The 71,767-nt window shown below is 37.5% G+C and overlaps 4 protein-coding genes across 6 annotated transcripts; 2 read left to right on the top strand and 2 right to left on the bottom strand.

The window, feature by feature from the left end:
• The first annotated feature begins 18,236 nt into the window (after positions 1-18,236).
• Positions 18,237-20,689, top strand: LOC137723279 (cyclin-dependent kinase-like protein). The gene is made up of 3 exons (XM_068462437.2): positions 18,237-18,439; positions 18,579-19,961; positions 20,551-20,689. Exons 1-2 carry the CDS (start codon positions 18,350-18,352, stop codon positions 19,953-19,955), a joined length of 1,467 nt encoding a protein of 488 aa, XP_068318538.1. The 5' UTR covers positions 18,237-18,349; the 3' UTR covers positions 19,956-19,961; positions 20,551-20,689.
• Positions 20,690-24,895: 4,206 nt separating this feature from the next.
• LOC137722741 (SNARE-interacting protein KEULE) lies at positions 24,896-34,340 on the top strand. Its single transcript, XM_068461817.2, has 21 exons — positions 24,896-25,302; positions 26,211-26,269; positions 26,803-26,884; positions 27,509-27,587; positions 28,108-28,158; positions 28,452-28,548; positions 28,669-28,701; positions 28,907-29,032; positions 29,114-29,305; positions 29,385-29,468; positions 29,558-29,656; positions 29,740-29,813; positions 31,347-31,443; positions 31,970-32,095; positions 32,179-32,274; positions 32,350-32,466; positions 32,543-32,620; positions 33,292-33,482; positions 33,650-33,740; positions 33,828-33,917; positions 34,018-34,340. Exons 1-21 carry the CDS (start codon positions 25,227-25,229, stop codon positions 34,069-34,071), a joined length of 1,992 nt encoding a protein of 663 aa, XP_068317918.1. The 5' UTR covers positions 24,896-25,226; the 3' UTR covers positions 34,072-34,340.
• An 11,857-nt stretch (positions 34,341-46,197) lies between these two features.
• PHR1 (photolyase 1) lies at positions 46,198-49,803 on the bottom strand. The gene is made up of 9 exons (XM_068462262.2): positions 49,254-49,803; positions 48,653-48,993; positions 48,325-48,565; positions 48,046-48,203; positions 47,923-47,959; positions 47,641-47,699; positions 47,116-47,197; positions 46,963-47,034; positions 46,198-46,681 (listed from the first exon to the last, which is right to left on the bottom strand). The coding sequence occupies exons 1-9, from the start codon at positions 49,569-49,571 to the stop codon at positions 46,508-46,510; spliced, it is 1,482 nt and encodes a 493-aa protein (XP_068318363.1). The 5' UTR covers positions 49,572-49,803; the 3' UTR covers positions 46,198-46,507.
• A 1,295-nt stretch (positions 49,804-51,098) lies between these two features.
• ABO6 (DEA(D/H)-box RNA helicase family protein) lies at positions 51,099-64,441 on the bottom strand. Of its 3 annotated transcripts, none has more exons than XM_068461458.2 (20): positions 64,237-64,441; positions 63,840-64,125; positions 63,524-63,678; positions 63,344-63,431; positions 62,994-63,230; positions 62,760-62,855; positions 61,356-61,544; positions 61,042-61,201; positions 60,804-60,934; positions 60,223-60,393; positions 57,786-58,058; positions 56,313-56,507; positions 55,704-55,907; positions 55,285-55,354; positions 55,030-55,178; positions 53,604-53,912; positions 53,452-53,511; positions 52,653-52,805; positions 52,426-52,536; positions 51,099-52,233 (listed from the first exon to the last, which is right to left on the bottom strand). In XM_068461458.2, exons 2-20 carry the CDS (start codon positions 64,086-64,088, stop codon positions 51,763-51,765), a joined length of 3,471 nt encoding a protein of 1,156 aa, XP_068317559.1. In that variant the 5' UTR covers positions 64,089-64,125; positions 64,237-64,441; the 3' UTR covers positions 51,099-51,762. The 3 variants fall into 3 exon arrangements, with proteins under 3 accessions (XP_068317559.1, XP_068317561.1, XP_068317560.1); XM_068461460.2 differs by having other exon boundaries at positions 63,524-63,665; positions 64,237-64,404; XM_068461459.2 differs by having other exon boundaries at positions 63,840-64,156; positions 64,237-64,396.
• Positions 64,442-71,767: the final 7,326 nt, after the last annotated feature.

Genomic DNA, 71,767 nt, shown 5'->3' with positions numbered 1-71,767 from the left:
TGCTTTGTTGGTGCAAATTCCACATATTAGTGAGTTTGATTTCTATAAAATAGTCAATCATATCTATTAAACTTATATTGCAGTAATGTTGTAGGAATCAAACTCGAGCAATTCAATTGATCAAAATCCGAGCATAAAGCTCGGGACTTTATGGTGTTTACGTCCTCCACCATGATCCAAATTCAACCAACCGGGACCTCGTCAGAGTTGTTTACATTGACAAAGATATATATTAGTATTACACACCCCGTGATGGAAGTTATAGTTGTTGAAAAATTATATATTATAATATTAATTATTATAATATGTAACTAATATTTGAATGAAAAATGGTTGTAACCGTTGGTTGGATTCAACAGTGTATGTATCTTTTTCCAAATGGAAAGGGACCGTTGTATATTTACTGTTAGTCAAAGGATGTATATTGTTAGTTTCCCAAAAAAAAAAAAGGATGTACATTGTTTTTTTAACAAACAATATTATTCATATTAAGTGGAGGGGATGGGCTTAACTTCACAATGAGCTAGCAATATTGTGGTTCAAATTCGTCTTTAGCGAGAATCGAACTTAAAACCTCTCACTTGCAAGTGAAAAGGAATACCACTAGACCGTAGTACTAAATGACTTTACTTAATATTTTTTAATAACGATATTATCTACACTAAAGAGAGATGGGCTTAGCCATATAATATGCTAGCAATAATGTGATTCAAATTTGTTTTTGACGAGAATCGAACCTAAGACCTTTCTCACTTACAAGTGAAAAGGAATACCACTTGACCGTAATACTAAGTGGCTGCCAAATGATGTATACTTAAAGATGAAAAATTACATCTCTTTAATAAGAAGTATGTGGGTTCTATTTAAAACCATGAAACCATTATCATTAAGGAGTAGAAAATAGAATTAATTCTTATTCTTGAGAAATAGAGTTTCCCCACTTTATTTCTCTCATTCTTCGTTTGTTAAATTCCGAGATGTGTCTTGAAAGTACGGAATATATAAAGTATTGACACACAATCCAGAACATCATAACAATTTTCTGTTTGCTTAGTGTAACCAATTGTTGTCTTAGTATAATTAGTTATACTTAATTAGATGCTAATTATGATTAGCAGGTGTATATATATACACAATTGTAATGACTCATTAATTCAATGAAACAGAATCTTTCATAAATCTCATATGGTATCAACTGCCTTTGCTTAACCGCCTCTTCGTGATCCTCTCCACCTTTTCGCGATTCTCATCGATCTTCGTCTCTCGATTGATTCTCTTCGTGCTTTCATTGGCAATTTTCTTCAATTCTTGATCGATTCTCCATTTTTTTTTTATCTTTAATCTCTGTTTCTCTCTGTCTATCTGATGGTATCTTCAGCTTCTTCTCTTGCGAATCCTGACATTCTTGCCCCAAATTCATCTTTGATGAACCCTAACCCTAATTCCCCAATTTCATCTATTTCTTCGATCACAATCCAAAACATTAGTTGTATGGTTCCCACGAAGCTTAAACGAGACAATTATCTTATATCGAAGGTGTTCTTTGCTCCAATTTTTCACCGTTACAAACTCACTAGAATTCTTGACGACACTGAAGTGTGTCCACCGTCATTTCTTCTTGACAATTCTGGCCACATCACCGATGCTCCGAATCATGCCTTTGAAGCTTGGTATGAGAAGGATCAAAGCATCCTCATTTGGTTAAATTCCACTTTATCTGAAGAAATCATAGCTTTCACCATTGGTGTATCTTCATCTCACGAATTGTGGATCAATCTTGAATAACGCTTCGGTGGAGTCTCTGTTGCGCACATTCACCAACTTCACACTCGCCTTGACTCAGTTAAGAAATGTGATCTTTCAATCTCTGAATACATTCAACAAATCAAAAGTATTTTGGATGCTTTAATGGCTATCAGCACGCCAGTTTCTGATCATGATCTTATTACTGTTACGCTCAATGGCCTCTCTGATGAGTACGAGTTCTTCATTGACTCTATAATACTGTGAATTTCCTCCGCAACTCTTAATGAACTTCATGTTTATTGATCAACAAAGAACTCTTTATGAGTCGGAAGAAGAAATCTGTTGTTTCTTCTGTTACAGAACCTTTTCATGCATATGTTCCTCAGTCTCAACACTCTCTGGCTTCGATTCTTCCAATGCCTTAATTTAATGCCTTTCCTCAAGCATTTGTTGCTCCATACTCCAACTATAATTCTTCTAAGAATTGTTGAGGCAGCAATTGTGGTCACAATCGTGGCAATAATCGTGGCAAAAATCGCAGTTTCAACAATTATCGTGGGACTGGTAATTTCCAAGGCAACTCCTATAATCCAAGTTGTTCTTCAGGAGGCTTAAATCGACAATACTCTGGTGGCTGAGTTCCCTGTCAAATTTGTCACTCTCAGGATCATGAAGCAATTGACTGTTTTGAATGCATGAATCATGCGTTTGCTGGGCAAAATTCCACCAACTAAATTAGCAACAATGTGTGCTCACACCATTACTAAATCTACCTTTCCTACCTGGATTTTGGACTCTGGAGCTACCTCGCATATCACGAATGATATCTCTGCTATTCATTCTCCTATGCCTTATCATGGTGAAAATAAGGTTTATATCGGTGATGGTCAAGGTATGCCCATTCACCACACCAGTACTTCTGTTCTTAAAACTCCAACTTGCAACATTTAAGTTGAACAATGTTCTCCATGTTCCTCATATGAAGTTTAATCTCCTCTCTGCATATCAATTTTTAAAGGATAATTACTATCAATTAAGCCTTGATTCTGATGGTTCTATAATCAAAGACCGTTCTACAGGGAGGATGCTTTTTCAAGGGCTAGTTAACTCTGGCTTTTATCATGTGCAAGGTACTTCACCTGCTTCTGCTTGTGCTCCAGATTCTCCATCATCCTATGCTAATATTAGTACTCCAGCTTCCATACAACTTTGGCATAAGAGGCTTGGACATTCCTTTTCTGCAATCTTCCGGAAGATTTTAAGTAGAAATATGCTTGCTTACACTGGAAAACAATTTGTATCTTTCTTTTGTCAAGATTGTGCAATTGGTAAAAATAATAAGTTGCCATTTTCTGTAAGCACTAGAATTACTACTCACAGTTTAGAACTTGTTCACTGTGATGTTTGGGGCCCTGCTCCTATCTCCTCTATTAGTGGATATAAATTCTATGTTTTGTTTGTTAATGAGTTTACCAAATATAGTTGGCTATTTCCTTTAAAGTTCAAATCTGAGGTCGTCTCCATATTTGTGCATTTTAAATCATATGTTGAGAATTTGATTGAAAACAAAATCATGACTCTATGATCTGATTCAGGGGTGAGTTTACAAGTTCTCAGTTTAGTTCATTTCTTCTCCAACATGGTATTTTGCATCAGTTCAGTTGCCCTCACACCCCAGAGCAAAATGGATGTGTTGAGAGGAAACATAACATCACCTGCTTGTGGATTTTTCCTCCTTTTCTTACCTTATCCTCTTCATCTCTGAGTGGTCCTTTCATTAAGCTTTGGGATAAGATTTGGTATTCCTGAATTCCACCGAAATTTAAAATGGCGGCATAGAGGATTTTTCAATCATAATTCCTATGGTGGTAAATCTTGTTCACAAGCGACTTCCATTGATCCTTTGTGCATTTTTTTATGGTGCGGCTCCTGAATTAACTCAAAACCTCATTCTTAAGTGCCACTTTGCTAGCCTCTCCTTTGGGTCTTCATCCTGCTTATTCGCAAAATTGTCATATTAAGGACTGGGCGCTACACATGTCGAAGAGCATGAAATAATCAAATTTTGGTTGCATTTCGATTGTTGTTTGGGCAATTTGGACTGCTAGAAATAGCAAATTATGGGGTTCTGAGTAGCACCCTATTCCCAATGTGATCATGCGACGGGCCACAGATTGGTGGCAATATTTCATAAAGGTGATTGCCACCCCAACTCGAACCAATGTTCAATCTGTTATCCCAAGGTGGTCGTGCCCTCCGTCTAGTAAACTCAAGGTAAATATGGATAGGGCTTGGAACAAAGATCTAAGATTAGGTGGAGTTGGGATTGCTATCATGATTCAGATGGTAAATGTATGTCGCGGCCACATGAATCTTTGATTGTGTTTTTTGTCCATCCAAATCGAGGCGTTGGCTGCTAAAGAAAGGCTTATATTGGTGATTGAAAAGGGTTTACATAGTATTATTCTAGAAAGTGTTTCACTTCAGATCATTTCAGCGGTGAGGGATGCATCTTTGAACGTCTCTCCAATGGGACCTATTAGGGCTGGGCACGGGCCGGGCCGGGCCCAATTTTGAAGGGACCGGACCGGACCTAGGTTCAAAGGGAACGGGGTGGGCCGGGCCGAGGATTACATTTTCTAATATAAGAACTGGACATTACTCGGCCCGGTTGAAACAGGCCGGTTCGAGCCGGGTCCATGGGTCCTTTTTCTTTTTTTCTTTTTTTTTTGGTTGTTTGAAAAAAAAAAGAAAAAAGAATTGTACGGATTGCAAACTGCACAAATTGAATTTTGCACAGATTGCAATATGCACAAAACTGCACAAATTGCAAACTGCACAAAACTGCACAGATCATTGGATGCTAGGCTACCTCAAAGCTTGAACACAAACCAAGACATAAGAGATCATTAGATATGAGGGAATGGAAGCATATTACATAATCAGTAATTACATGAAATATATTACATTTTGTCTGTTGCCAAAACATTACATTGGAATGTAATGTTTACCTGAAGTGCAGGAAAACTTGTAAATAACACAAAAACCAGTGCAGCTAGTCGGTTACATGGATTAAATAGCGCTAACAATAAGGGATGTTAACTTGACAAAGAAGTTATATTCTCACATGCAAAGCATAGAAGATGGTTCACATATATAGTTATCCAAAACACAATCTGTAATTGGCTGCATCCCTGTTAAGAGCCCCAAAAACACCACACTGAGGCCATACACAATTACACATCGCTCTTATCCGTTAGCTTATGAGCATTGAGAAGCTTCAAGATTTTTAAGATGCATCTGTGTTTCCTTCCGGTTAAGACTTAAGTTAGGAATCTCAATGACTTAACAGTCGGAAGAGTTTGCCCTGATGTCAGGGGCTAGAGTATATATTCAAGGGACAGTTACAATCAAAGGGGGATAACATAGACCTTCAACTTTTAAAACCTAGATTTTGCCCTGATGTCAAGGGCTGGATTATGATATCCATTGTCACATTACACCTTCAACTTTTAAAACCTAGATATAAATTTGATTGGATAAGATTACCTTTGTTGTCTTTAGCAGAGATAGTCCTTCAATCCTAGAAGTCATCCTCAGTGCACCAGATTTCTTTGCGATTTACCTCTGTTGTATGCTTCTCAGATCCTAATTTGAAACCTTTAACAAATATGGCAATGAAAATAAATAAAAAATTAAAAAAATGAACAGAAATAGAATGGATGTCTCCGGATTGCAAATCAATATGCTTGGAAATACTTTACATTCTTCAGAATATATGTGAAATACAAGGACTTCTACTCAACATTTGGATGTGAAAACAAGCTAAAAAAATCAGAAAATCCACCAAATCAGCAAGAACAAACATGAACATCCCAATATATTGAGCACAGATTACATACATTAGAGGTTAAAGAACCTATAAAAAAAATAAAAAAAGAGGTTAAAGAATTCACCTGAACTGGCAACGACGATGGAGTGTTGGTGATCGCGACGGCGGTGATGTCGTCGGGAAAGAGAGAACAAGAATCGGGAAGATGGGTGGTGCGGGTGCCTGGGTCTAGGATGAGATGTCGAGGAGAACAATCAAGAAGAAGATCGACCCTAGGTCATGATTGGAAGGTATGTTTATTTTCAATCTGGGCCGTCTATTTCAATTACAAACGGGCCGGTTCGGGGCCCCGTTTTTCTATAAATCTGGAACCGGCCCGACCCTAGAATGCTATTACCTAGGCCCGCCCCGCCCTGTTTCCCCTATTTAAAAACAGGACCCGCCCCGTACCCGCCCCGAACCGCCTATACCCGCCCCTACCCGCGGGCCCAGAACCCGTTTGCCCAGCCCTAGGACCTATTATTGTAGATGTGAAGTTCCTGCTGTCATTGGTCGCTAAAGCTACTGCTACCCACATGTGACAACCCATCCCTAATTTTACGTTTTATAAATTTTAAAAGTGTGAATGGACAAAAATGCCCTAAAGGCAAGGATTTTGACTTCCGTTGGCCATTGTTTAGCGAGATGTACGAGTCATTCTTTTGGAGTATTTGCATAGTAATCATTGCCATGAACGTATAGGCAAAAGCCGTTTGCGAGTTCAGATTATAACGGTATAGTTACAGACGTTTGAAATTGGTTATTTAAAGTTTAGCTATAAATAAATTGAACTCCCACTTTGTGGGAAAGAAACCAATCAGATTTTAAGCAAGAATAAGGGGACCAATCAGCTATTTTATTTAAGTGACCAATTAGATATGTTAGAAGGATGACCAATCAAAGATTAGAGAGAGGGATCAGCCAATCATGAAGGAGAGAGAAAACCTCATCCCCTTCCTTTTCAATCTGTCCACACCACACAACCCAGTTCGACCTCCCATTTTCCAAGGCCGATTATGGCCCATTCCGGTGGAGTTTTTCGACGCCACCACCACCACCATCTTGAAGCTCTCATTCCCCTCTACAAAACCCACTGAAGAACCACCTTGATTAACCACGGTATGTGGCGGTTTGAGGCCTCGAAAGTTGACAAAAATCCACCAGTGCTTCGGCCACTCTTTTCAATTTTTCAACAAATCGGCAAAGCGATGGTTGATGCCACCACTTGGGCTTTGTAGCCCATCATCCCAGAAGAAAATCTCAACCAACCTTGACCCCGTTGGACTACCGTAGACGACGAATCGACGCCGGGAAGCTTTAGGCACCCGCCGGCTTTGTGGGCAAAATTGACCATCTTCCGTCCACTTTTGGCTTTGTGGCCGGTATGAAAGTTGTTCCTTTCTTTGAGATCTTCATTTCTGTGAAATTTGAGAATTTTTAGAAATATTGGGATTTTTCCGACGAACTGTGGCGGCAAACCACCGCATGCGGTGGCGCGTGGGTCGAGAAAGTTGCAAGGACCTTTTTAGTTCATGTCGGAAAGTTGGTTAGTAGTATAGTACGTTTTGAGGATGTATACCTTTGGTGTCATTTCTCAAAATTTTACTTGGGATGCTACCAAATGTAAGAAGTAGAATACATTATTGATCCACCTCGTTAACACCACATTTATTCTCCATGTTTCTTATTGAACAACTCCTATATCAGTTTTCCTTATGACTTTTCAAACAAGTCCTACTTCATTGAAAGAACTTAGTTATTAAACACTTATCTTGGAAATCTCAAACTTATCTGCGACGATGAAAGACTGAGCTTCAAGATCGTACCTAGATTTTAACAACTTCTTCGGATGACGATTAAAAACCGTTATCCTTTACTTTGAATTGATGGTCTAATCGATCAACCTTTGTAAATCGAGTTTCCTTGTGTAGTTGACGAATTCATAATATTCTTGTAGACGACTATCTCACCTATTCTAGTAATGAGATTAAATTCTCCAATTATCAACAGTCCACTTCACATCAAATTTCTCAAATATTTCCTTTGTGTAATTTGGTACTTCTCCTGGGAGATGTGATTTCGTAAATGACATTCTTTTCTTTTCTCCAAAAAGGTAGTAGCGAAAGAAAGTTGAAATTCTCACAAAGTGTTGTGAAATTCGAGACAAACTTTGGTCTTGTCGACCAAGGAAAATTAGTTTGGTTTGGGATGTTAGTTATGAATAAAGTCTTAGACAAATGAACTGTTGTCTCACCTTACCTTTTCTTTACACCTTTCTATGATATTGATCATTTGGAAACCCATGATGACGTGTTCTCTGGATGTTTCAGCTGTGTTGAGTCAGCATGATGGAGAATCGCTTATACTTTCCAACGGTTAAAACCGTTCGAAATGAACCATCATATTCATGATTGGAGTCAAGTGTTATTATATTCATTTAAAATATCGGATGACACTTCTCGGTGAGAACGTGTCTAGAACCTTTACCAACCTTAGATTTCTCAAACATCTTCATTTGAGTTAAGCCAAAATTTCTGATAGTGATGATGGAAGAACTAAATCAACTCCTACGATTGCACTATCGTGTATTATCCCGATTGTGCAAATGTAATTACTATTTAATGCAGCAAAAGACATATGTATACTTGAACACTTTCGGCCTGTCCTATCCCGCCTCAGTTGGAGTTCACAGGTATTGTTTTGATGTTACTTGCGAGATATCAAGAAATGGTTTGAATAGTCATAATCACTTTTTGTATATGAAGGTAGTTGGGAAATATCATCATACACTTTCGGTATATCTTGTACATGTGGAGATGATGATAATGTTTCGATGTCTATAAATCAATTTGACAAGATAACCCATTTTCTTTTCATTGGTCCAGAGGGACTACATTTTTTACCACTTGGTAAAAGTTCTCATTCATGAGATTATCAGATTTCTCGGGCGTTTAGACTAGCGTCTATTCTAATGGGGATTCCATATTCATCTCTTTGTGTTGAAAGGTATTCTAGTCAATTTTGGGGTCCATGTCTACCCTACTACACTCGGTATTATTTTTTTGAAACAAGCAAATCGTTTAGAGGAGTTGCTAGGACGTTGACAGTTAGTTGTGAACATTAAATTCTCAATCACTCAACAAATACTCTACTAAATGAATCTTAACCGTTGGTGATTGAATGTTTCAGAAGTTACCGTTGTAGTGAGATGTCATACATTAAATTCAATTTCCTTGTATTCTAGATTTGTTGGACTTGTTTGACTTTCAAATTCTTGATTGTTTTTATTGCTGTAGTTTTGCGAAACACGAGGGAAAATTCAATATGAACTTGCTCACTATGGTGTTATGAACTGCATTGTTGGGTTATATGGTGTGTATGTCGCTACTATATCTCACCGTGACACATGTTTCATTTCTAAGTCTTGAGAAGCCTTCTTGAAGGTCGTATGCATTAAGCTTTGTCACGTATCACATTTAATCCTCAGACTAATGGTTAGTCTGAATGAACTATCCGGATATTGAAGGATATATTGCTTTTGAATATTTTACAATTTAGCCAGTCATGGTAGGCACTTACCTTGGTTAGAGTTATGTGTAACTGCGGTTACATTTCTGGTTTGGCTATGGTATTGTTTGAGCGTTCGTATAGAGATTTTACACATGGAACATGTTTAACAAATGAGTATTGCAAACAGGTATTTGAATGATCGAGGTTACGATATAGAAATTATGATTATTGTTGATGTTACCCGTGAGGGTAGTGGCGTGAGCAAAATATTGCACCCTCGGAAATTTGTTAATTCCTTATCGAGACAACAATGGGTATCGAGGGCTGCAGACTGTAATATCAATAACTTACTCGTTGGGTTCGTTAAGCAAGTAGACAAGTAAGTCATTTAATGTTAGCATTTGTATTTACTTATTTAATTAATTATTCATTATTTGGGCTCGACCCAAAGATTTTACATGCTTATCTTCGGAGTATGTAACGCAACGAGTGCGTCGGTGAATTTTTTTATGTTTAGTTTGGATTTTAGTGCAATTATTTTAAATCTTACACTAATATACACGTAGTTTGGCGTATTTTATTATATACCTATTTTGACTTTCTACTTTATAAAAGTATTGTATTATAGTATTATACTGAAGGAGAAGGAAAATTTGAGTTTGGAGGCATGAAAGCGGAATCACTGCACTCCGATTGTGACACAATGGCATTCTCTTTTATGCAGGCCTCCAACTTGATTTCTTCTTTATCATCTTCTTTCTATCTTAAGTATTTTAATGCATAGCAAGTGATTTTAAATTTCAGGGATGAAATTTTTTAAGGTGGGTAGATTGTGACAACTCATCCCTAATTGAACGTTTTATAAATTTTAAGAGCGTGAATTGACGAAAATGCCCTAGAGGCAAGGATTTTGACTTCTGTTGGCCATTGCTTGGAGAGATGTATGAGTCATTTTTTTGGAGTATTTGTGTAGTAATCATTGTCACGAACGCATAGGTGAAAGCCGTTTGCGAGTCTGGATTATAGCGGTATAGTTACAGATGTTTGAAATTGGTTATTTAAAGTTTAGCTATAAATAAATTGAACTCCCACTTTGTGGGAAAAAAACCAATCAGATTTTAAGCAAGAATAAGGGGACCAATCAACTATTTTGTTTAAGTGACCAATTAGATATGTTAGAAGGAAGACCAATCAGAAATTAAAGAAAGGGATCGGCGAATCAGGAAGGAGAGAAGAACCCCATCCCTTTCTCTTTCAACCCGTGCACACCACACAACCCAGTTCGACTTCCCATTTTCCAAGGCCGATTCCAGCCAACTCTGGTGGAGTTTTTCGACGCCACCACCACTATCTTGAAGCTCTCATTCCCCTCTACAAAACCCACCCAAGAACCACCTTGATTAACTACGGTATGTGGCGGTTTGAGGCCACGAAAGTTGACGAAAATCCAACAGTGCTTCGGCCACTCTTTTCATTTTTTCGGTGAATCGACAAAACGATGGCTGATGCCACCACTTGGGCTTTGTAGCCCATCATCCCAGGAGAAAATCCCGACCAACCTTGACCCCCTTGGACCACCGTAGTCGACGAATCGACGCCAGGAAGCTTTAGGCACCCGTCGGTTTTGTGGGCAAAATTGACCATCTTCCGTCCACTTTTAAACTTCGTGGCCGGTATGAAAGTTGTTTCTCTCTTTGAGATCTTTATTTCTGTGAAATTTGAGAATTTTTAGAAATAGTGGAATTTTTCCGACGAACAGTGGCGGCCAACCATCGCGTGCGGCGGTGCGTGGGCCGAAACATCTTTGGCTAATTTGGATTCTCCAATTCTATATTTGACATCCATTTAGTGAAATTACAATGTTTTAATGTAGTTTCGTAGTTGACCACCTAGTTGGCCGTCACGGGGTCTTTGCATTGATTGACGAACCGACCGTTGGATCGTCACCAAACCTTAGTACCTTATAGTATGTAATATTTGAGGACCATAGGAACTTATGGATCGGGAATCCGACGTATGGATCTTTCCGAATCAGATTTGTAAGTTCGTAAAATAAAACATCCGCCGCCACTTAATTTTAGCAAGTGGCGGAGATCCGACCGTTGGATCGTTCCGCAACTTTAGGATGTTGTTCTAGAAGCATAATGTGGATCTTTGGAAGTTACGGATCGGAAATCCGATGTACGGATCTTTCTGATTGAGTTACGTAGGGTTATGGACCTTACCATTGACCTTTGATCGACGGTTGACTTTTGGTCAATGGGTCTCAAATCATTCTAGAACTTCCTTGGGATGTGTTTTATGTAAGTGACATGTTTTATTGATAAGAGTTCTGAGACGTGATTGAATATTTGTTCTAGGTGATGATCGTTTGTGACGTCTTGATATTCATGCTAAGGAGTCGTGGCACGGACCTCAGGTGAGTGGGTCTTTTCCTTTTTATAGTATATATATGATTGATAGTTCCACAAATGCTTTTAAATTGATTTATGCATTTTATGCCATGTTAATATATATTTTAAAATACTATGATATGGTTGAGTTTTAGATTGCATCATGACATATCCATATGTATATTACCTGCATATAATTGTTGTGAATGCTTGGAAGTGCTAAGGTGAATGTGGGACGCGTAGGTAAGTTCAGGTGAGTTTATGGTGTTGTTTGAAATGATTGAGTTATGGCTTGACTATATTTATGTTTTATGCAACTCCAACACTGTCGTACAGGTTGCAATAACAGGCAACTCCGACACTGTTGTACAGGTTGCAATAATAGACAACTCTGACACTGTCGTACAGGTTGCAATAATAGACTACTTCGACACTGTCGTACATGTTGCAATAATAGGCAACTCTGACACTGTCGTACAGGTCGCAATACTAGGCAACTCCGACATTGTCGTACATGTTGCAATACTAGGCAACTCCGACACTGTCGTACAGGTTGCCTATGAGTCGTACATGTTGCATTCGACAACTCCGACTTATGTGTTATCATAGATTGATTTATGAGTCGTACAGGTTGAGTTAGGCAACTCCGACTCGTGTGTTATCATAGATTGATGAGCACCTGATTTTTTTTATATATTGCTGCTGATATGTAGTGATTTGGAATATTCTTGGATTTACTGTTGATTTACATTTGATTTCATACTTATACGTAGTATGATTTCCTGGAAACTATATAGGTATTACAGCGAGGGATTATAATGTTTAGAAGGTCTTTATTAAAGTGTTATTTTCAGGCACATTCACTCTTGTTTTTTTTTATCCCTCCAAGTTCTAGTAGCAGAGTTTTCGTATCGATGAGGATTCGTGGCAAATCTTGGTATTGGAGATTACCTTCGATGGTATGATTTTCAATCCACTCTGCTGTACTTTACTTATGCTCTGACGTCACGTGTGAAATGTGTTCATTTACTTATGCTCTCGTATTTAGGCACTTTTAGGTTTAAATTTGTTCACTTATTCCACATCACTATACTTTATGGCTTCGTCACCTTCCAGGTGTCGGCCAACACAACTTGATTCGAAGTCCTAGTGGACAATCCGGATCGGGATGTGTCACCACAGCCACCGCCAAGCCAATTCTATCGCACATTGACTTGCTCGTTTTGGTTTCCATTCCAGAGGTGATTGTACTTGGGTATATGAACTTGCTACTATTGTTTGTGATCTCATTGAGGAGGAAGCTTCCTTCACTTATATTGTCCAGCATTTTTATGGCTCTTAATGAAAATATATCCTGCCTTTATTCAAGAAACCATTCGTTTTTGTTTCGCATACTTCTAGTAATCATCTTTCCTAAAAATGAACACCAAATAAATTAGTTTTAGAGATTTGATTAATAGTGTGATCATTTCAGTATTAAACAACATACATGTCCCTGTGTGTTTAATTTATAATAATTAGATAATTTTGTGTCAAAACATTTAGTAACAATTAGGTATCAAAACATTTATTAACAATTAGGTAACTAAGTTATTTTTATTCATCATGGTTGATTTTTTTAATTTTTTTTTTCATGAATTATCTTCAAAGTGACTTAAAATGAGGAAATTTCTTTTCCTATTTAAGAGAGTACCTTGCGAGATAAGAAGTGAAAAAAAAAAGGTAAAAAGAGAAGGTATAAAGGAGAATGTATGTAGTTGCATTCCTCAACCTAAACAGTTCAAAACTAATTGTACAAATTAATCTAGTCCAATTTTAAAGGAACATGTCAACCAAGTACATTTTTATATATTTTGATCGGAAAGTTCAATTTGAAATAAACGATCATTTTACATAATATAGCTCGACACATAGTAAGGAAAAGAAAATACTCTCTTTATGAAGGCAATTTACCGCTTATGGTACATAATCATGTCTAAACGATAAACATCTCTTGTATTATCATTCATGATAAGTAGGAATTGGATTTACTTCAGACATTAGTATCTAGAGTTTAGTGATAAAAAAATTTGGTGTTTCATTTGTGTGAAAAATAAATTAAAGTCTTTAGATTGTGTAAAGTAGGTCAGAATAATAAGTTAATGAGAACAGTATAATTCAATTAGTATATCATAAATTTTTTGATTTCTAAACTCTGAACACTAAAATTTGGATTTAATCCAATTCCCGATAAGTAAACATAATTGAGTTTATGAGGGAGAGAGTAGGGGGTTAGCTGCGCGTGATGCTTGATAGGGAACGGATGACACGAGTCAGCGGCAAAGTTTTAAGGCAGAAATGGAGCACGACTGCATGGACCACTCCCATCTCCTCCACTTGGCAATGACTCCTCAGCCCCTACGCTGTCTCATTTATTAACTTCACATGCACACACCACCTCTCTCTCTCTCTCTCTCTCTCTCTCTCTCTCTGCCATTCTTTCTTTCATCTATATATGACTACTACACATTGGCGGTAAGGTTTTAACGCCCTCAAATGATAAGGGATAAAGATACAAAAGCAAAAAAAATGATCCCATTTGTTTAAAAATTCATCTCTAATAAATGACTGTGCTTCAATTTTATGGAGCATATTAGATTATTATTTGTCTAAAAGGATATCAGATTGGCCAAACATAGCCCTCATCTTAGCACGTTTCTTTGAACCTAACTCTTTAGTTGCAATAATTTATTCAAATTCAAAGCTAGATTTGAAAACATCTAAAAGTAGTTTAATTGAACTAACCAATAAATTTAAAATATAAACTAAAAACTAATAAATTATTAAAAATGTTATATTTAGCCCATTGAGAAATAATATATAAGAATGGTCTAATATTTGTTTATTTAAAAATAATTTTTTACAATACAAAACTACAATAAAATTCTTCGGTTAGAGATGACGAAAGAGAAACCAGAACAAAGGCCCAATAAATGCGGGTAGCTGGGAGAAGAGGAGGGAATTTAAGATAGCACTAAATGCGACCAACTTACAAAATACATGGTCATAAATAACTTTGATTGATTGAGTACTGGATCAATCACTTGATGCCCTCCAATTCCCAATTCCCCATGCCTCACGCCTGTCTATCTTCTCCTTATCTCGACCCGACACAGAGTAACTCTCAATTTCGTGGGAATGCAAATGCATGTAATTAATAAGAACCCAACTATAAACAATTAAACATCAACGAGGAAGGATACTATACATGCCGTAGTATAAGTATCTACAGTTAGCATGCATGCATGAGCATGTTTGACAAACAAGGATTTACCATACGTTATTACAGGTACCGTTTGGTACGTGGGACGGGACGGAACAGAGTGGGACAAGGCGTTCCGTCCCACGTTTGGTGCTCTTAAAACGGGTGGAACGAGCTGTTCCACGGGACGAGTTTTGGGTGAATTTTCGTTCCACCTCAACCCCCTGGAACGACTCGTTCCACATCTGTGGAACACAAAATTATAACCTCTCCGTCTCCTTCTTCTTCCTCCTTGTTTCCATCCGAGGGCATCTTTGCTCCCGCTCCGTTCCGTTCCGTCCTGTCCCGTCCCATCCCGTCCCATTGTGTTCCGTCCCGTCCCGTCTGCATACCAAACGATACCACAGTGACGTTTCGTGTCAAAAAAAAAAAAAAAAAAAAAGAAAAATTTGTCACGAAACTTCTTGTTTCAAATGGTCAATCATCAAAGTTCCTTTTTTTGATTTAACATGATCTTGTTTGTTATCCATTTTTTATTCTCGTCAATTAACTAGATGCTAGTCATTCGAACAAGAATCTACATAGTGAAATGAAACTTTGATTATATCATAATTTATTGAATACTTGACAACAAAACATATATCAAATTTAGACATTCATTTTAACTTTTTATACACTACTTTTTGCTATTAAATTCAATAAATCATACGAAAACAACGAACATGAATAAACATGAGCACGTCAGAGGATAAAAATGATGTGCTAATCAAACATAATACATCAATAAAAACTTGCTAGTTCATGTGAATGATTTGCCATGACATATTCATAATTGAAAGTTGGAAACTCTCTAAATTCTAATCAATGTTTTCCTTGTTTTGGAAATGCGTATGATATGCGAACGGATGAATTGATATCTACCTAACCTAGCTAGGTTTCTAATTGCCTTGAATGATTCAAAATTCCAAAGACACACTAATTAGCATTTGTTACTACTCATTCGTTTACACTCGAAAACTCATCACATCAGGTGGACCAACAAAAATTAATGTATCAAGAATTCTTCAGAGAGTATGTGCAATGTGAAAGTGAGTACTAATTAGTACACGGTTTTCAGGCTTTCGGCTGCGGGATTTTTCAGGAACCATCACCAGCTTCTTAATTACTTTATCTCCTTTCAAAATAATTATTATTGAGTAGTCCTGCAAATCAACGGTTAGATTTTACGTAAAAGGAACTTATAAATCTTTACAACAGTTAAATTTTGAGTAAATTAAACAAAATTGCTTCAACTATTAGATCAGTCACAGTTTCATACCCCATTTTTAAAAAATGTCAATATCATACCTTATCTACAAATTTATTACAATTTCATATCTTCCGTCAGTTGTCTGTCAATTCTTCCGTTAAATGCTGACGTGGCTTGAGGTGGGACCCACTTTCTATTAAAAAATTAATTTAATATTTAAAAATTTTAATTAAATATTAAACATTTTAAATTAAAAAAAAAAAACCAAAAAACCAAAAAAAACAAAACCCACACCTAGATCTTCCCCATCGACCCGTCCCCCCCAAAAAAACCTTCCTTCACCACTCCACCGCTGCCTCTCTTCCTCCATATTCACCACCCCACTGCTACCTCTCTTCCTCCATCTTCACCACCCCACTGCTACTTAATCTCTTATCCTGAGCCACCGATGCGCCGACCTTGAGTGAACCAGGAAGATCCTTGACGGCGCGCGAAGCCACCTCCTAGATCATTGCCGTCTCCTTGTTTAACCTGGACCTGAACTCCTTGAGATCACGACGGTAGTTTTGGATGATAGACTCAGACTTCGTCGCAAATCAAACCTCTGAAGTTCCAAGCCATGATGCTGTAATTCGGATGCAGACTGCGCTTCAGTTCCTAGTTCGGGTTCGGGTCTACGTCGTCATTTTGGGTGTCCAGGTGCAGATTGTCGGAAGGAAGGGGGTCATTTGAGAAGACCGACTTGAAGAAATCCATGGGTGCAGACCAACTTGAAGATTTGGGTGTAGGATCGGAGGAGAGGGTTGGGTGGGACACGATGGAGAGAAGGTAGGAAGGTGATCAGAAGTTTTAGGGGGGGAGGGGATCTGGGTGTGGGTTTTGTTTTTTTTTGGTTTTTTTTATTATTTTTATTTGTTAGTATTTAATTAATTTTTTTAATATTAAATCAAATTTTTAATAGAAAGTGGGTCCCCCCTCAAACCACGTTAGCATTTAACGAAGGAATTGACAGACAACTGACGGAAGATATGAAATTGTAATAAATTCATAGATGAGGTATGACATTGACATTTTTTAAAGATGAGGTATGAAACTATGACTGGTTTAATAGTTAAGGTAGTTTTGTGTAATTTACCCTTAAATTTTGTATAAAACTTATGTAGCGCTGGACCCATTTAGCCCTGCTCAAGGACATAAGCTCAAGGAAAGGCCAGAAAAGCCTAAGGCCCAAGGAGTTCGTAAAGGGGTGATCGAGTGCTCATGCCAACTGAGATGAAAGAAGGACTACTACTGACCGCGCATAATACGTGGGCGCTCTGACAGCTTTATGGCATAAGTCTTCATGAACATAACCACTCAAGTGCTACTTAGACCATTCAACAACGTGCAGACAATAGCTAAGAGACGTCCATTATGGGGGTCGGCGAATTGGAGAGAATCGAATGAATGTATTTGTCGAGCGCTATTTAGCCTTGAAATCAATATATTGATAGCAGCACAGTGGATGTAGCCTAATTTTGAGGAATGAACCACTTACATTTTTAAGTGCATTTAATAGCCAATCTTGTAAACCCATTTAGCATAATTTAATTAAGTTTGTAGCCTTACAATTTTAATTGTTAACAACTTATACAACTAAATAACATGTAACATTGTGATCGAACTCCTACGATGATATTGCATTTAATCATTGGAAAATCGCTTCAAAATGTTAAGCACTTGTTATATGTTTTCATTATGGGGGTTGGCGAATTGGAGAGAATCGAATGAATGTACTTGTCGAGCGCTACTTAGCCTTGAAATCAATATATTGATAGCAACACAGTAGATGTAGCCCAATTTTGAGGAATGAACCACTCACATTTTCAAGTGCATTTAATACTAGCCAATCTTGTAAACCGATTTAGCATAATTTAATTAAGTTTGTAGCCTTCCAATTTTAAGTGTTAACAACTTATACAACTAAATAACACGTAACATTGTGACTCCTACGATGATATTGCATTTAATCATTGGAAATCGCTTCAAAATGTTAAGCACTTGTTATTTATTTATTTAATCAGCCTAAAATTTTAAATTAGTGTCACATCCGAGAGCGATTGTGCCGCTAATTAAAAGAGAGGGAAAATAAATGGTTGGAACTATCCTTGTTGTTTGACCGCGCGTGGGAACCAAGCTTTACCTCCGCCCCACCATCGCTGCCCGACGAAAATTTAATCATAAACAAAATGAAACAAAACAAAAACACTCAGGATTCAGGATAAAGAAAAATCCCACGTATATAGATGTGTTCGTGACCCCAAAATCCCATACCAAAACAAAGTTGCAAAACGAACTCCATGGCTCCTCCTCCTCCTCCGCCGCCGCCGCCGCCGTCCTCCTCCAAGTCCCCACCTCCCCCTCCTCCTAAACCCTCCCATTTCACCCCCGTAAGTCCTCCCTCTATTCTATCATCTGTTTGTTTCTCGGGAAAACAATAAAGTTTTGATCTTTCATGTCAAACTAAAACAACCCATTAATTAGTTTTTAATGTTTTGTTTGTTTTTGTTTGTCCGTTGGTTTTTGCAGATTCAAGAGTGTGATAAAGAGGAACAGGAAGATGATCTCTGTACGGAGTCAACGGACAGAGGAGCGGCCAGTACTGCTACCACTCCAAAGCCGACGCCTTCCGATCACAAAAACGGCAGACGCCACAGCAGAAAACGGTCGGAGTCTGCGGAGTCGGCTAAAACCGAGGAAGCAGCCGACGGGTCGGTGTCCTGCAACAAGTGCCGACCGCATGCTCGCGAAAAGATCTCTGTCGTTCCGCTCGAAAACAGGACGTCCCTGTCGTCGTCGACGGCGAGCCCCAACGGCATTCTCAGGTCGATTTTGTCGTCGTTTACTCGGAAGAGTCCGAAAACGCCGACGACGGCGATGGACTACCCTGCGGCGGCGAGGGAGGAGCAGTGGAAGATAGCGGTGGCGGAGCTTTCGCACAAACTGGTTCACGCTACGAGGAAGAGAGAAGAAGCGCAATTGGAAGCCTCGAGGCTCAAATACTCCATGGCCGAGCTGGAGAAAAAGCTCAACAAGCTCGAAATCTACTGCCATGGTTTGAAATCTGGGCTCGACGAATGCAGCAGCAGCAATTCATCTCCGTACCAGTTGACCAAAACCCATATCAACCGGCGGCGGAGCTTCGGCGGGTCAGGGTCAAACGACGTCTTCGAGAAGATGGTTGTCGAGAATTTCCTGGTTTCCGTCTCGGAGGCTCGGAATTCGATCAGGGGGCTGAGCCGGTCGCTCACGATGCAGCTCCGCCACATGGGTTTCGGAAAGGTGAACGAGAAAATCTCCGGGCTTCTCCAACCGTACGACGTGAAGCTCTCGATTTCGAAAAACCCGAAAAGCTTGCTGTTTTACTTGGAGGCTCTGCTGAACCGGGCGTTCTTCGACGAGTTCGAATCCCCCGGGTTTCAGAAACACTCGGTTGTCCAAGTTCTGAACCCGGTCGAGCGGTCCGAGGCGAACTACACGTCGTTTAACGTCCTCAGGGGATTAACGTGGGACGAGGTTTTGATTAAGGGGACTAAGCATTTTAGTGAGGAGTTTAGTGGGTTTTGTGATCGGAAAATGAGTGAGATTGTGGCTATGTTGGGTTGGAATCGGGCGTGGCCCGAACAGCTGCTGCAGGCATTTTTCGGGGCTTCAAAGAGTGTGTGGTTGGTTCATCTTTTGGCGAATTCGGTTCACCCGGGGTTGCCTGTGTTTCGGGTCGATAAAGGGGCCGGGTTCGATCCGGTTTACATGGAGGACATGGGCGGGGATAGGGCCAGGAAGTTGGTTCCGGCGGTGGTGAGGATCATGGTGGCGCCGGGGTTCTATGTGTATGGGAGTGTAGTCAAGTGCAAGGTGATATGCAGGTACAACACCAGCAAGGGTTTGACTCAGTCCCCAACTTAATTAGAGGTTAATCAAATTTAATTAGTTTATTGTTATACGTGATCTGCTGCTGTTTTATGATCTAATTATGTGTTAATGCTTTTGTACTTGTTGTGTTGTGTAATTTGGTGTTTGCATGGGATATGTTAATTTTGACCCTTTGGGGTCAAATGAAGGTATAAAGTGGCCATTTTGTTTGTTATGTTTTCTTTAATTATTCACAATTTTGGTTTAATTAGACCAAATGTTCACTTGCTAGGTTTGAATTACATTTTGGAAATACGAGTAATGCGACACTTACCACTTGTACCATTATTTGTACTATTTTTTTAAGAAAGTTTTAACGAAACATTTCCCGTACTGTTCATCTTAACGAAAAAGAACAATTTTACTCTAAAAAACCACTTCTGATACTATTCATTTACAATATCTTTTTGTCTTTTTTATTAAAACTCAAAATTTTCAAATCATTTTCATTAGTTTTTCTTATTTTAATAGAGTTTGGGTCTCACCTTCGCATGTGTTTACTAAAAGCTTGTTTCAAAAACTTACAAGTGTCACAAGATAAAATAATGATTAAGTTTGCTGATTTTGTTTTATTCATTGTTTGTTACAGCCCTGTTGGTACTTAGGATATTAAAGACTGGATGCTTTATCCTGTGAATTATTTTTGGATCTTCTGCAAATCAGTTGAGGTGTGTTCATGTATCAATTTGTCTCATGAAATAATAATACAAGCTCGCCTTTTCCGTGCATTGCAAGCACAGTACCCTCTGGTTGAAGCTGAAAGCCACTACTCAATATATACGTATACGTGAAACCAAAGATTTTTTAGCGTTCTCATAATGCTTACAGCTCGCACCGGTATTTAAACGGCTAGATTGAAATGGTGTTTGTTTTGTTCATTGGTGCATAATTTCGCTCACGCTTTATCATCAAAGCCACAGAGTGTTGAAGCATGCCTGCAACTTCAGTTTTGGATTTTAGAGTTGAGAGAGATGTTTGATGTTTGCTTTTTCTTTCTTCTTTTCCTATTTAATTGGGGTTTTGGGGGAAGAGAAAATTTTCATTTCTTGGGCTTAAAACCTTTCTTTAACTTTTTATGATTTGTCTATCTTTGTTTTCTTGCAAGTTATCTTCATCGCATATTGATTAGAGTATATGTGCTTTTTTTATGCATCTGCGTTAGAATTCTCCTATCTACAACGAAGCTCATTATCTCAAAAGCGAGAGAAACTCCAATCCTTTCTTTCCTTTATTACACCCCAACCACATGGAAGGAACATGGGGACGTAAGAAAAGAGATCATGCTTCCATCTCCATGTTTAATTCAAACGTAGCCGGCTTATGTTTTGAGCGTGAAGCAATGCGAAACCAAATACCCAACTGTGAAAAGAGGCAATTCAGCCGCTCCTTCCGATACGGTTACCTTGTTGCGACTTCAATCTAATCACTATCTTTGCCGTCGGCATCCGTGGTTGGTGATATTAAAAGAGAAAAAGAATAGTTTTCTAGAGTTGTGACATGATGCCACTAAGATTTTACCAGCTAATGATTATTAAGGGAAGGTTGATCACCAACAAGCAAGAATCGAGTAGAAGGGCACATGATTTCATATGGTGTTTTTGCCCCACCGTGCAGTTGTCCCTCTGAGGCCATACAACACCTGCTCTTTACAGGCTGTAGATGTATATAACAATTTTGGAATTCTTCGGATTTACCTCATCGTTTCATTTCTCAGTTCGGCCGATTGGTTTTATGTGAAATTGTGAATACAACGCCAATTGGTAAATGCCAGAAGTGCATACATTAAATAGGAACAATTCATGTGTATATTTACAGGAACCATTTATGTGTGTATAACTTTATAAACGACAATTGCTGACAAGAAAGTTCGAATGTTGCGCGGTTTGTACCCAATATTACACCATCGGTCCGTAAAATCGAGGTTGTTGGATGAATGGTGTTCTACACCGTTGAATGTGAGGGTCGTTAAAGCTGATGTGGAAAAATTCTTTTCGGTTGAGTTGTTTGAGTTAAAAGTTGAGAAATAATTATGCTCAGGGGGCATAATAATTCGGATTACTTTGCAACCCAAAAAATAAGAAAATTTGAAGACTATTATTGTTATTTCACATCAAGGCCTTAAGCAATATCATATTGAAAATGGTCGTATGCAAAAATCTCGACTTGAAATAAAACATCATTGGTATCCTCCTTATTACGGATCAACCACTTTTGTTTTCGTTCACTGCCACAATGTTGTCCTGTTATAACATACAAGGACATTTCCAGTGAAGTTAAAATGTTTGAATTGGAAAGAGAGAGAGAGAGAGTAGAGTTTGGTGCGATTCAATTTTAACATGTTCGAAATTTTCGATCTTTTTTTTTTTTTTTTTTTTTTTTGATGTTTTGTTTTGTTTTGTTTTGCTAGTTTCTTTTATGGTGATTTGAAATGTTTTAAATTGGTGGATGGACGTGGAGCTCACGTCAGATTATCCGGGAATGAGGATCCTCGCCGGATCCACTTCGTGAGGATTCCAGTTATCCTCAAATCACATTTGTTTATCGTACAACATGCGATCATAAATTATTGTAATTTTTTTTATTTAAAATTGAATATAAACAGTACCTGATGAAAGCTGGATGCACGATGTACGATGAACAAATGTAATTAAAGGATCCTTTAGATCCTTACAAAGATGATTCGACGATGATCCTCTCTCATCCGTAGGAGAAATGAGAATCGGGGGTTGTATTTAATTTGAATTTTAAAGGATAATTCTTTTAATAAATTTACGAATATTCAATTAGGATTTGAAGCGGTCCTTTAAAATTTAGAGTGTATTCAATTCGTTATGATAGTTTATTATAATCCTTAGAAACTTGAGTAAGGATTTAAAGAAGTTTATAACATTTCAAATGTATTCAATTTTAGAATTGATTTTAAAGATTTTTAAAAGGATAAGGAATTCGACGAAATTTGAGAGATTTCATAGTGTAGTTTAAGCAATCACAAATCTCATCTCACCCCCTATGGTTTCGAGGGAATTGAATTAAAATTTTACATGTAATCTCTACAAATTAATTAAACTTCATAAAAATTTATGGATTCATAAATCTATAGAAGTCCCTCAAAATCCTAATTGAATACATCCCCAAACTCTTGCATGGTGAAAGCATGGACGTTAGTGATTCTTTTTTATGGAATGGACGCTCGTGATAGAAACAGCTTGTTGATTTTTGTGGTTTGTCGTTGGTTTTGTGGCAGTTATCCGCATACTCTTTTTTTAGTATGACGGCATATTTTATATTAAGAGTGGGGGGAGTATGGTAAGCGACACAATGAGCAACCTAATTTGGTATCGAATTCGCCATTTGCGAGATTCGAACCTAAGACCTCTCACTTATAAGTGAAGAAGAATACTATCGGATCATAATAGTAAAAAAAACTTGATCCTTTTAAAACCTGTCAAATTATCAAGTTAATCGCTATTGTGACAAGACACTTTTGCCCTTTCCGTATTGCAAAAGCCATCCCTTGATTTGAACATTTGCACCTGATCTCTCAACTGAAGACATTGCTTGGTGCTTTGCACTATTAATATCAAATTTTGTTACTTAGTGGGGAAGGTAAATGCTACAAATATAGAGAGGTCCATTTCCTCTCCTAAAAAGTCAACACCAGGCGTGTCTGCTCGATTGAGATGAGGACTCTATGGAAGTTTCTCCTCCAATCATGGGCTCACATTTCAAGTTATTTTTATTTATTAAAGAAATTTTCAGTGTACGACCCGTACATCAAGTGTTAAAACACAAATGGAGAGAAGTTTTTTCTTTTTTTTATTTCTTCTCAAAGTGTCTATTTACTTGTATTATGACACTTATTGTACCTAATTGTATTCCGGACACGTAAAAGTTTCAATTTATTGCCCCTCCCCAGTCTTTCATTTGTTCAATAATTGGAAAGAACTGGTTCAAGAAGAAAGCAACAGGCGACAAATGACAAGTATTTTGTAAGAACTGCAGACTGGTCCATATTTGCAGGGTTCAGAATAACAAATTCATTCATTCATTTAGGGGTGGGTGTCGGTGGTTTGGGTTGGTTTTGAGCCAAAATTGAAACCAAATCAATTTAGTCGGTTAGGCCAAAATGACAGACCGAAACCGACCAAGTTGGGGTTGAAATCGATCAGGTCGGTTAACCGACAGTGACGGATTGGTTTGGTTTGGTTCGATTCTCGGTTTGTGTAAAGACAAAATTACATAACAACTTTCTCTGTCAAAAGCTACAGAACGTAGCACCAATATGAATGTTTGTTAAAAGGAAAGCACAAAGGGACTCTTAAACTAATTAGGTTTTGTTTTCATGTAGTGAAAATCAGGTAACTCGTAAATAACTAACCATTTATATTACTGTACGTATTAATTATGATTAAAAAAATAAAATAAAATATATGCGAGTCAGTTCGGTTTAACCACTTAAAATTAAAAATCAAAAAAATAAACCAAACCAAACTGTGGGTGCCGTTCGGACAATTCAGTCTGTTTTATTTTTATTTTTATTTTTTTTAAATGCCCAACCTTACATTTATTCATTCAGAATACCAACTTCATCCATTTATTCATTCAATTATATTAAAAAAATCACCAGTTGAGTAAAATTGAAATATAAAAAAAACAGCTCAAAGAAAACTGAAATAATTATTTGAAAACTTGCACTGAGATTATTCTCACATAGTACTATGATTTAGTTGTATTTATCTTCATTTATATCTAAATGTCTTAGGTTTTATTTTTACTAAAGATGATTTTAAATTACATTATTGCTAATTGATTGTAAGTCTTAATCAATTCTCCACCTTTTATTATAAATAAATATCGTTTGTTAAAAAAATAAAAATCCTACAAGTTCCGGGTAAAACAGAAACATAGAATTTTCCGTTTTCCTCTGAAAAAACAAATCAGTCTAGAAAGAAAAAAAAACTGTGAAGAAGAGATCAAGTCTTTTCGTTTCTCATTCTCTCTCCTGCTTATGTTCCTCTCTCTCTCTCTCTCTCTCTCCCTCTCTCCTCCATTCAGCCAACACGTCATCGCCGCCCCTAAAAATCAAACTCCCATTCCCTTCCCCGTCTAACTTCCACTTGAAGAAACCAAAGAAAAACATTTCCCCTTTCTCTCTCCTCCCACCTCCGCCACTACGCGATATATCTCTCTCCTTCCCGTCTCCGACTCTTTCTGCCAGCGAATCGATCGGCCTGGAAAGGAAGGGAAGGAGAAAAAGCGCGGACCATGTCGTTCTCTGACACCGACTCCTCGTCGTCCTACGGCGGCGACTACAAGAATTTCAAGCAAATCACCCGCGACCGTGAGTTCCCTCCCTCTATCCTCACTCGCTTTCGTTTCAATTCCACTTCAATTTCTCTGATTATTAGTTTAATTAATACTAGCATCTTAATCAAGCTCTAAGCTGATGAATTCGTAGTGTAATTGGTTCAGAAACTTATTGGTTACTGAACAATTTTAGTGATTAAGTAATTGGCAGTAGAAGCTACAACTTCAATGATTTTTTGGAGTTAGTAATAATCTGTGAGGTTACGTCATAAAATCAATTGCCAATACGGGAGTAGCCCAACTTACCTATAAGCCTATGCAAGGTCCTACCTCGTAGGATTTATTCTCAACACGCCTCCCTTGCATGAGGTGAATTTTAAGACAAAACAAACGGGATGACATGGAGCGCGTGTGGCCGTTGAGCTTCACACGCGGGACAACTTGCTCTAATACCATGATGAAAGTTGAGCTTCCACCGTAAAACCAATTAGTAATATGGAGAAAGTTGAGCTTCTACCGTAAAACCAATTAGCAATATAGGGAGTAACCCAACTTATTTATAAGCCCATACAAGGTCCCTCCTCCCTTCTAATGTAGGATTGATTCTCAACATCTGTGACTACAATTAGTAATCGCAAATACTCAGATGGATGAACTGTACGGTGAGAATGAGGTAGCTACGTTATTGGGATTTCGGTAGGCCGGGAAAAACCAAATTATGCGTGCAATGTGGGAGGAGCACTGATCCTCTGCGGTGCAATGTGCAGCAGCTAGGCTGGTTTTTGTAACGATGTAGCAGTTCAAATGTTTATTTTTTGGGCGGGGTTGACCATCTTGTTCTAGATATGGACCAAGATCACTCTGTTACTGTTGTTTATAATTGATGGTGATTTGTTGTTGCATTGCCATTTTGTGACTGATTTTTCGAAATTTTGTGTTTAGGATTGTTAATTGAAATGCTTCGGTCTTGCAAAACGGGGGACTCAACAGCAACCTGGAAGGTAAATGCAACTGGTATTATGATGTCACTTGTGGTACAAATTTGATATACATAATTTTTTGTGATTATAAGTTTATGTTCGGATAATAAGAAGTGCTTACATGTGTTCCAGGGATTATAGGATCTAGGAATGGGCTACATCTATTATGAAAGTATTCGTTTTGTAACACTCGTAATCATAGACATAATAATGAACTTGGAAAGTTTTTGAACCTCAACAGGAAACACGTGTTGTTTGTGCTTATCAAGTGTCTAGTACTTGTTGGGATTTTTCTCGTCTATAATTGATAAAGTACACTATTTTTATCATTATGTACTGTGGAATAGAGCTTGTAAGTGAATGATTTGATCAAGTACTGAATGTACTCTCTAATAGTTGGGAAATATAACAGGTGTATCTCTAGGGTAAAGGAATATTATCTCTCTTTTTATTTGGTGAACCCATTGTCTCTCTTATAAACTCATGATAATTTTCAATGTGATGATATTCTTCCTTGTGTACTTGCAATTTTTATTTGATTGCTATCCCTGTAGGTACTTATCGTGGACAAACTTACTCTTAACATAATATCTCACGCGTGCAAAATGTCTGATACGACAGATGAAGGTGTTTCAGGTAAGAATCAAAAGGACTCTTCCTGAGAAATTATACTTTTTATTTTTGGCCATTGTCTTGGTATCTGCTTTCTGGCCAATCTATTTTGTTGCCAGCTGCATAAGAGGATGCTGCATCGTCATGGTATTCGATAATTGTTAGTAGTTATTTGTTAGTCACATTTACCTAACCATATAACAAGGTGCTGCATTTCTTTGGCTATATATCAAAAGGCATTGCACCTCCCAATCTGGTAGCATTTACTAAATGTCTGGTACAATATTCCACACTATAAAATTGTCAGTGCTACTGTAGAAGCCCTAATTGGAAGCTGCTGACTGGTCATTGCATGGTATATGATTATTTTTTATTTGACAAGTTACTAAGTTATATCTGTTGTGTAGTGTCGACGACATGAAATTGATGCAATTTTGTTCTTGGTGTGTGGTCAATGAACATGTATTTAAACTTTATATGTCATGTGTTTATAGAATTGTGAATAATATGTTGTTGCCGTTTTAAGCTGATAACTGGTTGCCCTGTTTTTTGTCTCCCGCTTATTTTCTGAAGCCAGTCATTTAACATGTTGTATTGGTAGATGGGCTTTGTTTTTCATTTGTTACTACAATTCATATTTTCTTGCAGTGATTGAAGACATAGTTAAGCGAAGGCAGCCAATGCCCTCCAGGGATGCTATATACTTCATGCAGCCTACCAAAGAGAAGTAATTCTTTTTAAATTTTTGTTGGAGAGAGAGGGAGAGAGAACTATAATGTTTTTATTTTTGTAGCATATTACCAGTATGGTTTCTTAATGAATCTTGTTAGAATATGAAACTATTTCCAGAGAACATCCAAACACTTAGCTTTTGGGAACATTGGTAACTAACAAATGTACCATGACATTAGAGTGAGATCCTACAACTCTACCAATTTATATATGTTTTGGGCTCTTGAAGGCTGGAGAGAGGCCCACACATGAAGGGATGTTAGAATGTAGAACAATTATTGTAACATATTTTACAACTTAAGGGTTTGGGAATGGTGACCCGAACAAAACTTGACAAGTTACAAGTTTGAGACTCAAAGTTTGATTGAATTGTTAACTATATTATTAACTTTAGGGTTATCCAGCTATCCTCTGTTCTTACTCCATCTGTTTTCCCTGTTTGTGTATTCCCTGTTGGTACGTCAGCCATATAGATGGCAGCCTCTCTAACTTTCTCTCTTTGGCGTTAATTGCAGTGTTATCATGTTCTTGTCAGACATGTCGGGAAGGTCACCATTGTACAGGAAGTATGTGCATAAATATCACTCGCCTTGTTCTAGTTCTTTTTTATTTTTTGTTTTTGAACAAACGATATTATCTACACTAAGGGGGAGGCGGTGGGCTTAAGCCTCACAATGGGCTAGCAATAATGTGATTCAAATTCGCCTTTGGCGAGAATTGAACCTTAGATCTCTCACTTACAAGTGAAGACGAATACCACTAGACCGAAGTACTAAGTGGCGCCTTGTTCTAGTTGATTGTGTGATTTTTATCATATTTAGGTTTGAAGGTTCTAATGGTTCTTTTTTGGTCTTTACAGGGCATTTGTTTTCTTCAGTTCACCTATTTCAAGAGAATTAGTTAGTCACATCAAGAAGGATGGAACTGTGTTAACTCGGATAGCTAAATTGATTGAGGTTATAGCTCTTTTTCAAACATATCCTAGATTGATAAGTTTGCAGAACTTTATGTATCAGTCAGTTGTCTTCTTTGTTGTTGGTTAAAAGTAAGTAGATGCTGATTTGGCAAATTTGCAGATGAATTTGGAATATTGTGCAATAGACAGTCAGGTATGTGGTGCTATTGCAGTCAAAGTTTTGGTTTATTTGTAGTCATCATTTTATATTATATCCTTTTCAAAAAAAAATTTATTTTATTTTATATTTAAATTCGGGGTTCATGTGATATTAAGCTTCAACCTTCGTAAAAATTTACAGCAATTTGTTGGAAAAAAAAATGTTCATGGCTTTTCTCTTTTGTAATTTCTTAGCACAGGCTTTTGTTACCAACAACGAGAGGGCTTTAGAAGAACTTTATGGGGATGATGAGGATTCACGCAAAGGTGTTGCATGTTTGAATGTGATGGCTGCTCGTGTTGCCACAGTTTTTGCTTCGTTAAGGGTACATGTTATGATGATGTTAAATTTTGATTGAAGTTTTAGTACAGGTTTTCTGAAACATCTATTTGTTTTTTATTTCTAGGAATTTCCTTTTGTGCGTTATCGAGCTGCAAAGTCACTTGATGCCACCACAATGACCACTTTTCGTGATTTAATTCCTACAAAGCTTGCGGCTGGGATCTGGGATTGTCTCATGAAATATAAAACTACAATTAAGAACTTCCCTGAGACAGAAACATGCGAGTTGCTTATCCTTGACAGATCTGTAGATCAGGTTTTTAGGTGCATGTGTTGGTTATGCGTAGTGGTATTGGCTTTATTATTATAATGAATATTCTCATCTGAATTTTCAGATTGCACCTATCATACATGAATGGACATATGACGCCATGTGTCATGACTTGCTAAATATGGATGGAAATAAGTATGTGCACGAGGTAAGTTGAAATGTCCATTTACATAGATGTGCTTTCAAATTCTGTATTTTTTGTCTCTTTTGGATGCTTTATAAAGGCAATACTTAAAGGTTCCAAGCAAAACTGGTGGTCCACCCGAGGAAAAAGTGGTTCTTTTAGAAGATCATGATCCTGTCTGGCTTGAGCTTCGCCACACACATATAGCAGATGTATGTCCTGTGTCTATTTGTATTTTTCAGGGTTACACAGGCATAAATTAATTAATTTTTTCCATCACAATGACCTTTGTCAGGCTAGCGAACGACTGCATGATAAAATGACCAACTTCGTATCAAGGAATAAGGCTGCACAGATCCATGGTTCAAGGTTCGCGTGTATTTATTTGTTTTTGTATTTTTAATAAATTCTAATTATGTACTTGTTTTCTAACTTTCTTTTGAGTAATGAATAGCTGTTTAACCCTGTTGTTTTGCTGGAATTTAGATCATGAATGGAATTTGTTTTGCTTTTCCATTAATACACAAACTTTGACTAGTTTGAAAGGAAACATGAGGAATTTATGCACCCTGTTCAATGGGCTGATAGAAATACGGGAGTAGGGCTAACTGTGTAACTTCTCTTCCGATTCAATCATTCTATCGTTCTGGTCAAACAAACAGTGCCTAACTGTGTAGTGGCTCGCAAAATTTGCCTGTTCTTTTGTTCATAATGGATTTCTTAACTGGGTAGGAGTGCTTCTGGTTAAAAGTAGTTTGTGTTTTCTTCTGGAATAGTCAAGTACTAAGTTCTCATGAAACAAGGACCAGCTCAAGAAATTTGATGTCCATACATCCTTGATTTGTGCAAATCATTTTTACGTGATGAAGATATGTGTGCCTCATATCATATGTATTTCATTGATGCAAGGAATCTCTCCTCGTAGGGTCTGCCAACCTGACATTTTTTTTGTAACAGACTCATGGTTAATACAGCTAAACTCTGGTGCTGAGCATTTTGATTTTTTAAGTAGAAAGCTCATAATATGCGTAAACTATATGCAGTGAAGCCCATATACGTTATAATTCTGAACTTCCCTCTGGATCTTGTTCTTTGATGTATCTGGCAGTAGACTAAACTTAGCAAATAGAGAATAACTTGAAACACACAAGCTGGTTCGGCAGAACTTTTGCCTAAGTCCAGTTGTGATTTCTAGGTAGAGAAACCATGGCTTCTTTGATTAATAATGGAGTATACAGTGCTTTTGCAACCCTAGAACTAACCCCTCTTTTCTCTCGGCTTTCTGTTTTATCCACTGCTTTTCATCCTTGCCGCACCCTATTTATAAGTATAGGGTGTGGTTTACATGCCTACTTTCTGATTAGCTTTCATATTCTATATGGGATAGGAAAGTACACTTTATTTCCTATTCCAATTAGGCATCTAGAATTCCTAATCTAAATTCTAACTTAATTCTTTCCGAGTCCTTATAGAATAAGAATCTGTGCACCTCAGTTTTCCTAATACAATCCTAAACAAAATAGGACTTTAACCTTGACGAGCCAATTCCTAACAATATATGCGTCATATAAAGTTACTATTGTAAGATTGAATGAGCTGCATGCGGTGGGGTTATTGTATGAAGGGTAATAAAAATGTTATTTGGGCCCTGCTAAAAAATCTTGGATTACTTACATCCTCTAAAATTATTCATAATGTTACTTTCTGTATCCAAGAAAAAGAATATGAGACTTGCTCTTTTAGGAAACATTTATTATTTTCGTGCTTGTGTTTTTTTTCTATAGATATTAACTTAATCAACATCATTTTTTTGTTTAAATTTTTGAAGCTTATGCAAGTCTATTTGGTATGCCAGTTCGTGTTGTGTTCTATTTCTCACCTAAATGTTCATGTGTTATATAGAGATGCTCGTGAACTATCTACAAGGGATTTACAAAAGATGGTTCAAGCATTGCCACAATATAGTGAACAAATCGACAAGCTCTCCCTTCACGTAGAGGTTAGTTCATTTGAAGTATCTGTTTGATGCGCTAAATTCCAACAAGTCAAAATTCAAAATTCTGGTTAAAGGAATTTATGAAGGCAACTCATAAACAGTGTGACCATTGCTGTAGTTCATTTGTAATTCAATTAGTTACGAAAATTCTTAAACAGAAAAAACCTGTTAAATCAACGACTTTTATACATGGAGACATATTCATGTGGCCACCCTTTTGCCTCTTGAATAAATGTCGTCCAAATCTCATATTTATTTTCCTCTTTTTGCTCTTTTTCCACCTTAATGTTTCCACTGTCCCATTGTAAAGGATTTGTCTTTGGATGAGGCTTCATTTTTAAGCAAACCAAGAGAAGCAATAAAGTAACTGAATTTCTTGTTTTCACAGCAAATACAATTAAAAATTTAATGGATGGAGTAAGATTCATACCAGAAGTGATAACATATTGAATAACTGAAAGAAAATTTGAGCTGTCGGCTTTGGACATGGAAATCATGAGTGTAGGCAAATATTATTTTATTTCTCCAGATTGCAGGAAAAGTTAACAGAATTATCCGGGAGCTTGGGCTTCGAGAAGTTGGGCAGCTGGAGCAGGATCTTGTTTTTGGAGATGCGGGCATGAAAGATGTGATCAATTTTTTGATGACAAAAGAGGTAAGAAACTATATAAGTATATATTAGTGTGCAAGAAAAATTGTCATTATGTTCTGTAAACCATACATACCATTTTTATGCAGGATACAACTGGTGAAAATAAGTTGCGATTGTTGATGATTCTTGCAGCCATTTATCCTGAGAAATTTGAAGGCGAGAAGGGTCTCAATTTGATGAAGGTTGGTACCACCTGTGGTCAATTAGTGTGTCTAATCTCATTCAAGTGTTTACTGTGGTGCTTTTTTTGTTTTCAGTTAGCAAAATTATCACCCAATGATATGAATGCTGTGAATAATATGAGACTGCTTGGGGGAGCACCAGATAACCAAAAAAGCACCGGGGCTTTTTCTCTGAAGTTTGACATTCATAAGGTGAATGTTTACAGAATCTTTGAGAGTTCTTTCAATCGTTCAATCAGTATCTAACAAGGGGCTATTCAATTTTCAGAAGAAACGTGGAGCTAGGAAAGAACGTCCAAGTGAAGGAGAAACATGGCAGCTTGCACGCTTTTACCCAATAATAGAGGTACCCCTCCCTTTTTGGTTATTTTGTAGCCTACTTAGTCTATATGGGTGAATGGTCTGGGTATTGATAAATGTCGTGATTAGAACAGCCATATAGAGCTATGTTGGTATATGTTAACTCTTCCAATTTGCCTGTCAAATATCTCGATTCCTGTTTTTGAGACGGCCAAAATAAAATGTAACTGAGTTGCCTCTCAGTTAAATTGATGGCCATGTTCTTGAAGCTTTTTGATTTCTATCACAAAAAATATTAGTACTGGTAGTAATGGTATATATTTAATTGCTAACCGTAATGAGAAGGCATCTAATTATTGAATTATTGTGTGGTTCGAAATTATTGAATTATTCTAAGTAGAAGCTGTTATCTTCTTGAGGGTGTAGCTTCTAGCAAATTGGAGTGTTTGTAATCTGGGCTGCTGCATTCCGTCTCTTTTCTTTGTAATGTACTCTTGGTATTTTAGTGGGGCATTCACGTGACATTTTCTGGTGAAACTTGCATATAGATATGTTGTATGTAAATACTCATCCCATTGAATATGCACAGCATGCTACCTAGCGACTGCTATAGAAAGAGCAATTAATGGCTCCGTCTTATAGTCTTCATAACATATCATGAAACTTAGTTTCAATGATTGTACGAGTAATCAAATTACCAATCATCTCTTTGTTCAGGAACTTGTAGAAAACCTTAGTAAAGGTGAACTGTCAAAGGAAGATTATCCATGTTTGAATGACCCAAGTCCAACTTTTCACGGGAGGTCACATGTCACGGCAATAAATCATCCTCCAGTTGCTCATTCAATGAGATCAAGACGGACACCAACATGGGCCCGGCCTCGAAATTCTGATGATGGGTATTCAAGGTATCTTGTCATTCTACTTCATGGCCAAGAGTTCCTCATAATTAAAGCGTCCCTTATAATTAGAGCTACCTTTTGGACTGTTGCATTATGGAAATCTTCCATAAGTAGCTACTCTGAGTGCCGCTTGAATGATTTATTTTAACTATTCTCTCCTTCTGCATCCATAGTGATCCAGTATTACGGCATGCATCGAGTGATTTCAAAAAGATGGGCCAGCGCATATTTGTATTTATAGTAGGTGGGGCTACTAGGTCGGAGGTATGAACATGTTCCACTTGTCCCTAAATGCAGTTTGCGGTTCTCTCCTTTTCAAGCTTAGTGAGCTTATAAGTTGTTTCATTTCAGCTTAGGGTTTGCCACAAGCTCACATCTAAACTGAAGAGGGAAGTTGTTCTAGGCTCCTCATGTCTCGAGGATCCTGCTCCTTTTATTGCGGTAATCCATTTTAGTTTTAATCTGTAACACGCTTGAATCTGTGACGAACTCTCCTTCTTTCTCCCCTAACGAACTTTTTTTTTCTTCGAAAATGTTGCAGAAACTAAAGAGGATGACGGCACATGAGCTCTCTTTGGATGATCTGCAGATATGAAAGTAGAATCCACAGGAAAGGCTGGGAATGACATTCAGACCATTACCAGTTCAAGCTGTATTCATATATGCGTGCTGATTGTATCCATATTCTTTTCATTTGACCCTTTCTCAACATTCAATGTGAAAAACGCTACCATTTGATACCCGTAGGGGCGCTCTAGATATTCTTGAAGGAGCTATTTCGGGTTTCTGCCGCCGGCTCCATGTTGGTTTTGTGAATATGTATGATAATTTACATGCTGAGATGAATCCAAGTTACAAGCACTACTTCTAGGACAGATGAATTGAAACCAGACAATAGTAAACTGTCTAATTCATTAAAACACAACATAAACAAAACACAACAAGCGAAAAACATCAAATAATGTAACATCAGTGCGCTCGTATATCAATCAATCTACCACGGCCAAGCGTTTGATACTCTTTGCCAGAGACGGCTACTGGCTTGTTCCAGGACATGGTTTGGGCCGATTTCTCCTTCCTTGTCCAACAACTTAGCCAAACTGTCGGAGAGCCACTCGATATTGACACCCCTGGCCGTGTTAGAGGCATCACCGGCTTTGCCGGATTGTAATCTGACAGTTCAAAACACACCATACGGGGCAGAGTTTATATCACAAATGATTCTTGGAATTGACCCAAACTATCAAAGATAGTTCCTGAAATTGAAAATCGATCAATATAGTCTTTGTAATCTGACAGTTCAAATCAATGTGATCCTTCTGTTACAATTGTTTCAAAATTTCTGTTATATGTTGATGTGACACATAAATAGGGCACACAAGATGTAACAGTTTTTATCACAAATGATCCCTGAAGTTAACCCACATGTTCAACATGGTCCCTAAAATTGAAAATCAATCAACTAGTCCCTGAAAATAGGTGTCACAAATCAATGTGGTCATTCTATAAAAAATCGTATTATGTGCTGATGTGGGTTTAATAATTAATTAAAAAAGTTGTCAAAACACCTTTTTGCACAATGAGATTATCTCAAGGCAGAGCTTGCCGTTCTCCATGTCACCAAGATCACCGGGGGAGTGCCCAACAACCTCTCCAAGATAAGGTTGTGATGTTGTCTCACCCAAATGTTCACGGTGGAGTCACAAAAGTCGCCACCAATCCAAGCCATCACCAAAGATGGTCTCGATCTTGGTCCAATTCGATGGAGGGTGCGAATGGTGTAAAGATGGGTGTATTAAGAATTTTCTTTTTCATAGACAAGACGACAAAGGCTACCATAGAGGGAGGTAGATGAGTATGGGTTGGGATCATAGGTGTTTGCGGGACCGAGTTTCTAGGTTGACAACTTTTTTAATTAATTATTAAATTTATTATACCTATTTCCAATTCTTTTGTTATTTAGTTAGACTTGTGGGTCTATTTATGTGTTACAACAAAACATAACAATTTTATTTTATTTTATAGAATTACGATGGAAAGACCTCATTGATTTGAAACATTTATTTTAGGACTACATTGATCGATTTCAATTTCATGGACCATCTTGATAGCGTGGGTCAATTTTAGGACCATTTCTGATACAAAAATGACTTGTGGGACCCACTTATGTGCGACCCATTTATGTGCCACACCAATACATAACAGAATTTTTGACATGATTGTGACAGAATGACCACATTGATTTGTGACACCTATTTTCAGGGACTATATTGATTGATTTTCAATTTGAGGGACCACCGTGATAGTGTGGGTCAATTTCAGGGACTATTTGTGATATAAACCCTATGCGGCACCGCATCCTCGTAACCTTTCTCCTTATACTTGCTATGTATTGCCTTATAATCAGCCTCCCAATTGCCTTGGGCCACATGATCAACATAACTACCTTGTCTATCATCTGCTCTGGCTTCAAGTTCGCGTTCATCGCATCGGGAGCACCAAATCAAACACCCCTCAAAGTCAATTACTTGTATCAACTTTTCTGTTGAACTTGACCACCTTTTCTTTCCACAACTCCTCACTCAATTCAGACACTAGAAGTCCCAAAGCAACCTATATCTCGATAGACGCCCTGCTTAGGTACCGTGGGCTGACATCGCACACAGGCAAGCAATTTCTCAACTTGCCTTGCTTTAAGTAGGTTTCTCCGTCATTGTCTTCCGTTGAAGTTTAGCCACTCAGCCAAAGTTCTAATGGTACACATAACCTATGATCTCGTGGGCAAGCAAAGCATCTGCGACAATCAGGTGCTTGCCAATGGCTATAACTTGTTGACGTGAGTCTTTATTGTAAATATTCTAAGAGTCTTATATTTGGTAGGACTAGTATTTGTAATTGATTGTAATCGTTTGTAATTAGTTTACTTATGGAATAAGGCATGTGTGCTATACATTGTAAACCATAGAGGATTTAATAGTATTGATTCAAACATTCAGCCATATACATTTCTATTTGGCATCAAGAGCGTAGTTCCCTAAAAATCATTTGTGATGCGGTTGAACCTCTTGCCCAGCATTGTAACCTTTGCTATTGCCATACCCTACTGTTTTGTGTGTTATTACAATGGAAAATATAGATTGGATTTTGGATTCTGGTGCAACGTATTATATGACCTATGATAAAAAACTTTTACTATCTATGACACATCCTTATAAAAAGTGTGTGGCAACTGCCAATGGTATTACAACTCCTGTTGTTGGAGCGGGAACAATATGTCTTACACCATCTCTTTTCTTACACCATTGTTTATTAGTTCCATCATTGTCCCATTACTTATTGTCTATAACAAAAGCCACAAAACAATTGAATTATGTTGTATTGATTTATCTTTTATTTTACTTGCTTCATGCTATTCAGACAAGGAGATCATTAGGTGTGACACTATGAGAAGGGCTATATTATGTGGATTACGTGGTTCCTAAAAGAGCTAATTTGATTCGTGCGTTGTGTGATAGTAATCTACAAAATTTATGGTTAATGCATGGTCGTTTGCGGCATGTATCTTTTGGCTATTTGAAGCATATGTTGCCTAGTTTATTTAGTGGTATGAAAGACTCCGTATTAAAATTGTGAAGTATGTATTTTAATTTAGAGTCCTTGTGCTTATTTTCTTCAAGTATGAATAAAAGGGTATTTCTATTTGCGCTATTACACATTGATGTGTGAGGGCCTTCCCTATTAATACTACTAATGGATTGATGATTTGAATGATCTACGTTGGTTAGATTGTACTTTTGGGGAGAAAGGGAGGATGTAATAGTCCAACAACTCAACAAACAGCACGGCCCAGTTCGACAGGACTACCGAAAATACCATTCTAGTTCGACATAATTGTACTGAGAGTACTAACCCAGCTCGGCAAGTTTCTACTGAAAGTACTAGCACATTTCAGCAGGATTGTACCAAACAACCTAGCCCAGTCCAATAGGACTATATTGAATAGCCTAGCTTTTTTAGTAGCCCCTCACTTTTTGATATTTTAGTGCCTGTTCCGTCAATACTAAATATCCTAGAGGTAAGTATTTTAAATGATAACTCAACTAATCCTAATATTGTTGTGAGTACATATAAGTTACCTTTGAGACAGAATCGAGGTGTTCCACCTGATAGGTTCTCTCCAGAAGGAAATGTGAGGTATCCAATTGCCAATAATGTATCTTGTGAGTGCATTCTACCTGAACAGAAAGCACTGGTAAATCGTATGGAGGCCATCAATATTCCAACTTAGGTGGAAGAAGCTTTACGATGCCCTAAGTGGATACAATCTATAGATGAAGAAATGTTCGTGTTACAAAAAAATAAAACCTGGGAGATAGTACCATTACCTCAAGGGAAGAAACTGTTGGCTGTGGTGGGCATTTACAATTAAGAGTAAATTACACAAAATTACCTCAACTATTGGGTCAACTATAGTTTCATACCCTATCTTTAAAACATTTCAATATCATACCTTACCTTACGAATTTGTTGTCATGTCATACCTCCATTAGGTTTCTGTCAAGTCCTACGTTAAATGCTGACGTGGCTTGAGGCAGGGCCCACTCCCTGGCCCAATTGGATTAAAAATTAATTAAATATTAAAAAATAAATCATTTAAATATTTTTGTTAAAATAGTGGGACCCACCCCTACTGATAAGAGCATATTTATGCGACTTTGTTAGCTTAATTCCTCGCATTTACTTAGTTAGTTTCTATTTATTATAGTGATTTAAGCTATTTTCGTGTGTTTGTAGGTCCGATTGGCTAAAGTGGCAAGAAAGTGCATTTTGGAGTAGTTTTGGGCTTGGAATGGATAGCACATGCATGGAGTAAGGTGGATGGACGGATTTGAAGTTCAAGAAAGGCTAAGAATATGCTAAAGAGATGGAAGAATTAATTTAAGACAAAGAAGATATGGAGCCTAGCAAGAAAGAAGGAAATTAGAGCCAAACTACCTTATTTTGTCTTAGTTAATCCTAATCCTTCTCTACCTAAGTTCCAGCTGTTAGGGGGGTCCCTAATTAATTTAGGACACCTAAGTATATGTTTCTAGAAGTCCTAATCCCATTCCTAAAGGGAGCCGCACCTTTTCCCTTCTAGAACACCCTTTCCCTTGCCACAAATCACTTTCCCTTTCTCTCTAGGTCCTGCCGCATATTTCCTTCCCTTTTCCTCTTGGATTTTGACATTTAATTACCCTTTTTCCTTGAGGATTTGGAGAGCAAATCTTTCCTAAAATTATTTAATTAATGTCGTGCCTTCTTTCCTTATTATTAGTTTTCTGCAGCACATAAGGGACATAACCATACAACCATTCAATCATCCATCCATTACACACACAATTCCGCACCATACATCCCATCATACACACACACACACCTTGTGCCGCAACTTTTCAAGAAAAAAGGAGAGAAGACCCTTGGAGCTATGCCTGCCATTCAAGTTTTGGATTGTTGGAATGTTCTTAGGTGTATTCTATCTTTCGTTTTCAATGTTTAATTTAAGTTATCTTTGTTTAAGTGAGAACATGAGGAACTAAACTCGTTTTAGCTAGAGGAGAATTCAAAGCCATGAACATATATGTGATATGAATTGATTTCATTCAATTATTGTTTCATAAAACATGAATGTAATTTGCTTAACTGCTTAATTGATAACTTATTCTTGTATGTTGATTGAGGGTGCACACTTAGTTTGCATGCATGAATTTGATGCTAAAATATAAGGGATTTTCACCTAATCGTTATGAACTTATATTTGCAAGTAGTGGAGGTCGCTAGTCACGATCGTGTTAAGTAAATTCTTGGCAGGAGTATCATGCTTTTCATAGTTACGAATGCCTCATCAATGCTTATGATTTTCATAGAACTTAATGATCTTTGATATGTATCTCTATCATGTTGTTCATATAGGGAACTTGATAAGAATAATTTGATTGCGTCGCTGAGTCCAATTCAATGAAATTAGGAAAATTTGATGGTTAATTTGTGCAGTTCACGGTTAACTTGGGGCATTGTCATTCATGGTTTATTGGAATAATAATTGGAAATCGATTCGCATGCATATGTGTCATGTGTGGAGATGAACCCTCTAGCTAGCCTATCACCCATTAATTCACCCAAATTCGTGTCAAGTTACTTTGTTTATGCAATCTGTTTGTTTAAGTTTTAAATTCGTCAAACCCAATCCCCCCTTTAATATTTCGTGTTTACTTGGTTAGAACTTGTTTAATTTTGTTTCTTTTAGTGTTTTGAGTCAAAGTTGAGTTAGAATTCGTCCAAAATCATTCTTAGGTTCTGTTTTGAGTCAATTTGCTTGTTTTGTGCTGTTTTGAGTCATTCACGTTTGTTTTGAGTTATTAGAGTCTAGTTTTCTGTTTTTGAGTTTAGTTTAGTGTAATTGAGTCTAATTTGAGTAGATTAACAATCCCTCCTAATCCCCGGCTTAGAACGATCCCTACTTATCCATACTACAATTGTCAAAAAGAGGGTTTAATTTGTGTGCTATTATATATCACATCACCTACAAACCCATCACCCTCACCCTTCTTCCCCAGCCCACCCGAGGACATCAACCTTGCCTTCTCCTCCCTCACCTAGACTTCATCCAAAGCCCTATATGCCACAATCACAACCATTTTACACAAATATTACCAAATTAATCACTTTTTAGTTGAAAATTCTAAAGTTGATCTCATTGTGTAAACCTCATCCACCACTTCTTCTTCTTCCCCTTGCTTTGTTGTTATCATCCCCTTCCTTACACTCTCCTTGCCATCGAGTCCCATATCAACAACCAAAAATATTCTTCAACACACCCAGTACACTCAGAACCTGAAAATCGTCGTGGTTCAATATCACTGAATTGTTCTTGAACATGAAGATGAGCTGTGCCGATGAGTTGTTCTTCGACGGGAAGATCCGACCTATAAAGCTCACGACGTACCACGAAAAGCCCCAAATTAAAGACCTAAAAATTCTCTCTCAAGTTGGTCCAACACCTCCGCCACCCACCATTGCCCATGGTATAACATCTCCGCTCACTACGCATAAATTTTCCAGACTTTGGCTCCATTTGGATCTCAAGTCGGAAATTGGGGCAGACAAGGAGGATTGGATCGGGTTCGAGCTCGTGAGAGGCAGAGATTTGGTGGCATTTTGCCATAAACTAGGTTGAAAGAGGGGTTCAGCATGGCAAGATTGGAGAGGGAGAAAAGGGAAGGAGGGATGAAGTTGATAGGTTCAAACTCTCACCTCCGTTTCTCTAACCTGCAAGTAATCTAGCAACAATAATGAAGGTGGGAAAGAGGAGGGCGATAGAGAGAGAGAGCTGGAAGTTTATGTAAAATTATATTTTTCATGTTCAAATGATCGTTGTGGATAGTTTGGCAAGGAAGAGGGGGAGAGGAACAGAGGGAAGGGGAGTCGAAGAGATGGCGGAGGAGAGGTTGGGGTGACTAGAGATGGGGTGAGGTCGATGTCTAGGGTGAACTGGGAATAAGGGTGAGGGTGATGGGTTTGTAGGGGATGGGTCCCACCTTTGTTTTAATAAAAATATTTAAATGATTTTATTTTTTAATTTTTTAATATTTAATTAATTCTTTAATCTAGTTGGGCTAGGGAGTGGGCCCTGCCTAAAGCCACGTCAGCATTTAACGGAGGTATGACATTGCAACAAATTCGTAAGATAAGGTATGACATTGAAATGTTTTAAAGATGGAGTATGAAATTGTGGTTGGCCTAATAGTTGAGGTAGTTTTGTGTAATTTACTCTACAATTAAATACAAGGATAACAGATTTATTGATAGATACAAAACAAGGTTGGTGGCCAAAGGGTATACTTAAACGTATAGTAGAGATTACTAAGAGACATCTTCTCTGGCAGCGAAAATGAATACGGTACGTGCTTTGATTTCTTTAGCTACGAATATGGATTGGCCTCTTAAACATTTTGATGTGAAAAATGCATTTCTTAATGGGAACTTGGAAGAGGAAGTGTGGTGCTCCCATCAGGTTACGGTGCGAGTGGTAATGCTGGGGTGTGTAGATTGTGCAAAACTTTCTATGGATTTAAGCAATCATGCCATGCATGGTTTGATAGGTTTACTCAAGTAATGAAGAAATATGGGTATTGCCAGAGTTATTCAGATCACGCTTTATTCGTGAAGTGTAAATGTGGTAAAATAACGGCTTTAATTATTTCTGTGGATGATATGATTATTACTGTAGATAATTTAGAGAGATTCAGAGGTTATAGTAAAATCCTGCATCTGAATTTGGGATGAAAGATTTGTGTGAGTTTAAGTACTTTCTCAGAGTTGAGGTTGCCTACTCTACTAAAGGTATATTCTTGTTTCAACAAAAATATGTGTTAGACTTGCTGAAAGAAACTGGCATGTTAGGGTGTAAACTTGTGGATACTCTTATTGTAGAAAAGCATCACTTGGGTATTTATTATGATCAGGTTGCTGTAAATAATGGTAGGCATCAAAGACTTGTGAGGAGACTAATCTATCTAGCTCGCATTCGTCCTGATATTGTATATGCTATAAGTGTTATGAATTATATGTTATAAGTGTTATGAATTAGTTTATGTACTCACCTAGTGAGGATCATATGACTGCCGTAATGCCTAGTTTGGCATACTAGAAGTTTGCATTAGGTAAAAGGATATTATAAGGGAGACTTGGACACCTAAGAGTTGAAGGTTTTATGGATGCAAACTGTGTTGGAAATATTAATGACAGATGCCCTTCACCTAGGTATTTTACATTTGTTGGAGGTAACTTGGTTATGTGGCACAACAAGAAACAAAAATGGTGTTAAGGTCCTTTGTAGAAGCAACATATAGAGGTATGACACAAGGAATATGTAAGCTTTTTTGGTTATGTAAACTGTTGGGATGTCTAGGTTTCAAACCAAAAGAAGCTATGAAATTATAATGTGACAATAAGTATGCAAGGGGAATAGCTGATAATTTGGTACAACATGATAAAACAAAAAAAATGTGGAGGTTGATAGACACTTTGTCAAGGAGAATCTCGAAAAGAAGATTATGTCTATATACCATTTGTGAATTCAGAGAAGCAACTAACTGATGTTCTTACTCATGGAGTATCTAGTAGTCTTTCAGGACTTACTTATCAAGTTGGACATGCACGATATCTATGCACCAACTTAAAGGGGAGTGTTGACGTGAGGATTCTTGGAGTCCTATATTTGGTAGGATTAGGATTTCTAATTAATTGTATTTTTTTTTTAATAATTAGTTGCCTTATGGAATAAGGCATTTGAGCCTATATATTGTAAGAAAAACTAATGAAAAGGGTTTCAAATCTTTACATTTTAATAAAAAAACCATCCACTAACTTTATTTAATGATAAGGGTGTATACACGAAAATTCTGGTAACAAATGAAATGAGAACACATGTATAAAGTAGATTTGTATTGATTTGAATTTGTAGGTTACAATCTTTGTTTACAATTTTCCTCTGATTCAGTCTTCAAATTTGATGTAGATGCATAGGTTGTTGATCTAAAGGTCGCGATGACTAGATCTCGGACGAACGATTGAACGATTGCTTCAAGTTTTGAGCTCGAAACAATGCGTGGATAGTCTTCACTAGGGCTGCGGCAAAGGGAGTGTTGATGTAGAATTTTGTTGATTCAAGGGTCTTGGAGACTTGATCTTGAAACAAATGTTGTTACAAGTTTTGAGAACAAAGTCTTGAAGGAATCGACATGAGTGCTTGAAAGAAAGTTTCGGCTTTGGTTGTGCGTTATTTGAAGAGAGCTTTGGCAACGTATTAGTCTTCAAAGATTTGTGCAGAGGTTCTTCTTTTGTGAGAATTTCGGCCCTTCAATGTAGAAATTGTCCACCTTATGCTTGTCTTGGGACCTTGTATTTATAGACTTCCAAAGCTTGCCTTTGGATGGGTTTGGCCTTGATTTGTGTCTTGATTCGTCCATGGGAGAATTTAGCATGTTTTGTGTCTTAATTTTAGCCACTTTCCCCTATCTTGGCCGAAATTTATAGGCCTTGTTGCCTATTTGTGAGTAATCTTCAATACTTGCTTGTTTTATGAAGATACTTTAGCTTTATTTCCGGTTTTGATAGATTTTGGGCACCTTGCTCATTTTAAGGAGGGATTTCCTCCTTTAGCCGAATTTTGGGGAAGTTTTACACTTCCTTTGCTTGATTTGTGTCACATGTCATTGATGACTTGTCCATTTACGATGAGTCATATGCCACGTGGAAAGTTAAGAAAATTAAGTAATTGGTGTAGAAAGTTAAGAAATTGAAGAGATACAGAGAAAATTTGATGAGTATCGAAGAAAATTAAAAGAAGAAAATGTGTTTGGAAGGTGAGAATGTGCCAAGAAAATTCAAGAAGAGGAGAGAGAAGAATGTAGTACCGTAAAGTTTCATAAACAGTGTAGTACCGTTAAGTTTCATAAACAGTGTAACACCGTTAAATTTCATGAACAGTGTAGTACCGTTAAATTTCATAAATAATGTAGTAAGTTTCATAAACAGTGTTGTAATTTTTCATAAACAGTGCAGTAAGTTTCAAAAACAGTTTGTGTGACAACATGTGGATCCGCGCATCAATTTTTTTTAAAAAAATTCTTTTTAATATTAAAATTATGTCTTTTTCATTAAAATTTGAGTTTTTTTGTCGTTTTTATTAAAATTTAAGGGGTTTTCATTAAAATTTTGGTCTTTTTAATTAAATAAAGTTACAGCATGATTTTTTATTAAAATAAACTTAACCTAAACCCTTTTCATGAAAGTTCCTGGGGTACCAAAATCTCATCCATGAGGCAGTGGATAAGTGACATGTTAATGTCTTGCTCGAAAAACTTGCTTGCAAATCTCAATGATTCTGAACATCAAAGTTGTGTGGATGGCATGAGCGGTTGGGGGAAAGATGGAAAATGTAAGTGTTTACATCGTCCCTTATGCGTGCGCATTGCACAAATTTTTTTAAACAGAAATAGCATGCAAATCGCCATTTCATCGAGTCTTTGGTAGGCCTGAAGTCATTTGGAAGGCATACTGCAGACTTGTCAATGCCTCATTTGTGTGGGTAACTAACATGTTCCAAGGTTGCTCCCATATGAATGCTTAACAAAGAAACACACTTATCTTCAACACACTAACAATGTTTGATATCATTGCGTCCCATTAATATGTTGTCCAAGAATGATGATGCTTTTGTTATTCTCTGAGATCAACATTTCATTTACTCTGCATTTTTGGATATTTTTTTACTTGGTTCTTTTTTTTTGCCTACAATTGTAATCACAACCAATAAATAAGTCAGTGGTAAATAATATTAGGACTAGACTGTAAGGGCACCTCTCTAACACATTTTATCAAGCAGTTGAAGGGTATATATAAAGGGCAACTCTAACCTTCAAAGAAGCAACACTCAAGTCATCCATGGAGATACATTGGAGTTCGGAGGGCCAGTTAACCCCCCTTGCCCTTAAGTCAGTCTGCCCCTGACTGCAACCTTGTTGACCGCCACCCTCGCCACGCTTTCTTGGCCTCGTGCAAGGACATGGTAGAGAAGTTGGGCCAAGTCATACAAGCAGCCGAACATGAGGCTGTAGGTGCGAGGTTGCACAATAGGGAGTTTGGGTGGTTGTGGTGGAGCCAAAAGGCCGCCGTCTAGAGCGGTCCTTCATAGAATTTCTCATTCGAACGATCAGCTAGTCCGAGGTGACAGATGAGATTGAGGGTGGTTAAGGGCAACAATTGCAAGGAATATGAGTTAAGTAATTTCTTTAAAAAAAAAAAAAAATTTATTTGGGGCATGTTTACCTACAAGAAAACGGAAATTGAAATTATTTTGATTCTTGAGTTTTCTGCGTTCACAGGAATGAGAGTTAGTTCGCTTCTACATTTTTTTTTCTATATTTATTGACACATAAGTAATTAGAAAAGTAAACATCAAATTCACTGAATATCATTTGATGTGATGTGAGTCAAGAGATTTAATGGGCTTGCATACAAGTCCACCGTAAATATTTGGTAGATTATGAGATTACTTTTTGCGCGGGTGGCTCATTCATCTCCATTCTCCGTTCATCCAGCTTGTTCGTGGTTTCATGCTCTTGGTGGTGGTGGCAGATCGACGATGGTGGCGCAATTGTTGTGATGGAGGCAGCAGTCTTCCATAGCTAGAGTTTTTGTTGTTGTGAAGTTGCTCTTTTTGGACCCCTATGTTATATTTCCTTTTGAAATATGCTTGTATTTGGACTGCCTTTGGACTTTGAACTTCATGTAATAGTTTCTTTAATTAATGAAAGTTTCTTCGATAAAAAAAAAAAGAATTAAAACCAGCTTAAATATTTCAAGAGTTTCTTTCGTGTACAATTTGTCAGAATTGAAATAAACACGTGATAGTACACATAAGCACAATGTAGGTACATCACAGTTCGCAAAGCACTAAATGCTTTCTTTAAAAACACTTTTGATTATTTGAAAGTGAATTTAGACTTAAACAGAGTCAGGCCATGAAGTCATCCTCTTTAATTGAAAAAATAGTGTTATTCACACATTTTTTTTTTTTTTACCTCTCACATTCTTGTTGATTTTTGACCATTGACATTCTTCAATTCATTTGACTCGACGGTCAAAAATTAAAAGATGTGTGATAAGTACAAATGGGTGTATGAATAACACTATCCATTTAAACGTTTTAAGAATTTGTCTATATCAAGGTTAAGGCATTGCGATGTTACCTATGTCATGTTTTTCATAGGAAAACTCACTACAAAATACAAATAAAACTTTTTTTTTATTTTTTTTAGATTGAATAAATACATTTGCCAAAAAGAGGAAAGGAAAAGGAGTCCAGTCGTGCATTCCAAGCGACACAAAACCTGCACCAACAAGGTTGCGGGTCGACGGACGGGTCTGCAACTCAACTGTCTTTCGAAACTATTATTTCTACACATGCACTTCAAGAGATCGAAGCACTAAGTGCAATGTTCTTTGGCCTTTCTACTGAGCAGGCAGTCTGCTTTTCTCTTCTTGGTTTCAACAAGCATCCTCTTGACATAGGAAATGTACCCATCGACATCGAATTTCCTTTTGCAGCCTGCATAGTTCATGTACCGTATTTTCCCAAAAATTGGTCGTTCCTTCCAACCCTGAAATGCCATATCAAAGGATGTGATAAGAGAACCTCACCAGAAATGCAAGCCATTCTAGTTTCAATGTGGTTTATATACTCTTGGAATGTAGGATCACATCTAACCTAATATTTCAATATTTGTATTACATCCAGATTTCTATGACGACTCTATTAGCACGGTGGTGTTGAATGATGGAAAATTCGAGATGAAATAAAGTTATACAGAAAGTGGAGGTGATCTGTGCCAACAAAATATTCATCTCACAAGAAGGAACGAGAGAAAATTTTGAAACAAACCTGGTCGTGAACACCACAGATTGACCACATGCAACCGACGTATCCATTTGGATCCCTTCCATCTATTTCATACTGTCAGCCAAAGAACCGAAGTGAAAATTTTGTAACCACCACCGCAACCGCAACCAAAATCAAAATTTACTAGTATAATACCTTGTTATTTAGGTATATGGATATTTCAAGGGCTTCTTCAGGTCCTCTTGTCCACTCAAGGATCTTTTTTGCCCAATACATCCTGCAGATGATTATAAACTTATTTGGTGGATAACAAAATTAAATTTCACCTAAAAAGGAAATTCATAATATAAAACTAACAAATGTTGCTCTTGTTACAGAAACCCTAACCAACAATACCTCATTGGTAATTGAAACGATAAAATGAATAAGAAACCTATTAGCACGTAAAACCCTAGTTATCGTGTTGCCATTGTAATACAAGCAAACAAAGCAAGCATAAAGTGACACCATACTCGGCAAATAGCAGCACTACTTAAAAAGGACGAGATTCCTCAGTTTATAAATGGGACGAGATAATCCAAATTTGTTTAAAAGATTTAACCATATGAATTCAATGCTAATTCGCGGAGTTTCCAAATATCAGAAAGGTTTAAGAACCCCAGGCAGAACAGGAAACCATTAAACCATGAACAGAATATGGTCCACCAAAAGGGGACTCACCGCATAAACCCATGCATCTTCCCATAATAAACCATCTCCAATTGGGAGGCATTCCAAAGCTGAAATTCAGGACCACAAGAACTAGGAGGTTAGTAGAGATTGATACGGCAGACGAGCCAAAGTTATACAACTGAGCTGACACACACAAATACATAATTTCATAAAGCACAGATCTTAGTTATATAAAGGTTGAAGCGAAGAGGAAGGAAAACATATGAAAGTTCAGATAATCCCAACATCCCACCTAAGAGAAAAATAAAAGAGCCTACAAAATCGACTTACAGGATCAGCTGTTTGTGCATTCTCCAATTGTTCCTTCCTGCAATTTCAACACTTTGTTTAGACATTCATAACCATAACTTCACAAACCCGTACTGACCAACGAAGGAAAACCGAATTACTGACGTGTAAATATGCTCTCTCATATCAGAAGCATGGTCTGCCAACGTCTTGCGAGCCCATTCCCATGCCCCTTGTAATGAATCATAATGAGGCTGGTAGAAGCAGAAGTTATCGGCAAGTTCTCTGCGCACAATCAACTCCTCTAAAAATGCATCGACTGCCTTTAAATAGCATGTAGACACAGTTGATTAAACAAATATACCACGTACAAGGCATAACAAAAGAAGTCCTTCAGCTTAAGTCAAAATAGTTACACCATAACCATAATTTCGCATCACTAACCTCGGGGCAGAGTTTCCGTCTGCTGCGTGCCTCTAAGGCACACCTCTGTGCAGATAATTGCCCAAAATGCAAATAAGGAGAAAGACCAGAAAGTCCTCCTGGTTTCAAAGGGTTATTTCGATCCGACGAATAACCCTTCAACCTTTTTGTCAAGAACCCATTTTTGCTGCCCATCAAAACTTCCATTGCCGCCCTTTCTCCCGATTCACACCAATCAATTTCAGGAACTTCTGCTCCTTTCCTAGTCATAAACGAAGGAAAAAAAAAATCAACAACAGAATCCCCAACAATCTCAACTAATGCCAACAAAATTAAAATGACATCTAACCTCAAAACTTCGTCAATAAGGCCATCCCAGTCAATCAACCGATTTACACCCACCCATTTTGTAAGCGGTGGCTGCAGCTTAGGAAACTCAACAAGGTACTGAGGAAGCTTTACATTTATCTTACTCCTTATAGTCCTAGCACTATACTCCAACTTCTCTGATGCTGCCCAAATTGGCACTACATTGTGGGCATCAACTTCATGTATCGTCACAAAATCACTAACTGCCTTGCAAATTTCCTGTTTACATTTCTGGACTTCCCGCAACGGCGAAAAGTCTGTTACTAAAAGTGAAGCCCCACATTCACCCACAAAATTGGGAATTGTCTCCTCAGCTTTTCCCTGTACGTCAAATGTGCTTCAAACATAAATAACTTCAATTTTTCCAACATAACATACAAACAAGTTGCAAAATTTGAGGGACACCGAAAATTTCCAAACTTAAGTTATGGATCGTCATGAGATTCTAGAAAGCTATAAAGAGGACAATATTTTCTGGGTAACATTGATTTACAAAATTTTCTCGGAAACCAAACACAAAACAGATTACAAACGCAGAAAAGATCAAGTGGGTATTTGGAAAATGTAATCTTTTAACGTACCCGGAAGAGGAAAAATGGAATTTGATGCGTTTCTTCAAGATCACTCTGCAATTGCTGCAAGCCCCTCAGCATAAACCCTAATTGGCGGGCTTTGGCGCCAAGAAACTGATCGAACAGATTGAACGCGACGGCCATGGGGACACTGGCCTTGCGGGCATGCTCAATGGCGTGGATCAACGCCCAATTGTCTCTAACCCTTTGGTCTCTGAACATCCAGTAAACCACGGGACCGGAAATTTGATCGGCCAGCTTGGAGCCTTCCTTCAGAATCCGAATCCGACACGGTTGAACTGTGGCGGTGGCGGAGTTGGCGGCCATGGATGAGTGGACGGTGAAGAGGAAGGGAAGAAGAGGTTGCTTGTTAACGTGGGCGGGATGTATACGGATCGGCTCAGGTTAAGAAGGCGAAGGAGGAGAATGTGACGGTCACCGACATGAGAGAGAGGGAAAAAAAGGAGGGAAACCAAACTGTTAGAGGAGTGGTTTTGAAAGCGGATACGTGGCCAAATAATAACCAATCATTTGTTGGCCCAAAGACAATCTTCAGCTTGGGCTTCGGCTTATTGTACCTGTTGTTTAACGGTCAGATATGATATTTTTTCTGAGAGAGGATCCTTGCCGGATACTCTTGGTGAGGAACCAATCATATTCGTTTATCTATTGTGTGCGGTCAGTTTTTATTAAGTACTGTTTATATTCAATTTTAAGTTAAAGATTTACAATGATTTTTTACTGTACGATATATGATAAATAGATGTAGTTTGAGGATCTCTGGGATCCTTACAAAGAGGATCCGGCAAGCATCCTCATTCATTTTCTCCTTCTGATTGTATATTAAATAACAAGTAACAGTATTGACCAAAAAACAAGTAACGGGCTCTTTTTAGAGATAGTGGCCTCGTAAGGGTGGAGATTGAGTCGGATGCCCAAACTCTAATTAGAATGATTAAAAAGGAGGGTAAACCATTCAGTACTACGATTTGGTAGTATTCATTTTTACTTGAAAGTGAGAGGTTTTAGGTTCGAATCTCATGGATGACTAATTCAATACCAAATTAGGCTGCCCATTGTATGGTTTAGCCGAACTCACCCTCCCTGTAATGTAAAATATCGATATCCTCAAAAAAAAAAAAAAAAAAAGAAAAGAAAAAAAGAGGGTAATGTTGATGTGAACTTAGCGGTGAAGTTCTTGTTTGTTTAGCGGAGTGGTAATCTTGCTGCTCACTCGGTTGCTTCATTTGTTGCTTTGCATGGTGGCTTTTATTTACGGGACGCTATTGGTCTTGATTTCCTTTTTAATATTATTGTTGAAGATGTAAACATTGCTATTAAAAATTAATAAAATTTATCCTTTGATGAAAAAAAAAGAAAGAGAGTAACAAGCTTAGAGATTCCTCGAATTTGGTTTTCTTCATGCTAGGCGGATAGGTTTATTCCATTTTCAAGTTAAGACTGACAGCACGTTTCTTATTAATTGTGTTCTTGGACGATGTTTTAACCCTTGAACTTGGAGGCTCAAGACTTTGTTTTAACCCTGTTTGTTGTCAAGATTGTAGCTCGGTTTGTTAAAGTAAATGCATGTAACGTAGCCAAGTCTAAATTTACGAACTTGAATATCTATGTTTTCTTCGTTAAAAATAGAAAGAAAGAATATGTACGTTTTCTAGATTCTTGGCCGAATTGTCATGTAATTCCATTTGATTTTCTTCATGTTATGAGCCGAGTAGAAACTAAAATTCCGTTATAAATAAATAAATGAATAATATATATATATATATATATATATATCTATATATATTCATTGGAGCAACATATTGCATGACAAAGTAAAGGAGGAATTACCCATTAGAAAAAATTAAAACACATTCTTGCATTGCATAACGTAATCGACATTTGAAAAATCAATCTACGGCCCCACTCGTTTTTCATATACATGATTGGACTGGAATAGAGAGAATACGTTTCATGAAATTAGTGCAAATTACAATTATTCATGTAACGAGTTTACAAGAACAAAACCTTATGCATTACTCGAGGCCAATGAATCAGCAACCGAGATCCGTCTGTGGCACCCCTTTGCACAACTTAACAGTGCGTCACCGGCTGCCAAGATACAATCATGACGGCTTCAACCGTCTACGAGACTACACCACCTCCGCAAACGCCACGAAAAGATTTGTGTTTGTATGTACTATCCCACTCTGTCAACACTATATACCTACATGGTTTATGTATGCGCCCAATGTCTAAGTTATGCGACACAATCTCAACGAGATACTGTTATTCTTTCACCCAAAACTGCACCCAATAGTCAGTCATATGGTAGTGATGATCTCCTAGACCTCTCGAAATTCATGACTTTACCGGGCTTTGATTTTACTGATGATCCTAAGGAGACGGAAGCAGATAAATCTTCTACATCCTGCATTTCATCTTCTAGATCGGTACTCATCAGTCATCTTGAACCACCAGACGGAAGCAGATAAATCTTCTACATCAGCAATCACAATCAACCAGACTGCCGTTTTGATCTTCTACGTTTCCCGAGAAGTTTGAGCATGTTGTCAGTGATGTCAGGGGGGGAGTTGTCTTCTTCATCACGATGGTTTTCTGAGGTGTGAGTCAACCAGGCCAGTGCTTCTATAGCAGCATCCCTTTCTGCAAGCTGCTTATTTTTCTTAGGTTTCCCGACAAATTGCATGCCCTTGAACTCCACCAGTGCTCTGAACTCGTTCGTCTTAAGGTGCTTTGTTTTGTATTTTGGAGGAGAATGTCCTGCTCTCATCAACAGAGTTTGAAGCAAACTCTTAGGATTGGTTCCGTCTTTAGTGAATCTACTGTTATCACCAGATTCCTTCGGCTTTCTGCTGTCACGACCAAATACAAATCTCCCTTCACATTGATCTCCGGAAACCAGCTCTTGAACAGCAAGCATCAGGTACTTCCCTTCCTTGTGGATATCAAGGCTAGGATCTTCAAGCTGCATCATTGCAAGGTAGACAAACGTAACGTTACAATACAGTGTACAAGACTGGTAACCACGTCAAAAGTTCCCCCTTCCTTCCTAATAAACCAGGATTTCGACCCCAGTACTAAAGACCGCAAGAAGAAAGTAGAATATTAAACAAACATAATCGGCTTCTGAAAAAAAAAAAAATGCCCAATAGATCACCTTCTTTTGAATAAGCTCATTAAGTTCTTCCTTAAGCTTCAAATAGCAGTCCACCAAACTAGGATCCATGAAGAAGTCGATATAACCATCCAACATTCTCAAATGCCCAGCCTAAGGATGGAATAAAAATAGAGGGAAAAATAAAATGAGGAGAGTACAGAATACAAGATCACAAAAGTCAATTCATATATTTGTATCAACTCAGCGTTGTACAATTGAATAATCACCTGGACCCCATGGTTCAACGCACCACCAAAAAGGATCAGGATCGAATCAGATACGCCAGTGGAATCACGTATGAATACAGTATTGACCCTTACTTTTTCACCAAAGACCAACCAGGGGTAAGGAATTGTTTGGTAACGCGCATTCACAGAATTCTGAAAGTAACACAAACTGATTAATTACGGGGAAACTCTTATAACTTTTCAGATAAAAGTAAAAAGGGTTTATGGTTTAGGTGAAATTCTATAAATTCTGTTATCAAATTTCCAAATAAAAGTAAAAAGTGCACAATTCCTGTATTACATGTTGGTACGTACAAAGTATCCAGTATACCTATGACCATGTTTAAGCTAGAACCCTAGTACTCACATACCAACTGTGCAAATTCTTTTATATATTGTTAAGAGTTAATCCTCAGACTCACAACCAATTGGGCACTGGAGAAGACTAGATTATCGTATATTGCGGTGTATGCTTGACATACCCGAGTATGACCTATATTCTTACATGTGGCTGAATTGTACACTTCGAAGCCATACCTTGTTGCAGGCATCAAAATTTGTGAATGGAAAAAAAAATTCATTCCAGGAAAGATTCAAGCCTTTCTAAAGGAATGTCTGAAATATTAATTATCGATAAAAAATTGTTTTTCTCATAAAAGAATTAATTATATACAATAGGATTTTCATCAACTAGCCTAGATTTAATTCAACAAAGTGAAAAATTTGGGCCTTACCCAACAGTTCCAATATATTTAGCAAACTATCAAGATCTTAATTTTGATTAGGCATTGGAACTTACAGCAAATAGTAGAACCTGGCCATCATCCATCGTTTTGAATGACATGGACGTCTCTCGGTGCTGTAGATATGTTAAAAGATACAAATGTAAAAGAAAAACTGAGATTTAAAGATTAGCCAGCAAAAGAATATTTTCAACTACAGATAACATACCACCACAGATGCTATTCCAGGGAAAAGTCCAGAACATATGATTGCACGAACCAAGGACTGGTTGTGACTTAGCTTGTTGTTAATGCTTGCATCCGCATCCACCAATCCAGCATCTCTTAAAATGTAGTTAAACTGCTTCCGAAGAGAATGGATAGCCTGAAGTGTTTGAGCAGAAAGGAAATTTCTCCAGCAATATTCATATGCTGATCCTTCTCTTTCAGCATCTTTCCATCCTTCATATGCACGAACAAGAGCCATATGATCACTGTAATCTTTTGCAGAGAATCTAGATTTTGCTGTCCCTGCTAACTGTATGAAACAAAGTGAGAGAGAGAAAGATAGAGCACACAGTATGGAGTCATTTAGGTACAATGTGAAAGGGAGAGCACCAGACCAGCAAACTAGCATATTCAAATGGGAGTTCATTATTTGCGATAAATAGCTCCGTAAACTAGACCTTATTTGCCCATTTTTTTACAGTGTTACAGAGCGGATTGGCCAAAATAAGAATTACATTTTCATTTGTATTCAATATGGACTGAATTAGAATATTACATTCCTTTACCAGTTAATTCAACCATCTCTTTTTAAGCATCTATGTGTGCATTTATTTATGAATTTTGGTTAAAATTTAACATGCATCACACTACTTTGTATGGAAGTATTTTATAGAACTACAATTTTAGGTCACCGTATCTGGTTTGAACACCGCTCTCGTCATATGGGTATGTACTAAACTACTGTAACTAAGTTAAATTTATATCGGTCCATATGAGGAAGTGTGGATTTCAACAGAATAGATATCAAATTTTTGTGGAAGTTTGGTAACTCAATTTTGGTCCTAAATGTGTTTTGGGTTTTTGCTTTCTTAGACCCCAGTTTTTAAATTGAGTAACAATCTAAAGTACATGAATAACATTAGTAGATGGTAGATTTTCAGACTTAAGTATATAGAACATGGTTATTGAGCTTTTTGAATATGGTCCTATATGCTTTGGTCGCAAGAATTTTACTTCAAACAATGTTCTATGGGTCACAGAACCAGAACAAATACAGATTTTATGCAGCACAAGTGTGAATATTTGCTTCACCCTTACCCAAGTTCTATTGGCTTTAGACTAATGTTAGTGTGGTGTGAGAAACAAACATAGGGACATATTTTTCCTCGTGCTGCTAGGATGTGCTTTCGGATGAATGTAAGAATCCCCACACAATTCATTTTTTTAACTTGCAGCTAACAAGTCCATTTGGTTGCATCAGAAGCACATAATATAAGATTGATTACACCAGAAGTGCATGATACAAGACTGATTGAATGAGAGGTACATAAAAAAAGGTTGACAGTATCAGAGGTACATAACATATCTGCAGAGCTGAGAATCAATTTTGATGCACTAACAGACTACTTACTGAATTTTGTACTTACATCTTTTTTGTCTTGAGGCAAAAGGAAAGGATCCCTGACACTTAGACCAGACACTATTGTAAGAACAGGATCAAAGCAATGAAACACAGCACCCATAATCAGCATTTTCCCCAGTTTGGGATCCACTGGAAGTATTGACAAATATTTTCCTGATCAAAGAACAAAAAAGAAAGAAGAAAGCAAAGAAGTCTCAGTAAATAAGGGAATTCAGTTACAACTTACGTAGTGCAAGTTTCATTCAGGAAACAAACTAACCGAGACTTGTCAAACTTTCATTCTCATCTAATGCCCCAATTGAAGTAAGAAAACCAATGGCATTTTGGACCTGTCATATATTGTCATTGTCAAATTGTGTAATTAACAAAAGTAATTTATGAAATAAAAAAAGAAAGCTACTAAATTCAGACACCAGTAAGGCAGTAACAAAATGAAAATGAGCAGGCCAATATGATCTTTAAAAATACAAAACTCCTTTTGTTTAACTCGATCGAAACTACGTAATGTGAGGAAGGTGTGAAAGAGAAATAAAAATTGATTAAATTTGGGAAAGGTAAAATTCTGAGTTGCTTATCGAGATCCAAGTTCCAACTGACGAATACAGAATTATAGGACATAGCAAATATATAGGACAGATATCAAACAGTATAGAATATTCATTGAGCAGCAACACTTACAGCTAGGGGTTCCGGTGGCTGCAAGGCAGCTGACAAGAATTCCCCTATACTAGCAACCTGCAAACTTTTAATTTGCAAGCAAAGAGAGTTCAAAGGAGTTCTGAGCAGTTCAGGAAGTTGATATTCAGCAAAAGCGTGATAAACACATTTGGGGTAAAGGTGGTAACATTCACCTGGCAGCACCCGGCCAGCCCTACCCCTTCTCTGCAACCAAGTATAATCCAACAAGGCACAAGAATCCCTTTGTGTATTAGATGCACAGATATCAACAAGAAAATTATTTACAAACAAAGATGAAAGAGAAAGCAAAACAAGATGCCCATGGCATCCTGAAACAAAGATATAAGTGCAATACTTGCAAGCAAACACCACCTCCTCCTAAATGAATAAGCATGTCAATTGACTTCATACACACTTCATACATGTGCACAGGCAATGACCAAATTCAATTTTAAACTTTTATGTTAGCAGCTCTGACTTTAATGAGCCAGCAGCACCAAATAGAGGAATAAAGTGGGAAAACCTCATTGAATTATGAAGCAACAAAATCTAGTTCCAAATACATCGAGAAGCTGCTTAGTGAAGTGAATAAGGTCCAAAAAGACTTACTTGCCGAGCAGATGCTTGCGATATCCAAGAAGGTAGCAGACAAGGTGTATTATTCAAAGCATCATACGAGGTCTCTTTTGCTTTTCCACAATCCACCACAAAAACTACATCATTGATTGTAATACTTGCTTCTGCCATATTTGTTGCAAGGACTATTTTACGAATGTTAGGAGGTGGTCTTCCAAATATGAGTTTCTGGGGAGGAGGTGATAAGCAGTAAATATATAAGGTTAGTTAAAATAAATACAATAACAAGACAACAAAGCCTTATCCCACTAAGTGGGGAGGTTAGTTAATATAAATAATGGAATAAAATTTCAAACAAGCTAAGGTACATACTAGAGATGACATATTTTAGGCAATATCCGAAAGTTACGAGGCCATGTTTATAACTGACTATATAAATTAAAAAGACCTTATACTAACTGAATAGCTGGCAAGCGAAACAATAGCCTACTAGACAAATTATTCAAGTTTGTTGGTTTACCACTATTGTAAAAGCCACTAGAATGTGGGTCAATCATTATTTTACGTTCTAACATTCTGCATATGGGCCTCGTTCTTCGCCACTAGAGACCAACACATGGAATTTAATTCATAAGGGGGGTTTTCAATTTCAAGAATTCGAACTTAAGATCTCAAATTTTAACATTATCATAAGGTTGGAGTTTCCAACACAAAACCACTTGATTATAGGCGGTGATAACCATGATCTTATGTACTGAGAACATCCTACATGAGATATTTAAATCCTCAATAGACTGCCTCATGTGTGGCTAAATTCAGCCAAATCCCCACATTAACAATATTGGGTTACATCAAGCAGGCGTCACCAAATAAGGCCTGAAGTGAGAATAAATTGCTAGTGCGTACATTACCATAATATTTAGGATATGTGTTACAATGATTTTATAACCTTCTTATCCTAAAACAAACAAACAAGCAGCTTCCCGCCCAACAATCATCATGGCAAACCTCTTTGTTAGTGCCTACTACAAGTAACCAGTACTGTGTACCTTATCGTGACTAAATTTTGAATGGGGAATTCTTCAGAGTGACTAAAAGCTATAGCCTTCTACACTAACTCATGAGCATACATGTACACTTAACAACCCATAACATCCGCAATTAATATGCAACCATGTGAGAAGATACTTCCATTTTGATTGATTCCATCCAGCGGCAAATTTAATAACAAGGAGAAAAAAGAAATCATAACACAAAATTCAAAAAGACCAAATATTTTGAAGAATATCAAAAGCTGTTCATATGCCCAAGACTCCAGATTTGCGTGGTCCTTTACACCAAGTAAAGACTAAGAATTTTCAAGTGAAGCAATCCTGTTAGACGATATATAGAATATAGTTGCCTTACTTAGGGACAATAATGGCCTTCAAACACAATATCAAATGCTTCATGAGTTATGCTGATGCAACTCCCAATGCGGAAGAGCAGATATAGAAATAAACTAACCTGTTCAGATGTTCCCATTGACCCATGGCATGTTAGAAGCAAAACCCTGTTAGGATCACCTAAAAGTGGATGTGCTTTAAGTTGATCCCTCACAGAGCTTATATCCTCCCACCCAGTCATGAATACTAAAACAGCACCTTGTCTTTCCTTCCGACATATATGACATAAAACTGCCTCAATTAAATTAAATCCAATGCAATCAGGTGTCCAACATGATAGTGAATCACGTGCCCTGGCACTGTAACTCTCAAAGCTTGATTTATTAAGAGCATCCTGTGTAAAGGTAGCATGATAGGTAAGTCCGCACCAGCTTCATACATAACTTCAAATTACACATGCAGCTCTTTGTTTCCTCATTAATAACTCATTATATTGCAAAGCCAAACAATGGATAGAAATAATGGAAGCACTTCAGTTTGTTTTCATTTTATGTTAGCCAATTTATAGAACAGCTTAAAATAGAAGATTTAGTAGATAATGAAAGTTTATGAACAATTAAGTTTTAGAAAATTATCCTTAATGAATGAGCAGTGTGTGCCGTTTTTTCTAGCAAGCATAATCAGGAACCATGTTAAAATAGATTATGAAGATAAATAGCACTATTTCATTATTAATGACTACTTTCAATAATATGCAGTCCTCTGATGGACTCCCTACACCTCCACAAAAACCCACGTTCTTAGCATTCATATGAGAATACGTGTTTTATCTGATACGAAACATATAATATTTAAAATAAATAAATATATATATACACACACACACACATATATAAGGATCCATGGCACTACACTGTACTTTTAGACACAAGTTTAGACACAAGTTTTAAACCATTAGATTGGCCCACAATCAATGGTTAAGATTTACTCTGAAAGCTAATTAATTATTATTAATAATTTCCATACGAAATTAATATTACTTTTTAACTTATATACAAATAACAATTAAATGCACAGTAATCAATCAAGCCTCGTATGGTGGGAATTTCTAAGGTTAATCAGGTAAGAAAACTCTTAATGGCTCTCCATCTCCAGTTTTTGTTCACCATTGCAGGCCAAGGAAGAGCGTGCTCTCCCCCATGCAAGCACTCCTTCATATTGGATTTTTGAGTTGTTCCGTTTCTTTTCCTTTTCCACATTGAGAAAGAACCTAAATTTGATTTTATTTAAAAAAATTGATTATCTTCCTAATCCAATAGATTCATTGCTCTTCTTTAGTTTTAATCTAGGTAATTTTGAAACTAATAGGGTTCCTCTTTTTCAACACGATTATCAAGAAACAAAATTGTACCATCAACCAATGCTATTTTTAACCTTCGTTGTTACTTATCCCTGGGATTCAGAGAGTTCTGCAATGATTTGCGTAAGAATTCATATTTGACATTGTTTAGCAGAAGCAAAAAATTATCTCACATAAAACATAAGAAACCAAGATGGTGAGGCGATAGAGAAGAGAGATGGAAGTTTTTCTTTTTCGTCAGCATTGAATGAAGTGTGAACTTAAAGCTGGGGTCAACTTTCAATAAGGAAAATAGAGAACAGAACAGGTTGTTGGTGAAGACGAAGAGAAAAGAAAAAGAAGAAAAAAATGTAAAGTTAATAGGATTAAGAGAGAGAATCAGATTCATAATTAAAAAACGTGTGTGTTTGTGTGTGTGTGTGTGTGTAGGCAGAAGAGAACTACAGAGACCCAAATATTTAAAGAAAACAATAAGCTCAACTCAAGTCATAGTTCCCCTAATAACAATGAAATAAACTAAAGAGAATGTCCCTGAAATGCTTACACAAAATGCCCTGTATTAATGCCAAAAAACTGCTCTTCTCCCTTAGAAAACCCACTCTCTCCCCTTTTTCAAATATTTTGTCCCTCTCCATCTAGACAAAAAGGACATAATGAAGCCAAACATTTGCCGCATCCTAAGCCTAAAATTTGAGAAGTGATTGGCATGCTAAAAGATTAGATACGTGATGTCTTCTCTAGGAACCACAAGTTTGAAAAATACTACGATGGAAGGGACAAGGGAGTGAAATGTTTTCTGAACTCTATGCTACGATTGGCAGTATTCCTACTTCCTTTCGAACTAGGTGCGAAAAATTTTGTTAGATAACCATAAAATCCAAAAACTTAAGCTGTCAGGGAATGGGCCAACAATGAATATCAAGAATGCATTATCCCTAACATACAGTCCCATTCTTCCCATGGAGAGATTGACAAATGAAAAGAAAGAAAAAACATATAGGTTTATCCCCACCCTGCTCCTTGTAATGTCGTTGGGTAGTGTGTGGCCATTGTTAGACCTTTATATAAATGATGCAAATCTGTCATTTTTGGGCAATGAAGACGAGATTTTACAAGAACTTCTAATAATCCCAATGGGAATCACTCTACGAAAACTTTGTTTCAATTTCATGAAATCCATTTCAAACTAACATAATACCTCAACCAGAGCAGTAATCTGGTTTTTCCTTTTTCGAGGCACTAACTGCTTCTGTGTTTTCCACAGTTTGTCTTGGCCATAATCATCAATTTGGTTGAAGGAAGTCAACTTATACCCAGTCATTTCCAGTACATCTTCTAAAAAGTGTGCTCTTACTGGATATGTAAAGCCCTGCATAACATAAAAATGCATTAAAATTCATATGGGAGAAAGACTAACACTAGAGGTCTTGACAATGCCTGACTAGAGTACGAGGAATAGAATTACAAGGGCAGCCTGTGGTAGATAAAAATGCACTGAAATAAATATGCATTTGTTAATACATTAATGTTGCATCAGCAACAGTCCACATTTAGTAATCTCTATTTTTGTTCACTTGCAGCAGAACCTGGAAAATTCATGAGATTTTTCTGATGCAGTTTATCACACATTTCCGGTTACTAAGTATACTCATGTTTACAATCACCAGTACAGACATGAACAACAGCTCTCTCTATACAGCTAACACTATCTACATAAACACTGCAATTAAGATACTACAAATCAATATGTACCCTGAACAAACTCAGTATTTAGCTAACCGGAATATGAATTGTAGGAGCTCCTCCAAAATAACTTGAAAACAGCTCAGCATTCAGAGTAGCACTCATTAAAACCAATCTCAAATCCCGACGGCGTGGAAGCAGATCCTTCAGCACAATCAATAAGAAATCTGCAAAATACAATTATAGAAGAGAAAGAGAAAGGAGTGGGGGGAATTCAGCTAGGCTGCTTTTTCTGCACTATAAGACATTAAAATGGATATTTATGGAAGTGTACCTTCATTCATGCCTCGCTCATGAATTTCATCAACAAAAACATGGGTTATACCATTCAAGTTACGATCACTCAACAGACGGCGAAGTAAAATACCACTTGTACAAAAAAGCAGATGGGTATTTTTTCCCTTCATTCCCTCCAATCGAACTTTATAGCCAACCTAGCAAAAAAATCTGTTGTGGTATAGCCGCAGAATAATGAAGCTTTCAATCTAAAATCTACATCTTTTTCTTTCTTCAAAGTAAATTAATTCACAAGGTATGTGCGTGCACATCTAAGATCTATATCTATGGCTTGAGGGAGACAAGACTCACTGTTTCACCAAGAGGCTCTCCCCTCTCCGCGGACACTCTTTCTGCAACAGCCATAGCAGATATTCTTCGAGGCTGTGTGCAAATGATGCTACAGAATGCTCCACGGCCAGATTCTATTTCTGAATTTAGGATATATTGAGGAAGTTGAGTGGTCTTACCACATCCAGTCTCCCCAGATATCACTATTACCTATCATCAAAACAGCTTATTTAGAATTCTGCTGGAGGTAAAATGTAAAACACAGTACAGAAGAAGTAATTTCATCAGTTGTTAGGAAGATATCAAAGAAGCAACTACTTTTTACAGCCAAAGTATTACTGATCACAAGATTCAGAGTATAATCTACTGTACCCAGTAAAAGCACAAACTCCTACATGCTCCCCATCTCTCCCCCCCCCCCAAAAAAAAAAAAAACAAAAAAGGTGTATCCTTTTTTTTATCTGTCCCACTTACATCAAGTAGAAACAGAAGCAGATTCATTTAGAAAATGATATCAATTGGAAACATAATATCTATGCCGTGCACTAAATACAGAGTCTGGAAACCTAACGGGTCGATAGACACGTTATCTACTATGTAAGTTTTTAGGCCCTGAAAACAGTTACCACTCTTTGCAAACAACATAAAGAAGAAATGTTAAGTGTTATTTTGTTTAGAGTTTTTCTATCTAAACAGCATGCATATCTTCGTTCACACACATTTTTACGTACACCGCATCTTTAAATTAAACTCTCACTCACTCTAAAGAACACCCACACTTTACCCACATCACCATCTCTCTCTTTCACTTCCATCAAGTACCCATCAACTCTCTTTCTTTCATTGCCATCAACTTTCTTCCTAATACAAACACATGCACAGCCTGCCAATTCCGAGCTTATTGTTCCAATTCAATTTATTCCAATTCATATTTTTGCGCTTGGCAATTTGAACATCTGAGTCGTCGTTCATGGCTACCTCCCAAAAGTTGTAACTAGATTTGAGCATTGGGGTCACGTCCATGAGTCGTCCTCCAATTGAGTTTGTAGAATGAATTTAAATGGGATTGGAGCAATCCCAGCTGCTTGTGTGGTTTTAGAACCTTGGTCATGGCTACGTCCCCAACACAGAATACATGTTTGTGGTTTCTAGAGAGAGCCCTTTCCAAGGCCATGAAAGACAGATAAAACCTTATTCAAAGTATTATGTATCATTTATTGTGTTTTCATGCTAGGAAAGAATTCCAAAAATAAAATTATAGTTTAATTACAGGTTGAACTCAGATGAGAGTGGAGTTTAGCAGAAAAAACACTTTGTTTATAAATTTTTGTTTCTTTTGAGCTTCAACGAGTTCAAGAAATAAAGAAGCAAGAACACAACAACACATGGATAGAAGAAATGAAGCGATATGTCCTATAACTAAACCTGATTCTGTGCAATTGCTTGCAGCAACCTTTCATTCTCCTTGAAAGCCGGTAGTGATTTGCGGAAGTCTAGCATCTTCTTGCCTTCGGGTGATTCCTTTAAATAAAAAAAGAAACATTGGAAAAGAGACCAAAACCCTTAGCATGGTATTGCAGGTAATTTATTAGGATATGTTGCCCCCAACAAGTGTGCATTAGAAACACATGGTAAAGATGAAAGCCAAATGTATCCTACCTGCCAAGCTCTTTGCATATTACGCATTCGCAAACTCCTTCTTTGAAGAACCTTCTCCATTACAGACCCATCTAGAAAAGAATCTGCATTCTCATCCAGGTTTGCATTTTCGACCTGACCAATTTGCTCAGAGTCCCCTCTATTTCCAGTGAACTTCCCAGAGTTTAACTGGAGTCGATCGAGGTGCTCTTGCAGCAAACCCTCTACCCTCCTTTGCAAGCCAAGAGGGATAACCACCTGCCCAGATGAATGATGACATCATCAAACTCTCCCCCATAAAACCACTCTCAACATGTATACAAATCTTTCATGGTTGGAAAAGAATTGGCGAGACAAGAAGATGACATTACCTCTCTTTGTGGCCGCTTATCATCCAAATCAGGCCTGTAGTTTGGAAGAGGGACCTTGCTGGCCACCACCGCTTTCCCATATATTTCACTAAGAGTAAGAAGAGTTGAATAAGCAATTTGATGTATCAGTGATAGATTAGCGAATAACAAAGGCAAAGATGGTCCCTTTGTTAGTCTTACCAATAAAGTCCCATCCTTTTGGCAAGGTTAGATATCTGCTCATAGTCTCTCCTATCTCTCTTATCTCTGGATACAATCTCATGGTCCTTTTCGCTGCGTAATAGCAAGCTCATTTTCCATTTCCACTCGTCAATGTTCGCCACTGAAGACGATGCCTACACTCAAGTGTCAGCCACATGTTCTTCATTTCTAAATGTAGCTAAACTAAGCACACAATTGCAATCCCAGAATTTCCACACATTTTCTCGGCAGCCAAACAGAGGATAATGAAAATAACAAGAAGAAAAGAAAAAATTGAAATTCAGAAGAAAGTAACCTTTTGGCCTTCGAATTCGCACGCGTACTCATCGTCGGAGAACTGCTCGGCGGCGTACCCGCAAAAGGCGCGCTTTGAAATGAGGAATCGGGCTCCGCCGTCGGAAATTGAAGAAGAAGAGTGGGGTTGGAGTAGAAGAAGCAAAGTGCGGCAGCGACCGTTTGTCTTGCGGGAAGAAGGAAAACAACAAGGGTTATTGTTGGAGACTGACCTGAGAAGGAGACCAAGTGCTGCTCTCGAATTACGCATCAATTCTCACCTTCTTTGCATCAATCAATCTCAAACTCTGGAAATAATGCAAAATTTTCAGCAAATCCCTAATTAATTAATCAATCAATAAATCAATCCCCAATTTATCTATCGAAATCAAAAGCAGAGGAAGAACAAAAGAAGTAACCTGGAAAGATGAGAAATGTAGAGACTGGAGAGTAGCGATGGAGGAGTGAGAGGGACGAGTCGCGGAGACGGACGGAACACGAGGGAGGAGTCGGGGACTGAGAGAGCACGTGACGTTTTACGTACAACTTTCGGCAGACCTGATTATTTTTGCATTTTGTATTTTTAATACAAGAATACAAGATAAGCACACACAAAATTCACCCAAATGTAACACAAAAAGAGCCTAAGACAGAAAAACAAAAACACTTCATACAAGCCTGCATCCTACGCTGCAGCCAAGACACCGCAAACCACGACCCCAACAGCTGCCTGAAATCAAGCAGAGCACAACCCCAGCGGTGGAAGAGCACAAGACTCAATCATCCTCCAAAGATCACCCTTTGAAATTTCAACCACCAATCGAAGGACCAAACTATAGAAGCCCGCAGAAAGAAGCAACCCGCAGACAACAGTGCCAACGGGGGCACACTGATGGAAAGAGTTGGTGCCAACACCCGAGCTAGAGCTATACGAACCTTACAAGAGAATTGCGAAAGCAATATACATTAATTCATTCATATGTAGTTTAATTGCTTGATTGATTATGATCTCTAGATGATGTTAATAAATGTTCTATATGTGGTATTATAGCCACCAAATTAAGCATTAAACTCGTCTGAAATTTATTGGAGTTCTATATGCATTTCTGCTGCATCCAGCTTTGTTCATATTTTTATTTAAAATCTACGTATGTACTGGGATTTATATGTTTTAATATGCTTATGTTCTGGGAGTCTTAGGTTGTAAATATGCCCTTGTTCTCTTCAGTAGTTTGCTTCAATAACATGCATGAATGAATAGGCATATAGTAGAATTGGTAACTGCAAAATGCAAAGTCAAATTTCGAACTTCATAACTTAAATTGAGGTTTTACAAGCCTAAACAGTCTCGGATGGCCAAAATCCATCGTTTTACCGTGTGTTTGAATCGCATCGTCATTCTCTTTTCGGAAAGGTATAATGGACCAAAATTAGAGCTCGAACAATCTGTCCAATTACCGTTGGGTCATTTCTTTACTGATTTCTTGTTGATTCCATGCAATCATAAGATGTTTAAATGAATCACCAAAGTGTTTTATTTGTTCTTTGGCTCATATGATTTCAATAAAGATGATCAGTTTCCAAAGAATCAATCTATCGGGTCCATTTTAAATCATTGTATTGTGAGTTATAAAAACATGTAGTGCATGTGAATCTTCTTGCCTAAAGGTGTACTATTTACAGTGTTACATAAGTTTGCACTTAGCTATACAAGATTTGAAAACTAACCTAAAGGTATAACTGGTTCTATAGTTTTTGAATGGCATAATGTCACTAACTAATGAATTTCTAACCATTTTGAATCAATAATGCAACTTTCAAAGCGTTGAGTCTTATCAACATAGAGAAATTGAATGGAAAAAATTTTTCAAAGCTTGGAAGTAGAAGATTGAAATGCATTTAGGGATGTTGGAGTTTGACATTGCTTTCAAGTTGCCTCAATCAACTGCACTCATTGAAGAAAGCATGATGCGTGATTTATACGCACACAAACTAAACCCTATTTGTGACAATTGTAGTAATGATGTAAGTAGGGATCGTTCTAACCGGGGATTAACTAGGGGTGCTAATCTAATTTGAATTGACTTGAAAACACAAAAACTAAATGTAAATACTCTTAACAAGACTACTATGACTCAGAATGGCTTTGAAAAAACTCAAACTGCCTAAAACAATCAAACTGACTCAAATAGAAACTAGAACTTGATTTAGACGAATTTGAAATTGTCTATGACTCCAAAAGCTTAAAGATACAAAAATAAAACAAATACGAATGATTAAGACTCAACGAAATATGGGGGAAATGTGTTTGGACGATATTAAATTAAATGGACAGAATATAATTAAAGGCAAAATGTAAATATGAATGTGATGAAAATATGGATGATGGAATAGCCAAGGGGTTCTTCTCCACACATGTTACACTTGCATATAATATTGATTCTCAGTTGGTCTTTCGATAAGTTGTGAAACTCAATGCTCCAAGTTAATTAGGTCCGCTTAAATTAACTTTCAGATTTCCCTAGATTCGTTGGATTGAATGGAATACGCATTACAACCAAATTATTCTTAATCAAAGTCCCTAACTATGGAATACGCATGATAGAGACATTCAACAAAGATCATTAAGTTCAACGGAAATCATAAACATCGACGAGGCATTCGTTACTATGGAATACGCATGAAACTTATGCCAAGAATTCATTTAACACGATTGTTTATAAGCAACCTCCGCTACTTGTGAAAATAAGTTCATAACGATTAGGTGAAATTCACTTATATTCTAGCGTCATATTTATGCATGAAAATTAAGCGCGCATTCTTAATAAACATTCATAAATAAGTTATCAATCAAACGGTTAAACAAATTGAATCCACAACTTATGAAATTCCAACGAAAGTTAATCAATTCATATTGCAAATATAAACATAGTTTCGAATCACCCCCTAGCTAAAGGGGGGTTTAGTTCCTCATAACTTTGAAATCAAAGAAACACCTAAACATTCCAACAACTCAAACTTGAATTGTATGAACGTTTAGGCACTCTTCTCTTCCACTACAAAACAAAGAAAATTGAATTTAAACATTGAAATCAAAGAAACACCTAAAGATTCCAACAACTCAAACTTGAATTGTATGAACGTTTAGGCACTCTTCTCTTCCACTACAAAACAAAGAAAATTGAATTTAAACATTGAAATCAAAGAAACACCTAAAGATTCCAACAACTCAAACTTGAATTGTATGAACGTTTAGGCACTCTTCTCTTCTTCGTTATTATGGCACAAGGTCTAAGGGATGTTGTTGGTGTGTTGAATGGATTGGGGAATTATGGAAATGGATGAGGAAAGATAGAAAATGGAAAGAAACTCACGGCAAGGCTTGGAATTTCAGGATGTGAAGATGGTGTGTGTTTGTGTTGTGGTGTGAGAAATAGAGAGATTTTTATTGGGGAATGAATGAATGCAAGGGTATTTATAGGAGTAGTGGAGGGAACATATGGCTATGTCATTTGTAGGTGAAGTAGGTGGATGTTGTAGGTGAAGTAGGTGTGTTTAAATGGTTGAAATGTGTAGATGATTATGAGTGATAAGTGATAAATGAATGTATGATATGATAAGTGGTGAATGATATGTGGTGAATGATAAGTGGTAGTGTTTAAGTATTTAAAATAGGGAACAAAGCCCTTCCTTGCATGGCAAGGAAGGGAGACACAAGGAAACACACGACAATGTCCTAAGGTTGCTAGGAATGTTGTTTTTGTGTTCTAAAATGCGTAGGAGTTTTCAATGATGCTCAAACATGAGGTCTTTTTAGGATTTAACTTTCCTACTTCAAGTCTTCAATTTCGTCCATCCTTTTGGCTCCAAGCATATGATATCCATTCCAATCTCTAATTTGCTCCAAAAGGCTCCAAAAGGCATCCTTTTGAATACTTTGCCCTTAGAACCTGAAAACACACAAAAGAAGCATAAAGAACTAAAATAACTAAAGAAACATAACGTAAATGTACGAGAACAAGCCATTTAAGTCGCATAAATATGCTCCTATCAAATACCCCCACACTTAGCTTTTGCTAGTCCTCGAGCAAAACAGAAAAACAAAACAAAAAGAACAAAACACAACCTACACCTTCCAACAATCGTATCAGGGACTTCCAATGCACATGACAAATTAAAAATCATTATTCTCACAGATTTGAGCCATCTTTACACTTAAGTACATTCTTACTCATAGTTACCACATATTATTTCACAAATAAGCATTTAAAACCATGTTTTGAATGTAGTAACATGCCTTAGAGAATTTGCTCAAATCCTTACAAGATATGCACTCGTTTTTTCACACAGATTTTCTGACTACACACCTTACACTAGTTATATGTGAGAGATTGATGTAAACATAAAAGACTAGTATCTCACATATGTTATAACAAAGAAAGGATTTTCTGGAGTTAATAAGCATGTTTAGATATGATCTCAAGAATGGAATGCTCTTACTTAGATGCGAGAACCAGTGACACCATAAGCTCAAATCAATTCCAAACTCCACATTATTGAACACATAACGATCAAGATAAAAGTCAAAGGTTGTAACGGGGCTTGGGGAGTTGGCTAACAATGAAAGGAAAGGGAAAACAAACGTTCTTTAAGCAATAGTGAGCAAAGTATTGAATTAGGCACTTAGAATTCCCTTTAGAATGCAGAAGTCAACTTTGAACACCCAAGGGGAAGTCACACAAAACTTAGGGCCATATTCAACTTTTTTGGGCCCTTTCTTCAACAATCACACTTGTGAGTCCATTCTTACTTATTTTCACTCTTTTTCTTTCTTTTCTTCTTCTTTTTCTCACATATTTTTTTTTCCCGTGCCTCCTTTAAGACTTAGGCACATACATACACAAAAAAAAAAAAAAAAAAAAAAAAAAAAAAAAAAAAAATCCCTTCCCCCACACTTATTTTCTGCAACATATTAATCAAAAGGAATTCATTATCCGTCATGCTTACTATGCTTCAAGAACAAGGGTACGGATGGTCCTGATCTAGGCTAGGTGAGGATGATATGGGTTAACAAAGAACATGGGCTAAACAAGGCTCAACGGGGTTAAAACTTACAACATATACGAAATATGGGAAGTAAGGCTATTTGGCTATGGTGGCAACTACACAACTTCATCTTGATATATGTTATGCAATTCAATGTCATGCTTTGAATGAAACGGAAATAAGTTCTAGCATTTAGTTCTATCATGATACAATTGCATTCTAAGTAGCAACCAAGCAAGGAATAATGAGATCATGCAACAACTTTAGAAAACAAAGAATCACAGAATATAACTCTCCAAAGAAGGTAATGGCTCGAGTCTCACAGGGATGTAGCGTTATTATGAGTTCCTTCCTTCAAGCATGTTACAAAAACGAATTTTTCTTTTATGATTGCATGTGAAGTCATACATTATAACCATAACTAAACATATACCAAGAGTAAATCAAACTTTCATCCATGTTTATAACTCTTTTTAACAGTCATGCAATTACAAACCAAATCCTCATCATAACGTTGGAAGGTTCCCTAAGACACAAAAAAAACTCAAAACACTCTTTTTAGGCTTTTCAAAAAAAATGTTTTTCAAATTTTTATGTGATTTTCGGAGTTATAAAACAAAACACGCTAAAACAGTTTAAAAACACCTTAAAAACATTTAAAACAGCAAGGAACAACACTTGAAGTTATGGGTGATAAAATTCAACGAATTTGCATCAACATACTTAGTTACCCCCCCACACTTAAATCAAACATTGTCCTCAATGTTTTAAGCATAGATTCACACAAAGCATAAGTAAATACACAAAAAGCACTTAAACATACTAAACATGGCAGAATGTAATTAACAAAGAGAAGAGTTTAGAGACGCAAATCTGGTTATAGAGTGTAAATTCCATCTTCTCCTTGGTAATTGCATTGAGGCTTTTGATCTTTGTGATTCCACAGGCTTACTCTTGAACTGGTTTCTGCCCATCGTTGATTTTCCTTTGTGCTACTTCTTGAACTGGGCAGCAGGATGGTTCTTTTGGTCTCCCCCGAAGGTCTGAGCTTATCCCTTTTATCTGTTTCTTTGTTCAATCTTTCCAATTCGTATTGAAAAGGGTTGGAGGATAACTCAGCCTATGTTTGTCTCCACATGCTTCAATGTATCATTTTCACTTGCCTTACTCGCTCCCCTTTGCAGAAGTGGTCCCTTCTCCGGAAGTGTATCAACCGTTGAAGATGACTACTCGAGAGCAACGTTAGGTAAGCAATCAGGAATAGATTCCAGGCAGTTGGCTCCAGAACGGAAGACTGACTCCAAGTGCCGGCTGATTGCTTGTTTTACTTTGCCATGCGAGTAAGAACAAGGACAAAGAAAAAGACAGGGAAAGAGCATGATATGAGATACTTTTGCTTTTGACCTTGATGATATGAGATACCTTTGCTTTTGAAGAAGCGGTGAATGAATCAGCACATGTATTTGTTGTGCTGTTTCCTCCTGGGTCATCTGTACTCCAGACATCTGGTATCATCTTTGGGGAAGAAGAAAGAATTTAGTATTTTGAAAGGCTTTGCTGGGAGTGCACCCTCAGAGGTGAGGGAGAGTTGGGCATTTTCTTCAGGTTTGCCCTGCCATAAAAGACGAAGGTCGACATATATAGAGATAATAGCAAGTGGTGGTACTTTTTACCTTTGTCGACAAACGTTTTGATCCCGCAACTCTGGTTTTTTGAAATAGTGGCGCCTCTTCGATTTTTGAATACGCCTCTTCGATTTCTGAGCAGGCGCCCCTTCGATTTCTGAGCGACACGTGGTAGTGCATATGCGGCTCCTTTTGACAAAGCTGCACGCGTCTTCTGAAAAGCAGAGAAAGCGTCGCCGAACTTTGCGCTTGTCGGCTAAAGATGCGTAGTTGTGATGATGGCCTCCACGTGTTGTCTGAAAAGAAGAAATCTTTTGACAAAGTTGAACGCGCCTTCTGAAAAGCCGAGAAAGCGTCGCCTAAATTACGCCAGAAATTCCGGCTTTTTGAATTGGTGGACGCGTCGCCTTGGCTTTCTTATTGAGCTATCGATCACCACAACAAACACACTCTGAAGATTTCCCATTCTTGAAAATCGACTCCGGCCCTTTGAAATTTAACTCCATCCCTTCTCTTTGAACACTTTTGAAAAATGGCAAACTCATCGAACCTTAGCTTGGAATTGAGCCTTAGCAGTGATACGGGCGCGCCGCGTCAAGGTAACGTATGGCGCCCTTCTTTCTTTTCTTCTAACGGTTCTCTCACAGGTGAAGACTCCGTGATGCAGGACGCCACAACAGCTACAATAGTAGCTAGGAACCTCCTCACTCCAAAAGATAGTAGGCTGCTGTCAGGACGGTCCGATGAGTTGGCCGTTCAAGAGTCCCTCGCACTTAGTGTTCAATGTGCGAGTTCTGTGTCCAACATGGGCCAACGCCTGCTTGCCCGCTCCCGTCAGGTGGAATCATTGATGGCAGAGGTGGAAAGTCTCAAGCAGGAGATCCAGCAGCTTAAGTACGAGAATAGAAGTTTGCATGTGCTTGCAAATAACTATTCGTCGGGCATGAAGAGGAAGCTTGATGAGCTGCAAGAATCTGAGGGTCGGATTCAAAGCGACCGTCAAAGGTTTTCTGCTTATCTCCAGAGGCATCTTTTTCCTGGCTCATCCAGCGCTTGGCCAAGTATTGAGGCCTGGAATGCTCTAGCTCCGATGCCTCCCGCTCCGATACCTTCTGCTCCTATGCCTTCTGCTCCTATGCCTTCTGCTCCGATGCCTTCTGTTCCTACGCCATCCGCTTCAAGAGTAAAGCCACGTAGTGGGGCCTCAAGCAAACAACCTTTGTGAAGCACCATCTTTCTTTGTTTAGCAGTGCCTATCAATAAATCAAACATTTTCTCA

Source organism: Pyrus communis, chromosome 4, assembly GCF_041283825.1.
Source record: "Pyrus communis isolate YQ-2024b chromosome 4, ASM4128382v1, whole genome shotgun sequence".
Lineage (NCBI taxonomy): Eukaryota > Viridiplantae > Streptophyta > Magnoliopsida > Rosales > Rosaceae > Pyrus > Pyrus communis.
The sequence above is the reverse complement of the archived record's forward strand: the minus strand, read 5'-3'. Positions and strand labels throughout refer to the sequence as shown.

What these genes read in the sequence shown, in the direction of transcription:
- LOC137723279 (XM_068462437.2), top strand. Translation starts at nt 18,350, where the DNA reads ATGGCTCCTCCTCCTCCTCCGCCGCCGCCGCCGCCGTCCTCCTCCAAG. An exon ending in AACCCTCCCATTTCACCCCC is followed by an intron (nt 18,440 to 18,578) that starts GTAAGTCCTCCC and finishes TGGTTTTTGCAG; the next exon opens with ATTCAAGAGTGTGATAAAGA.
- LOC137722741 (XM_068461817.2), top strand. Translation starts at nt 25,227, where the DNA reads ATGTCGTTCTCTGACACCGACTCCTCGTCGTCCTACGGCGGCGACTAC. An exon ending in ATGCAGCCTACCAAAGAGAA is followed by an intron (nt 27,588 to 28,107) that starts GTAATTCTTTTT and finishes CGTTAATTGCAG; the next exon opens with TGTTATCATGTTCTTGTCAG. An exon ending in ATCCTGCTCCTTTTATTGCG is followed by an intron (nt 33,918 to 34,017) that starts GTAATCCATTTT and finishes AAAATGTTGCAG; the next exon opens with AAACTAAAGAGGATGACGGC.
- PHR1 (XM_068462262.2), bottom strand. Translation starts at nt 49,571, where the DNA reads ATGGCCGCCAACTCCGCCACCGCCACAGTTCAACCGTGTCGGATTCGG. An exon ending in TTCCATTTTTCCTCTTCCGG is followed by an intron (nt 48,994 to 49,253) that starts GTACGTTAAAAG and finishes TTTGACGTACAG; the next exon opens with GGAAAAGCTGAGGAGACAAT. An exon ending in TCTGTGGTGTTCACGACCAG is followed by an intron (nt 46,682 to 46,962) that starts GTTTGTTTCAAA and finishes ATGGCATTTCAG; the next exon opens with GGTTGGAAGGAACGACCAAT.
- ABO6 (XM_068461458.2), bottom strand. Translation starts at nt 64,088, where the DNA reads ATGCGTAATTCGAGAGCAGCACTTGGTCTCCTTCTCAGGTCAGTCTCC. An exon ending in ATATGCAAAGAGCTTGGCAG is followed by an intron (nt 62,856 to 62,993) that starts GTAGGATACATT and finishes TTTTATTTAAAG; the next exon opens with GAATCACCCGAAGGCAAGAA. An exon ending in GAGAGCCTCTTGGTGAAACA is followed by an intron (nt 61,202 to 61,355) that starts GTGAGTCTTGTC and finishes TTTTTTTGCTAG; the next exon opens with GTTGGCTATAAAGTTCGATT.